Below are 72089 nucleotides of genomic sequence, written 5' to 3' on the forward strand. Positions count from 1 at the left end.
TGTATTAATATCGTTTGGGAATGATCTTAAAAGTGAGGTAATTTCAACACTTAAACTTCAGGAACTTTTAAAAAAAGATTTGTTTTCTATGTAAAGCCAACGACCCTAACTCAACAGCAGGAGGGATTGAACCTGCAAACTTAGGGGCTAAAGCTATGTGCTTCAGCCACATGAGTTAAAAGCCTGCTGACTCACAGCTAAGGCTGTAGAGCAGACTTCGCTCTCCCTTGTCAGTGGTCTCAGTGCTTCTGGGTTACATGTATTAAAAGACTAAGGATAACATTTTCCAAAGTCTCTAAGGTAAAGTCTAACCTGCACTTCAAAACTCACAGCAGCGAATCTCAGAGCCCGAGTCTACAGACATGAGCTTGTGAGGCTTGTACTAAACAGTGTGTAGATGCTGCAGCTCAGGCTCTGAAAAAACCCCTCCCCTCCACCATGCTTCAGAGGTCAAGCTCCAGTCAGTGCCTAAATGTCTGCACAACTATTTTCAGTGTCATAGCATGAGCCCCTCAAACCCAAATCTGTAAACTGGGCTCTAAGACTCGCTGTCACGGGTTTTAAAATGTCGTGTACAGAGTTGCTGAATGATTTAGGCTCCTAAGCGCCATTTTCAAAAGTTACTTATGCACGTAAAACCTTGACTCCCATTGAGCTCTGAATGTTGTATGGCCCCTTGAGCACCTACTCCAGAATCTGAGAGGCTCTTACAGTTCTTAGTGGCAGAACCTGATTCTTTAGCTTAAGTTATAGAGAGTTAGGGTAAAATTTTCAAATGTGTCTAAGTCACTTAGGCGATGTCTACACTGCAGTGCTATTTTGGGATTCTGGAGTATCCTGAAATAGCTATCCCGTATCTTCACAGCAAGCCAGTTATTTCGAAATATAACGGGCTTGCTATTCTGACGTCCCTGTAAACCTTGTTCCATGAGAAGTAAGGGATGTTTCAGAATAGCAGGTTATTTCGAAATTTGGTGCTGTATAGACAGCGCCAAAGTGCAAAATAAGCTATTTTGAAATAAGATTGAAATAAGATACGCAATTTGCGTAGCTCAAATTGCGTATCTTATTTCGAGCTATGGTGCAGTGTAGATGCACCCTTAGGAGCTAGATCCTATTGAAAATCAGTGGGATTTTCAGAAGCAGTCACATGATTTAGGAGCACAAATCCAATTGATTTCAATGTTAGTTGGGCACCTAACCAACTTAGGTGCTTTTGAAAATTCCACTGATACCCTATCTACATCTTTAGAACCCAAAATGCCCCTAAGCATCTTAGTTCCAGATTCATAAAGAAACTTATCATCTAACTCCCACTGAAATTAATAGGAACTAGGAGCCTAAATACCTTTGGCAATCTGGGCCACAGGCACTTTTGGAAATGGGACATTGGTGCTTTTGAAAATTTTACTTTGGTTCTGTATAACTCAAGCTACATAGCCAGTCTGTGGAACTGGGTGTTGTAACAGACCCGTCTCCTTTGTGGATTGGCCACAGAGGGGGCAGATTGCACATACTGATGAGTGAGTTACACAGCCTTTATCAAGTTAATCCCCATCAGTTAGTATGCTTATTACCATTGTACAGATGGGGAAACAGAGGTAGATAAATTAGGTGATGTGTCTGTGTGGCCTTCTGATTCTCAGATAATGCTGCTATTGGTGGACTCTGAAGAGCTAAAGGATTTAAGATGTCCACAGTCCCATGTAGGAAGGTAAGTAGCCTCTGGATAAAATTGGAAACAGGGAAAGTCCATTGGTATGCAGAGGATATGCTGCTACTGTAGGAGCGTATCTGGGATGAAGAGATATGGCCGGGATGTTTGCACACCCAAGCTATCCAGTGTGCTGATGCTGCTAAATCCATGGCTCATTCTGGGGTAGGCTCCATGCTGCACTAATATGTGCCTGGGGCCAAACTGAGTAGGGAAGGCATGATGGTGCTTCCCACCCATACACTCCCAAAACCTCTGGGAGAACGCAGCAGAAGTTACTGCAGTTTGAGGCTGTATCCATTTGTGTTGGTTCCCCCAGTGTGGAACAGTTCCTGTGGAAGAGAGGGGGGACTGGTGGGTTATTTGGCAGGATGGAGGCACTGCTGTAGATGCATGTGGATCTCAGAGGCTGTGAGGCCCCATGGGCCAGTCCTTGCTGGAGCGATTGTGCAATCTGGCCCAGGACCCCCACTCTCTTCCCACATGGAATCCCACCCTCTGAGCACACGGCTTTGGGGGTCACTGGATGGGCCTGGTGTCACATGGTGGCAGTGGTCACGTTCCACTTGCACGCCTTGCAGCAGCAGGAGCTGTGGGGGAAGGGAAGTGCAGTGGGCAGGTGCACTTTCTCCACCGTGCTCTGCTTCCTCCACAGCTCCTGCCACTGTGGGAGGTGTCGGGCATGGGGGCATTGCTGCTGCCACCTGGTGCCCAACTGTGTGCTTCAGGGATGGAGTGTGATGGGGGCGTGGGGAAGATGGGAGTGATGGCAGGTAGGGGCAAGGTTTGGGGGCTGGTAATGGACAGCCCCTTCCTTCCTGACCCACCAAGGCTACGTCTACACTGAACTGTAGCTTGAAATAATTTACGCTCTCTGAGCAATGTAAATTGCATAGCTTTTTTTTTATCTTATTTCGAAATAGCTTATTTCATTATTTGGCGCTGTCTACACAGTACCAAATTTCAAAAAACAACCTGCTATTCCAAAATGTCAATTACTTGTGGAATGAGGTTTACAGGGACGTTGGAATAGTGAGCCTGAAATAAGGGGCTTGCTGTTAAGATGCGGGATAACTATTTTGGGATACTCTAGTATCCCAAAATAGCATTGCACTGTAGACGTAGCTCAAGAGTTCTGGGCTGGACTATGGAAATGCTCTGGCTGGGACTGGTCCATGGGCCTGGAGTTTGAGACCCCTGTTGTAAGGCCTTATTACCCTTGGTTATTCCTGAGTAAGGGTGGGTATGTCTACACAGCAAGGTTATTTTGAAATAACAGCTTATTTTGAATTTGGTAAACCTCATTCTATGAGGAATAACGCCAAATTTGAAATAGCTAATTTGAAATAAGTGCTGTGTAGACACTTGTTTCGAAATAGGGGGCCCCCAGTCTTCCCTGGGTGCTCTGGTGGCCACTCTCTCTCCCTCCCATCCTCCCTGGAGCCCTTAAAGGGGTAGACTCTGGCTACAGTGCCTGTGCCAGCTCCAAGCCTGCCAGCCCAAAGCCAGCAGTCACTGCCCCTGACCCAGTGGCCCCAAAACATGAGCCAGCAAGCCACTGGGAGTCAGCCCTCCACTGCTCCCCAGGAGCAGTCTGCCAGCTCCCAGGAGCCTGCCAGAGCCCGGAGAAGGTGGGCGCTTTCCTGGTCCCAGGGCAGAGATCATGGACCTTATTCAGGTTTGTGGGGGATGCTCCCAACATCCATGATCTCAGCACTAGATGGAGGAATGCGGCCGTCTATGGCAGGATACCTGCCAGCCTGGCCACCAAAGGCCACATGTGAACCCAAGAACAGGTTGGCATGAAAATCAAGTTGGTCCGGCGAGACTCCCAACCCTGAGCTTCTCCTCCCCTTTCTTCCCCTTTCCTGCATCTGTCGTTTCCGGGGCCTCTCAAAAATCCCCTGTGTTAACCCAAGTGCACGGGGTCTAACACTCTAGATAAAGGGAGTACCAATTGTTACGCACTCAGCCGAAAGTTTATCAACAGAGTAGAGGTCCTGTCAGAAGCGCGCCAGGACAACCCTAACCAGACAACGCTAACACTAACAGTCCAGACCACCGAAAGTACTAAGGTACAGAAACACCGAGGTACAACATGGGATAACCGTATGGTGATTTGCCTGCTTGGTGTGAAGGTTGAGGATCTCTCGAGACATCTTGATATACTTATGTGTAGTGCTGTGGAGGAGCTGGTGGTCATGGTACATGTAGGTACCAATAACAAAGGGAAGGATAGGAGAGAGGTTCTAGAGGCCAAATTTAAGCTGCTAGGAAAGAGATTGAAATCCAGGACCTCTATGGTAGTGTTCTCTGAAATGCTTCCAGTTTCATGCGCAGGGCCAGGTAGGCAGGCAGAGCTTCAGAGTCTCAATGCATGAATGAGATGATAGTGTAGAGGGGAAGGGTTTAGATTTATTAGGAACTGGGTAAACTTTTGGGACAGGGGGAGCCTATACAGGAAGGATGGGCTCCAGCTAAACCAAAATGGAACCAGACTGCTGGCACGTAACATTGAAAAGGTTGTAGAGCAGTTTTTAAACTAAGGGCTAGGGGAAAGCCCACAGGTGTGGAGGAGCATGTGGATCGGACAGAGACATCTATTAGGGGAGGGTCTATTAATAGAGATGCTTTATGTTCTAGTCAGGAGGAGAGGAGGGAAGAATGGGTCACATCAGATGAGACACCATCAAATGAAAAAGAGTCTAACACATCAGGAAATGGCAGACAGATAAATAGTGACAATTTTGTAAAGTGCTTATACACAAATGCTAGTCTAAATAGTAAAATGGGTGAACTAGAGTGCCTAGTTTTAAAGGAGGATATTGATATAATAGGCATCATGGAAATGTAGTGGAATGAGGACAATCAATGGGACACGCTCATACCAGGGTACAATATATTTTGGAAGAACAGAACAAGTCGTGCTGGTGGGGGAGTGGCAATATATGTGAAAGAGAATGTAGAATCAAATGAAGTAAAAATCTTAAATGAGCCAAAGTGTTCCATAGAATCTCTATGGATAGTAATTCCATGCTCCAATAATAAAAATATAGCAATAGAGATATATTATTGACCACCTGATCAGGACAGTGACAGTAACTATGAAATGCTAAGGGAGATTAGAGAGGCCATCAAAATAAAAAAATCAATAATAGTGGGGGATTTCAACTATCCCCATATTGACTGGGTACACATAACCTCAGGACAGGATGCAGAGATAAAATTTCTTGATAACTTAAATGACTGCTTCTTGGAGCAGCTGGTTTTGGAACTCACAATGGGAGAGGCTATTCTTGATTTAGTCCTAAGTGGAGTGCAGGATCTGGTTCAAGATATAAATATAACTGGACCACTTAGAAATAGTGACCATAATGTAATAAAATTTAACAATCCTGTAGTGGGAAAAACACCTCAGCAGCCCAACACCATGGCATTTAATTTCAGAAAGGGGAACTACACAAAAATGAGGAAGTTAGTTAAACAGAAATTAAAAGGTAGAGTGACAAAAGTAAAATCTCTGCAAGCTCCAAAGACACCATAATAGAGGCCCAACTGAAATGTATATTCTAAATTAAAAAACACAGTAAGAGAACCAAAAAAGTGTCACTGTGGCTTAACAACCAACTAAAAGAAGTAGTGACAGCATAGGTGTGTGTAGCACATTTCATTAGGGTGTGCACCCAGGGAATTTTATTTTTTATTTTTTTTTAAAGGCAAACATTTATTGAATACTCAATCATAAAGGACTTGCTGCAAGCAAATGCAGGCTTTCTATACGTTTCTACATTCGGCGCTTATTGCATAATACAACAATCCATACTTTAAAACTAAAAAAGCGTATCATGCGATTAAATTAAAACACAAAGCCACTTTTTTTTGAGACATTAGGGTGTGCCTGGGCACATCTGGCACACCCCCTGCGCACGCCTATGAGTGACAGATAAAAAGGCATCTTTTAAAAAGTGGAAGTCAAATCCTAGTGAGGAAAATAGAAAGGAGCATAAACTTTGTCAAATTAAATGTAAAAATATAGGAAAGGCCAAAAAGGAGTTTGAAGAACAGCTAGCCAAACATTCAAAAAGTAATAGCAAAATGTTTTTTAAGTACATCAGATGCAGGAAGCTGGCTAAACAACTAGTGGGGCCCTTGGATGATTGAGGTGCTAAAGGAGCACTCAAAGATGATAAACTTATAGCTGAGAAGCTAAATGAATTCTTTGCTTCAGTCTTCACAGGTGAGGATATTGGGGAGATTCTCAAACTTGAGCCATTCTTTTTAGGTGACAAATCTGAGGACTTGTCCCAGATTGAGGTGTCATTAGAGGAGGTTTTGGAACAAACTGATAAACTTAACAATAACAAGTCACCGGGACCAGATGGCATTCACCCAAGAGTTCTGAAAGAACTCAAACGGAAAACTGTGGAAGTATTAACTGTGCTTTGTAACCTATCCTTTAAATCAGCTTCCAAATCTAATGACTGGAAGATAGCTAATGTGACGCCAATATTTTAAAAGGGCTGTAGAGGTGATCCTTGCAATTACAGACCAGTAAGTCTAACATCAGGACCGGGCAAATTAGTTGAAACTATAGTAAAGAATAAAATTGGCAAACACATAGGTGAACATAATTTGTTGAGGGAAAGTCAACATGGTTGCTGTAAAGGGAAATCATGCCTTACTAATCTGGTAGAGTTCCTTGAGGGGGTCAATAAATATGTGGACAAGGGGGATCCAGTGGATATAGTATACTTAGATTTCCAGAAAGCCTTTGACAAAGTCCCTCACCAAATGCTCTTAAGTAAAGTAAGTTGTCATGGGATAAGAGGGAAGATCCTTTCATGTATTGATAACTGGTTAAAAGACAGGAAACAAAGAGTAGGAATAAATGGTAAGTTTTTCGAGTGGAGAGAGGCAACTAGTGGGGTCTGTGCTAGGACCAATCCTATTCAACTTATTTATAAATGATCTAGAGAAAGAGGTAAACAGTGAAGTGATAAAATTTGCAGATGATACCAAACTGCTCAAGATAGTTAAGACCAAAGCAGACTGTGAAGAGCTTTCAAAAAGATCTTACTAAACTAAGTGGGCAACAAAATGGCAAATGAAACTTAATGTTGATAAATGTAAAGTAATACACTTTGGAAAAAATAATCCCAAATATAAATACAATATGATGGTGACTAATTTGTCTACAACTACTCAAGAGAGAGATCTTAGAGTCATTGTGGATAGTTCTCTGAAAACATCCATTCAGGGTACGTCTAGATATCATCCATTTTCTCGAAAATGGGATGTAAATTAAACACTTCAAAATTGCAAATGAAGCCGGGATTTAAATTTCCCGTGCTTCATTTGCATAATGGTGGCCACCGTTTTTTTCAAAAAGGGGCTTTTTGAAAGAAAAAAGGCTGTTTAGATGGGGATTGTTCGAAAATAAAACCCTTTTTTAAAAGATCCTGTACTCCTGAAAAAATTAGTACAGGATTTTTCGAAAAAGGGTTTTATTTTTGAATGTTCCCCATCTAAGCAGCATTTTTTCTTTCGAAAAGCCCCTTTCGAAAAAAACCCGCAGCCACTATTATGCAAATGAAGCACGGGAAATTTAAATCCTGGCTTCATTTGCAATTTCGAAGTGTCTAATTTACATTCCTTTTTTGAGAAAAGGGATGTAATCTAGATGTATTCTCAGTGTGCAGTGGCAGTCAAAAAAGCAAATAGAATGTTAGGAATCATTAAAAAAGGGATAGAGAATAAGACAGAAAATATCTTATTGCCTCTATATAAAACCATGGTACGCTCACATCTTGAATACTGCGTATAGATGTGGTCGCCTCATCTCAAAAAAGATATATTGGCATTGGAAAAGATTCAGAAAAGGGAAATAAAAATGATTAGGGGTTTGGAATGGGTCCCATATTAAGAGAGATTAAAAAGACTTGGACTTTTCATCTTGGAAAAGAGGAGAGTAAGGGAGGAATATGATAGAGGTCTATAAAATCATGACTGGTGTGGAAAAAGTTAATAAGGAAAAGTTATTTACTTATTCCCACAATATAAGAACTAGGGGTCACCAAATGAAATTAATAGGCAGCAAGTTTAAAACAAACAAAAGGAAGTTTTTCTTCACTCAGCACATAGTCAAACTCTGGAACTCCTTGCCAGAGGATGCAGTGAAGGCTAGGACTTTAACAGGGTTCAAAAAAGAGCTAGATAGATTCATAGAGGTTAGGTCCATCAATGGCTATTAGTCAGGATGGGTAGGAATAGTATCCCTAGTTTGTCTGGAAATGAGTGACAGGAGAGGGAACATGTGTAGATTACCTGTTGTGTTCCCTCCCTCTGGGGCGTCTGGTATTGGCCACTGTCTGCAGACAGGATACTGGACTAGATGGACTGTTGTAGTCTGACCCAGTATGGCTGTTCTTGATGTTAACTTTTAAATGGAGAGCAAGAGAGAAATGCAAAGAACTGATTTTTATTGAATTTTTATTTAGCAAACAACAGTTATTGCTGAATCTAGTTGAATTTTTTGACATTTGCTAGCTTGGCAATGAAATTTGCACATCAAAAAATTCTTTTCCTAGGGGTACGTCTACACTTGCTCCCTAGTTCAAACTAAGGATGCAAATGTAGGTGACCGAAATTGCTAATGAAGCGGGGATTTAAATATCCTGCGCTTCATTAGCATGATCTCACTGGCGCGTTACTTCGCTCAACAGCTGTTTCGAAAGTGAAAGTGCACACCGGGACGTGTTAGTTCGAACCAAAGCCCTTTGTTTGAACTAACATTACTCCTCAAAAAATGAGGAGTAACGTTAGTTCGAACCAAGGGGTTTGGTTCGAACTAACGCATTCATATACATAGTCTCTGATCTGAGGAGTTTATAATCTATGTTAAGTAATGACTTTTAAAGGGCAAAAATAGACTTGTGGCAGTATTTGCTTCTTATTTTAAAATAGATATTTCAGGAGTTATTATTTAGAATTTAGTTGTTATGAAATAATTTCGTAGTGTAGACATGCCCTTAATGCTGCTGGCTTGTCCAACAGAAGCTGGGAAGGCCAGAATTGGCCTTTTTGATTTGTTTAAGGTAAAAACCAGGCAAAACCAACATCATTTCAAAACGAAGGGGTGAAAATCAAAGGGCATAAATTGTCCTAGCGCCAGTGAAGTGACTTCACCGGTGCCAGGATAATTCTGACTTCAATCTCTTGCAGTGGAGACAAGGTAGAAGAATGAGGTGGGGACGAATCCTGGGTAAAAGCAATAGAATCAAAGTGTTCACAGGATTTGTATTTTTTAAAAAAGGTCTGAATTCACAATATAAATGTTATCAGTTTTATTATTTCTATTATTGTAGTTGCCAGGAGTCCTAGTCATGGAATGGGAACCCTTAGTGCGCAATACTGTACAAACATAGAACTAAAAGGACAATCCCCATCCTATCTGTAATCTATTATTTCCATCTGCTTAGCTATGATCAATTGGCAGTTTTCTACAGATATCACAGAAAAGTGAGACTAGAGGAAGGACTTTAAAGTGGTTAAGAAGGTCCCCAGCCCATATTTGTTCATTTGTAGCTAGACTTTATTGATTAGAAATATAAAGAAATGAAAAATGCTTCTTATGGGGAGGATAAACACAGGCCATCATCTGGTACCGGGAAACAAATTCTCTGCCAATTTCTTCCATTTGCCGTGTATTCTAAGCCACTCATTTATCACAGCCATGCAGAAAACAATGTTTGTTTTAGAAACAGGCTAATACTGAACTTACCAGTTTTCATCTATCTGGCATTTTTGTCTTTGACAGCTTGACTAGTTAAAACCTGTAGTGAGATGGGGACCAATGAAGGACTTTTGTAGAGAGTTGTGGCTGATGTAGTTCTGCTCATTTAATGCCTCTGAGCTCATTATATTTTGAAGTACCGTACTTATTCACTTTATGGAAAATGGAAGCACAGGGTACTTTGAAATTGTACCATAAAGGTGACTTGAAATAAGTTGGTGACCATTTTGCTTCTCTGTAATGTATAAAAGTGTGAATATTTTTTGTTTCCCCTTCCCAAAGGAGTTTCTTCCTGCTCTTTTTCAAATACAAATTGTTTTCCACCTTGGAACTGTGTAGATGACTAGAGAAGTAGTGGAATTATCAAATGAGAAGAGACAGAAATATGAGTATTTGAAAAAAAAAGAGATCTTTAGTCAAATAATTTAAAGTTCACCTTTTAAAAAACCCATACATTTAACTTTAATACCTAGTAAACACTTGGGAGACAGGGAATTTTTGCTAAAGAATTAATTGTCCCTCCTTTTTCAGTTAAGGTTTGAGAAGCTCATGAAGAGGCCCAGATTTGATTTCTTCATTTTTCTGGAGTAAAAAAGAATAGCTTTAAAACAAACAGAAAATGTTTTCTGAACTTCAAGAAGCAAAAAAACAAAGTACAATATATTAATTTATTTTCCCCCTTTGTAGAGCACAATTAATCGTAGCTAAGATTTTCAAGAGTGACTAGTAATTTTGGATGCTTCAATTGTGGGTGCCCAATTTGTGACCATAGTGGTGTCAGATTTTCAGAAAGTGTGGAGTGCTCATAACTACAATCAAAGGCTTTCTGAAAATCATGTTTCTTCAAGGTAATTCAAGCTGAGGACTAAAAAACAGAAGCACCCAAAAATTACCAGAAAAAAGTATATATTCAAAATAATTTTCACTTGATTTTCCCCCCTCATATTTTAAAACAAAAACATTTTGTCTATCATACATTATATCTACTTTTCTGTTTTTAAAAATGTTTTAATTAAATTTGTATTCAGCTTAATAATGTATTTTTTACAAATATTTCAATATATTAAAATTATTTTTAGTGTCTTATTTTAAAAAAATGAAATGACATTTCAATATAACAAAAATGTTAAAAGTGTTGTGGAATAAATCACTTACATTTGGAAAAACAATAATCTTTCACAGAAAGAAATTATGTCAAAAATTGGAACACGTATAGTACTGCCAACACCAAGAGTATAAAAAGTCATGAATCATGGTGGAAATACTCACGACTGGCTTGGAAAATGAGAGTAAAAAATAGCATGGCTTCTTTTTTTTTTAATCTTCTGTTCACATTTTCCATTTTTCTCAACTATGAGAGCTAGATTTTTTTTAAAGGAAAGTTGAAATGCTCGCACAATCACAGGACTCCAGGAGCTGGGGATTTAAAACAGTATCAAATATAATTGGACTTGTGATAAAACCACAGGCATTCACAACACTGCCTATGCTGCAAAGAGCTGATATGTCTATTCCATATCTACTATGGGTCCAATTCTGCTCCCACTAGCATTAAATGCAAACTCACTATTCGCCTCAGCTGGAGCAGGGTTGGACACTATAGGTACGATCTGATAAGTTCTCCAAAGCAGTAGAATATTTTTGTGTTTAAGATGCTGTACTGGGATTCAGGAAATCACTGACCAGATCTCTATTTCTCCTTGTGTTCTTCTGGTTATACATCATTCAACCATTATTTTACTGCTCTTGAGTAACGCAGCCAGCTAAGCACATGATGATAAAACCTTTACAACACACCACACACAATGTATTTCATTCATAGATATCTAAGTACATATACAATCATTCAGTATATTGTAAAGCTTCTCATAGTTTTGGTTCCCAGTCCTGCAGTGTAGCTGAATCCATACAGATGGACCCTCCCCCCCCCCCCCACTGAAGTTAATGGGGTGTTGCAGGATTGGGATCCTAGTGTTTCATTTAAACGATCACTGATTTTGACAATCAGAAGCCACTTAACCGATAATCTGGTTGCTCCTTTGCAGACTAGTAAACGTCACTATGTTGCTAAATGTGTCTCTAAAGGGAAATGGTGATGGCCTTTAGTCTTACTTCACTTCTTATGATTATATCTGCCTGTCTTTATCCAGCCAAATATATTTACATTAAATAATGGAGTGAGTTTTGCAAATTCCCCTTTCCTCCACTGCCCCCTCCCTTTTTATTATAAGTGACCGTCTAGCCAAGTTCATTTCCTCTCCTGTCTGAGTTCCTCTCTGAAATATATTATCCTGCTTATTAAAGGCCAAGAGCTCTGCACTTTTCTTTTCTTCCACACACTCTGAAGAAGGGGCATGCAGGGGATGCTCGGATTAAGTTAGCAGGGCACCCCAGAGCTCAGATTCCTTCTGAATGAGCTCACATCCTCTTTCTGTGCGATGAGAGGAACTCTGTTTGCATCAAGCAGGAGACTGCATAAATATATACACATTGCAAGGACAAGCATGTAGTCTGAGCATAAACTGCAATTTCCAACAATGAGCTGACTGACAAAGAATCATTTGCCAGCCCTCCAAGCGGGCAAGTTGCAGAAAATTCTCAGGGTGATGGACCGTTCATTCCAAATGAAATCCATCTCCAGAGGAGGAGGGAGGCGGGAGGGAGAGGGAGAGATGACAGATCCCTGTTTGCATTCTTCGTAACGAGCAGCTGCAATTGTCTTACATATGTCAACATGAAATTATGACAAATCAGACAGAGATGTACTAGCAGATAAAAACCGTAAGGAGGAAACAGAATGTGTATGTTTGGAGGGCAGGGAGGTGGGAGAGGGGAGAAGAACTAACTGAGCCTGAAGTTGTGGATACCTATATTGCCTGTATGGAAAAATCCGATACAATTTAAGTGGAATGAAGCCAATAGGCTTCGACAGACATTACTATGCTAGACTATTCTAACTTTGCAAATTTGGTTATAGAAAGTTTCTCATTCTTTGTCTACATTCTAATGGCCTTTCCAAAGGGTGTTCTCAGAGAAGCTGAAAAAGAGTAGCCCATTACTTGTTTTGTGACAAGTTAACTGGGAACACTTGAAAATCCGATGGCTGTTTTGTAGCCTTTGTACCACACAATGCCATGTTTTGACCCAAGCGGAAGTAAGGAAATGGCTGACAGATACATGTATGTGGATAAAAAATAGGGGAGAAAAAAAACAGTACTGTCCAGTTTATTTTTTGCTTAGAAAAATGTAACTGTCTGAGAGCAATGTGAGAACAAGCAGGAGAAAGGCCACAGTTTCCTGCTTGCCTCCTAGTTTCTATCTTGCAGAAGTCCTTGAAACGGGATGCAGTGAATGTTTCCTTTATTAAAAACTGAGCCTTCTCCAGCCCACACAGTTTCATAATACTTGATAGGATGCACATTTTTCCATCATCCTTTTTTTTTTTTAAAACAAAAGACAACAAAAAAGTCCTTGAAAGACCCCATCGAAAAGATGGGAAAAGGGCAAAATTCGACCTTAGCATAAGTGGATACAACTCACATTGAACTTAATAGGAGTAACCCTCATTTTAAGCAAAGCAGAATTTGTTGGGCTCTAATCATTATTAGTAGAGTTACCAAACATTACATATTAACATTATGACCTTTATTGGAATCTATTAATGGTGACCTGCAAAGATAAAGTACCAAATCTAAGAGACATGCACTGACTTCCCAGCAGGTAAATATATATATATATATTTATATATACACTTTATATATTATTCCTACTTAAAAACTGACTTCCGGTTCTGCTACATCTTTCTCTGATATGGCCAACTGACATCTATACTATGCAGTTATGTCTCAGCTGGCTACAGCTGGGTGAAACTTAGTGGGTTTGCTTTGTAGGATGGGGAGTGCATGAAAATATTTTCTGTGGTTTCAATTTGCATGTTTGCATGGAAAAATTCAATGAGATACAACAGGTATGAAACCAAGAGGGTTTTACAGGAATATATCAGGATTCTGTAGAAAGCATGGCAAAAGCTAATATTTAAAAATCTTAACTGAGAATGGAATCCTTCTTATAGGAATTCTTAACAATAACTATACCAAAGTTATTTTTCCCATTGAATTAAACAGGGTTTCCCCATAATAATAAGTTCCAAAGTCCTGAGCTTCAGATTTTAATGAACTGAAAGAAGGTTGCTCTGTGTTCACTTATGTTGACTTCTGCATCAGTGTCACTCACAAGGATTCAGGGGTGTTACTCTTGAATTCTCCCAGAGCCAGCAAGATCAGAATCAGTCTTCTAATCTCAAACGGAATGTCTACACAGCAAAGTTATTTCGAAATAACAGCCCTTATTTCGAAATAACTTTCCTAGTGTCTACACAGCCAAACCGCTATTTTGAAATAAATTCAAAATAGTGGAAAGCTTATTTTGCATTTGGTAAACCTCACTCTATGAGGAATAACGCCAAATTCAAAATAGCTATTTTGAAATAAGTGCTGTGTAGACATTTATTTCGAAATGGGGGCCTCCAGACTTCCCAGGGTGCTCTGGTGGCCACTCCAGCCTCAAACAAGAACACTCCTCTCCCTCCCCCCTCCCCGCAGCCCTTAAAGGGGTTGATTCTGGCCACACTGTCTGTGCCAGCTCCAAGCCTGCCAGCCCAGAGCCAGCAGTCACTGTCTCTGACCCAGTGGCCCCAAAACATGAGCCAGCAAGCTACTGGCAGCCAGGCCTCCACCGCTCCCCAGGAGCAGTCTGCCAGCTCCCATGAGCCTGCCAGGGCCCAGAGTAGGTGGGCACCTTCCTGGTCCGGGGTGAAGATCATGGACCTTATTCAGGTATGTGGGGGATGCTCCCAACGTCCATGATCTCTGCACTAGATGGAGGAACGTGGCCATCTATGGCAGGATAGCTGCCAGCCTGGCCACCAAAGGCCACATCTGAACCCAGGAGCAGGTTTGCATGACAATCAAGTTGATCCAGCGAGACCCCCAACCCTGAGCTCTGAGCTTCCCCTCCCCCTTCTTCCTCTTGCTTCCCCCTTCCAGCTCCTTCCTCGCAGGTTTCCCCCTCCCCTCACCCACCATTTCTTCTCCCCCTCTCCCGCCTCCTTTCCCCAGTCTCACCAGAGTTTCATTCCCTCCCCCCCCATTTTGTTAAATAAAGAGAGTTTGTGTTCATGAAAATACATGTATTTTATTTGACATCAGGAAGAAGCAACAGAGTGCCCAGGGGCAGCTCTGGCTCCATGTTGCAAAGTGCCGTGGTGTCCCGTGTGAGGGCAACCAGAGCACGCAGAGACAAAATGCTTTGCTGTCTCTCATCGAGGTAGACAAGTGTAAGCAGGGGCTGAACTGCTGCTTGCTGTCAGCCAGCTAAAAGGAGGGGTGGGTGTGCCCACTACAGTTGTTTAGCTCTGCAAGGTAATTAACTCTTAACTGTTGACATGTAAATACTGCTCAGGAGAGAATCTGAGGTGTGGCTATGTAAATCCCATTCAGCCAGGGCTGATGGAAGGTCAGTGTTGGAATGGAATGTGGAGAATTGTATATAATTTGGAACTGTTGTGGGGGTAACTAATCATGCTACCCCTAAATGTGGGAACTGTAAAACATGCCACCAGTGCTTGCAGGAGAGACACCACCAACATGGGAAGAGGTCTCAGAAGAATAAGCCTCCCCCCTTCCAGAGTTGAGTGAACTGAGCTGGGGGGAAAGGGTTAAGGGGTTTGAGTCAGCCTGCTTCACATCTGCCAGGTGTGAGCTATAAGACTGGCCCAGCCTGCACCTTTCCCCCTTTGTTTTAAGGACAGACCTAAAGCAGACTCCCTGAGGAGTCTTTTCTTTTGCTAGCCCAGTGAAAGCTGGATTCATTTGCCAGTCCAGCTGGTGGCTAAAGAGTTGAAATCACTGAGAGCTGAAATCACTGGTTTGGCTGAGCGCCAGACCTATTGCAGCCAGTGAAGTGGCGGCGACCAGCGGCGTGGCGTGGAGCAGCGGCAGGCGAGGAGCGGCGACCAATGGCGTGGAGTGGCGGCAGGCGAGGAGCGGCCATCAGCGGCGCGGCGTGGAGTGGCAGCAGCCGAGGCGTGACGACCAGCGGTGTGGCGTGGAGCGGCGGCAGGCGAGGAGCGGCGGCAGGTGCCCAGCGGAGTGTCCAGAGGCGTGGAACGAGACAGCTGGTAGAGCATGGTGGAGTTTCGTATATGGTGCCCCCTATCTATCCCCCCACCCCCATTTCTACCCAGGTTGGGAGGTGAAAACCTGCGGGTGAACTTTGGGTCTCTAGGTGGCACGGACCAGGGACAGAGACGTTTGGGGTGTCGGACTTTTTGGACTTCGGGCGATTCTTGGCTGGGGTGGGGGCTTGGCTCATGTTTGGGGTTATGAACTCTGTTTGTGGTGTTTTCCCCAAGTTAATGCCATATGACTTCTCTCTCTCTGTTTCATTAAATGTTTCTTTCCTACACTCAGACTCAGTGCTTGCGAGTGGGGAAGCATTGCCTCTCAGAGGCGCCCAAGGATGCGTGAATTTCCCAGATTACTGGGTGGGGGGCTCGAGCCGGTTCTATGTGAGATGGACCCCAAGATATTGAACCCAGCCCTGGTTATTGCCAGGCCTACCTGGCAGAAGGGTTACACAAGCAAGCAGGGAAACCTGAGAACTGTCTGTCTGGAGGGGTCCCTTTAAGCACAGACCTCAGATAGCCTCAGGCAGCAGCCCCAAACAGTAAGTCCTGACCTGGTGCCTTGCTGGAACTGGTTCCAACCAGCCTTAAATGCGATTCAGCGTCCACTCAGTGTGGACACACTATTTTGAAATAGCAAAATGCTATTTCGAAATGCATTTTGTGTATAGACGCATTATTTTGAAATAAGCTATTTCGAAATAACTCTAGTGTAGACATACCCATAACGAGACCCAAATTTCATCTAATTAAGCCTTCTTTTGGGTACACTTCAAGACCTATTTTGTCTTGACCCACAGCAATCTGATGCAACACTCTGTAGATGCTGTACTACTCTACCACCTTATACCCATCTCACTCTTCTTTGGGAGAGGGCAAATGTTACAGTATAAAAATAAAATAATGTTTATTCTTAGATATCACCTTCTGTCCCATATTCTGAAAGGACTTTAGAAATTTTGCTTCATTTCTAAAGCACCTGGAAATAGGCAAGTATTACTGTGTCCATTTTCCATACTGATGGAGAAAGATGCCAAAGACTCCAGGGATTAGACTGAATGCAGAGCTGGCGCCAGGCAGCAGAAAACAGTATTTCTCCTGTACATTAATAAGACACCAATGTCTATTTGAAATCACTCACTTTAATCACCCATCAGTTGATTATGACTACACAAAGCTGCAGACTCTGGATGGTACAATATTTTCTTCTGAGATACTTAAGCCTTGTGGAGGTGGTGGTGGAGGAAGCCAGAATTTAGTTCTCACAGGCCCTATTGTTCTGAGATTATTCTGTGGTTTTCCCATCACTGGGGAAAGCCCCTTGTGCCCATATTAGCTTCTCAGCATTCAGAATAGTGGTATCAGAAGGCTAATTTCCATTCGCTGTGCTTTCCATGTGTGACTCTCTTTTTCAGCCAGGGGTGGAACCTGGTATTTTAATCCGTTTTTTTATTGGTTCTTATTTCCTCACTGCTCCAAAATGGTGCAAGAAGTTTTATAAACATATAACTAGACACATCCCTCTTGCTATGATCTTATAATAGAAGGCCCCAATTCTAAAGTGTGTTCTGTCTCCTTTTTGCTGCTCTGATAGCATAGAGGGACTGGAACTCAGCAGGGAAATCTAATCAAAATGGCCCTACTCTGCCCCAACACAAAGATCAAGGCATAACAGGTGGCTTAAGGATAAAACTGGAACAATACCAAGCTCTTATATGAATGTTTAATTTAATCTGGAATATTTTTCTTCCAAAAATTAAAAAATGATTGATTTTGATTTTGATAAAATTCTTTCAAAATATTTAATCAGCTGTAATAGTAATAATGAACACCTTGCACTGAGAAAGTCCCTTTCACCTATGGTCTGAGATTCCTTTAATCAGCTTACAGTGGATGGGCCATTGGAATAGGATTCAGGAGACCCGAGTTCCATTTCCAGCTCTGTCATTGACCTATAACAGAAATCTGGCCAAATCACTCGACCTGTCTAGACTTCTGTTCCCTCTTGGCTACGGAACACCCCAACACTGAGGTAGTTGGAAGACGTAATCAACCTATAGTGGAAATTGGGAACACAAAGCACCTAAACTACAATACCCATAGTGGCAGCATTTCTGAATCAAAGCTTTTACCCAGAAACTTTCGGGAGTTGATTTTTTGCTTAAAAGCCAAAGTTTTCCATGGAACATCCCTCCCCCTTCACTTTTCTCATCTGCTCTAATATTAAGTAAATTGAAGTCAATTCAGACAAGAGCAAGAAAAATAGAAATGTAATGTCCAACCTTGAAAAGCATTATTAGCATGAGTCGTCCTTATGCCAGCAGGTATAGGAGTCCCATTAACTAAATGGGACTCACTGCATGAGAAGGACTTAGGTGGAGGTGTGGCTTTGTAGAACTCAGTAGGAACCTTAATAGAAATTCCATTAAATTCCCTTCATATGTTTCAGCTGATCTCTCCTAATTTCTACTAGGCTTGCCAATTCTGTAATATTTAAAAATCAGACACTCCAACAGGAGTGCCAGAATTTCCCCTTCCCCATTCTTTTCTCTGGAGGACCTGCCCATTCCCCCCAGGCCTTATCCCAGCCTTGCTTCTTCCCCGAGAGCCTGCTCCTGCTCTGCCCCTTCCTTCTGAGGCCCCACCCTGATTCAATCCTCTTTCTCCCTCCCTCTGTCACTCACCGCTTTTCCACTTTGACTCCCTCCCTTAATGGAAGGGAGGAATGGGTCAGGAGGAACCAGAGCCATGGCTAGGAGCTGCAGATGCAGGTAGGAAGTGGCTCTGGCTGGGTAGAGGATGGCATGGGTATTGGCATGGTGCCTTCATGCCTCTTCTACCCATAGTTACCAGACTTTGGGTGTCCAGTCAGTAGATTTGAGCAGACACCATCAGCTGCCCTTTTCGACTAGACTTTCTGGTTGAAAATAGAACACTCGGCCATAGTAGTTTCTTCTGGTCATTGCTGGTGTGTACTAAATGTTGTCTCTCAAAATTTAGTTATCAGCTGGAAGCAGATAACAATTTCAACTAGAGTTTCCATTAGGGAAAATAGGGTGATTTCCCCCTCTAGATTGTCAGTTGGCTCTAAAATTTCAATAACTTCCCAGCATCACAGAATGTATGTGTTCCCTCCTCCTCCTCTCTCTATTTTTTCTGATTTGCATTATCATGTGCAAAATATATCGTGATGCGCTGTTTACCCCAGCAGTTCCAAAGCAGCGTCTTCTATGAATTCAGCAATTAAATCATTAGTAATACATATGTGTGGCATTATCTTATTTGTGGAATCTTTTGAAAGTGTGTGTGGGGGAGAAATAAGTGAACATCATTAACATGAACAGATTGTTGTCCGTGGGACTGTGAAAATAGATCTGGCAAATGTCTGAAAACAAATGGTTAGATGGGGCCCTGACTAAAATCACTTGCAATTCAAACTGAAAGTAAAATACACAGACTATATGCAATGCGTGTATGTCAGGCAAAGTCTATATTAGGAAGCAAAACTGAAAGTAAACAGTTAAAATGACTCCTTTACAGGCCCTTCGTCTATACAATCTCATTTCTGTACTTCATCTAAATACCGTTAGGATTTTTCGCCTCCTCCCCCTTTTGGCTCTAATGTTACAGAAAAAAGCTGAAATGAATTTTAAGACTGCGGAAGGCTGTTCTGAGAAAAAGGATGGTTGATGGTTTTGTTGTTAATCATAGAATTATTGAAATGTAGAGCTAAAGAAGACCTTGAAATGTCATTTACTCCACCCATTTGCTGAAGCAGGTTCAAAACAAAATAATGTCTCCCTAACGACCTTGCCCCAACTATTTTCCAAAAGGTTCAGCCAGAGGCAGACACCCAGCATAGAAAACTTCAGCCCAAAAAATTAAAGTCTGGCAAAGTTATGAGCAACTGAAACAGGATCTTATGATGGGAAGTGACAAGCAACCTCAATAGTAGGTAATCCCACCTATAATAATTTTTCAATGGAGAATGAGCAGCTTATGGGTAATCAATCCACCACATTTTTTGCAGTAAAATTCATTTAATTTTTTTAAAATATTTGGAGGAATAGCAAAAAGTCTTGACCCCTCTGACTCTCTTTTATCTAGATGTGAAGCTAAAAATCTTGTACCAGTGGACTTTTTCCAGATATTCTTGCTCTGGCTAGATTTCAGCTCCTTTGCTGACCCTAGAAGATGCAAAATGTTCTGTAAGTAAAGATGGTGATTTTTTTTCCCCTGTGGAAAATTTTGACCTTTTGCCATAAAGCCCAGAATTGAAAAAATGTCCAATAATTTTCTGTCGTCAACTTTTCAGCTTTCCAATCAAAAGATGAAATTTTCTGAGGAAAGCAGACAGTTCCACACAACATTTTCAATTGTTCCACACAACAGCTTTTTATTTGTAAAAGAGAAGTGTTGATCAGCCCTACCTGGAAGGCATTGTTTCCAGCAATGTGTCATGTTATGAGGCAGGCAGAAGCCAGGAAAATAGGGAAGTCCATGTGGTTATTACAAAGGTGAGTACTTCGTTGATCAATAACATGGAGGTGACATGGGAATGCTACTGCAACTTCTGGGTGAAGTAAGACTTAGAACTTCAACTCTGTGTGCTTTTAAGCTCTCAATGGAATATGAAGATGGTGTTGAGGGAAAAGATGGCTTTAATGCATCTTTATGCCTTTAGGATCCTGGACTATAAAGGGACTTTGGCCTGCTCTGCCATGTGGTGAAGTCTAGACTCCCCTGATGTGGTATGTCCTATTGCCCCATTTCCTTTCATCTTGTCACCCCCGTTCCCCCCCCCCCTTTTTTTTTTTTTTTTTTTTTTTTTGCATTTTCACTGTATTGAAGCTTACATCAGATTTTCTACTGGGGCAGTTCTACTCTGGTTCCCTGAAGTCCCATTTCAGACCCTGTGTTCTTTCTATGAGGACTGTCCTGGTGTGTATGGTGGGAACTGGAGCTTGCAGTTAACCTCACTCATGTCCTTCAGTAAGGGTGAAAGAGGTTTCACTTCCCAGTTGGGGCTGCTGCTTATTCCCTCCAATCTGATCTTTGCTTATTTCTTCTACTTCCAGTTCCCTGTCCTCTCTCTCACCACTGATTGTTCCCTCTGTCTTTTTTACAGCTGCTTCTTTACAACTCTTCAGGAGGAAACAGCTGCCATTTGTCCTTTCTTGGATCAGCATGCTTGTATGTCCCTTGTTTCTCCACATGCTAAGCACTGCAAGCAAAACCTTTAGCACACTGAGCTTGGCTCCAGTCAATGGAAAAGTTCCTATACATTTCAATGAGAACTAAATCGGGTCCTCTGTTTCTTTCTTCCCTTTCCTTCCTAATGGCTTGTCCTCCTGCTGCTAAAAATGAGCCACCAACCCTTGGCAAAGGGCTCCTCTGTGACTTTAGCAGAGAAAGAGGAAACTAAGCTGAAATAAGCAAGACACAACCTTTATGTATTTATAAGTCTGCGAGCAGGGCTGGATTAAAAATAGGAGTATTAGGGGCTGCAGCCCAAGGCAAAGGGGGACCCCACAAAAAGATCTCCAGGCTACCAAATGTCTAAATCTTTTTGCGGGGCTCTCTTAGCCCAGGGCCCTGTGCTGCAGGTCTTAAAGCCCCCCTGTGTGTTATCTGGCCCTGCCTGGCTGGGGAGGGGAGGCTCCGGGTGCTGCCATTCTCCCTCCCAGTTGGACTGGAGCCATGTTGCTGTGAGCACTGGGGAGGCTCCCTTTCCATGCTGCCCTCACCTGTAGGCTCAAACCCACTGTTTCTATTGGCCAGGAATCATGGCCAATGGGAGCTGTAGGGATGGTGCTTTGCAGGCGAGTGCAGAGTAGTGCAGGCCACAATGAGTCACATATTTCCCCCCTGCCCACACACACACCAAAGGTAAGTGCTGTGCTCCCAAAACCTTGCCCCAAGCTCTGCCCTGTGTCCTAACTCCCTTCTGGACCCCCACGTCCCAACCCTGAGCCCTAGCCTTGAGCCTGTTCCAGCACCCTAACTCCCCACAGCCCACAGACCCCACAGCCCAGCCTTCTGTCCTAAGGCCCCTCCAGCACTGTAAACCCCTTAGCCTCAGCCTGGAGTTCCTTCCTGCATCCCAAGATCCTCAGCAGCAGCCCCACTCCAGAGTCTACACCTTCAGCCAGAGTCCTCGTCGCTTTCCACAACCAACCTCCTACTTTAACCTTCAACTCCCTCCCACACGCTGAACCCCTCATATTTGGCCTCACCCCATAGTCTAGGGTGAGCCACAAAATCGAATAACCGCTGGCCCCCTGAAGAGTTAATCCGGCTTTGCCTATGGAATGTGGAGGGAGTAGTTGCTGGGAGAGCTGTCTGCTTAATTTTTTCTTGATGAAGCTGAAAACCTTGGCCATGGGTGTACAGGGAAATGTTTCAATAAAGGGCAAGTGGGACATAACTTTTTGTTTTCTCAAGCAAGTTCCTGAAGTGGTTTCCTGCTCCAAAAGGACCCTCAAGCCACAGAAGCATCGAGCACCTCCCAATTACGATTCATTGCACAGACAAAGTGCATTTGGAACAACTGTGTTTTAAAAAATTCTACAATGCTACAAAAGTGACCACGCTAACTCTATCAACTTTTGCATAGCCTTCTAATCATTAGACCTTCGAGTGGAGGAGGGGCCAGTCCCTTCTCGACAGTCATGGGAAATGGAGAATGATTAAATCATAGGCTTTGCCTGTCAGCAGAAATGTAAAAATGTCAAACATGAAAAAAGCATTTTCATAGTGGGTGATGTGTTTTCCCCTCCCCCCCAGCTACAGCAGTATAAGAAGGCAGCACAAGGTTTATATTAGTCAACCACATTTTTGTGCTATGCATTTTGAACCAAAATAATCCCAAAAAACCTGCCAATCTATCAAAACTCTATAATTTTTGGTGGGTTTTACAGTAAAAATCCCACTATAGTGGTCCTACTCAGGGACTAGCATACTGCCCAGGATGAGCAGTACACTGTGGCCCTTAAGGTATAAGTCAGTGTTTCCTAAACTTTTCCTAAACTTTTTAAGACCAAGGAACACCAAACAATATTTTTTTAATGAGAAACACCAGGAATTGTTTGTTGAGAAAATAAAGGCTCGGGGGGGGGGGGGGGGGAAGGGGGAGAGAGAGTTAAAAGTTAGAGAAAAAAAAAAGGTCACTTGCCCCTTTAAGGGTGGTCACTTTGTTGTTCTCTGCGGCACACCTCCAACTGCTTCACAGCACACCAGTTTAAGAAACACTGGTACAAGTGACTTGCTGCTACCATGATAAAAAATTATCTTCTTGCTGCAGTTCAGTAGTCGATTAACCGAATAATCGATAAGTAAAAGCTTATAGGTTAATGCTATAGACTATATACATTCCTTCTCCCCTACCCCGCCCTTTGCCAGTACATTTTTTAGCAGGCTGGCCAGCAGCCCAATTCAGTCCTGGCTCACACCAGGTCCAGGATCTATCCCTGCTGCAGCTCTGCATTTAAAGTGTACTAGGAGTCAGGCAGGCAGACAGCCCAGCTCAGTTCTGGCTCACACAGGATCTGGGAGCTTAGCCCCACCCTTCCCCCTTGGATAGAAGCTGCTCCCACTCCACACTGTGTAGCAATGCAGGGCAACAGGCAGCCAGTCCACTGGGGAGCTGGTTTTTAAACTGGCTCCCCTCGTGGACCAGCTCCTGTCTGGCACCCCACACTGTTGCCTCTGATACAGAGGCAGAAGCGTGGAGTGGCAGGGGACTCCTTGGGAATGGGGACAGAGCTCACTGGCTACCAGCCTTGTTCTATTATACAATAGTCGACTAACCGATAAAAATTCACGAGATTAATCAACTATTCAATTAACCAATATTTAACATCCTTAGTTCAGCATTGGCCATGTGATGAGCCAATGTGATCCTTCCACCTTTCCTTGCTCTGAGTAACACCTTTACCTGGCAAATAGCCCTGCTTAAAGCAACACAACCAGACACATAGGGACCAGGTTCTGATACCCTTATTCACACTGGCTGTGTCTACTTTGGCATCCCTTTCCGGAAAAGGGATGCTAATGAGACACATCGCAATTGCAAATCCACAGGAGATTTAAATATCCCCCGCGGTGTTTGCATTTACATGGCTGCCGCTTTTTTCCGGCTTGGGGATAAGCCGGAGAAAAGTGCCCGTCTAGACGTGATTCTCCGGAAAATAAGCCCTTTTCTGGAGGATCTCTTATTCCTACTTTCAATAAGAGATCCTCCGGAAAAGGGCTTATTTTCTGGAGAATCACGTCTAGACTGGTGCTTTTCTCCGGCTTATCCCCAAGCTGGAAAAAAGCGGCAGCCATGTAAATGCAAACGCCGTGGGGGATATTTAAATCCCCCGCGGATTTGCAATTGCGATGTGTCTCATTAGCATCCCTTTTCCAGAAAGGGATGCCAATGTAGACACAGCCTTTGAGTTCATTGAGTTCAATGGGGCTAAATGCGGACGAAGGTATTTCACAATGTGCGTTAGGGTATTAGAATCTTGCATATTATTATGGGACTATTGAGCAAACGTACCAGTGGAAGAATCTGGTCTGTAAAGAAGGGTTTGGGTGGGCTGAAGAGACAGTACTGGCCCGGGAGCTGTGTGCTGTATTAAGCAGCTTTAATATGTCAGGGCAGACTCTGACAACTTTTCTCAGATGGAGTAATATCTTGCTCCATGATTAAGTCCATTGGCCCCAAGAAAAGAAGAAGAGGAAACTGTGGCAGGTCTATACCGATAGCCAGCATATGCTTTTTGTAGTTAAGGCTCCACCTGTTTCCATGCTCTCCCATCCATACCTGCCTAGCTGTGCTTAGGAGTAACTCAGCAGAGCCTCCGACCCTCTTATGTCACCTTACCCTGGTGAACGGTGCATGGCCAGGCCATGGTCTGGCCCAGGGTAAGAAACTATTCAACCTGACTCAGGGGGGCAGAACCTGGCTCATAGCGGTCAGAACTTTTATGCTGACTATTCACATATGAAATGTTGTAAATAAGCAGGAGTATGAGGCTGGTGCTTTGAAAACATAATAAAGGAACCTATTCACAATGTATCCAACATATTTGCTAATTACATGAAGGCTACTTTCAACAAGACAAAAAGCTGTGAGGTTATTCTCGGGGCAGAACCAGTGTATGTTTTGTTAAGTGGCCATGGGAAAGCAAAGAATCAGTTTTTCACAATGTACATTTCACTGTTGAATTCATATCCTCTGTGATATTATGGGTGATGGCTTAGAGTCTGAGCCTTTTTCACTAATGTAAATGGCATTTCTGGTTGCCTTTGATTGAGCTGTAGTTGTTCTCTGGTCAGTCTAATAAACAATTCTGCATAACCTATGCATTTGGAAAACCCCATATTAATTACTGACCTGCCCCTTTGGCTTTCTTGTCATGCAATTTACTAAAACTAGCAGTGTCCTTGTAACTCTAAGGTAACAAGTGGAAGCCCTTTTTCCCCCCTAATTGTTCTACTGGTTTTACAGTTACCAAGCTATAAAGCACCTCATCATTCTTCTTAATTCTTTCTTCCTTTTGAGTTGCCAGTTAGTAATCAATTATTACCCTTGTCATTCATGCTACAGCACAGCAGCTGGTCACAGGAAGCCTCTGTTTCATTGGGCTGTAGCCAATCAGCTCTTTCCAGCTGTCCCTTGCTGTTCTGAATCATAATGTACAGTACTTGTTGCTTTAGAAGTTCCTTTACCAGAGTCTTTAAAAAATTCTTCCTTCCCAGTTCTACTATTACAGCACATATGGCTAAAGCAAACTTCTTAATGCAGCATTTTTACTGTGGGAGTACTTTACATTAGCACAACAGATATTTTTGTCATATTCTCCATTTTATGGAACAGCTAACTTGATATAAAGACTGCTGACAGATCAAAGGTTCCACTAGTAAAATGATATGAAAGGCAGAGACATCAGCATCCATCAAGGTCCTGTTAGGATTTGCAAAATAGGGGGTCCTGGGCCTCCCAAGTGAAACCTAGCAGGAAGGTCTGAGAGTCTGCATATCAAGTGAAAAGAAAACAAGAGAGGGCACACAGAATACTGGAGGAGGTAGTGACCCACAAAATAGTAGCAACTTGAGCTGCAATAGCTGATTAAATTGCAGAGGAGGCAAATGCTCTCATGATCTATATTCTTGCTATTTAAGGATGCACATTTTGGAATCGCACTTTAAGCAATCCGCTATATTTCTAGATGGTTCTTCTTTGACATTTTGATACAAAGTGATTGACTGCCTTAATATCACTTTCTGGTTAATATTTGTTCAAAAGCAATGGCTGAAAAATTGCTTTATAGGAAACTGTTGGGACATGAAATGTTATAGAAATATACTCCAGAGACATAGCATACACCAGAGAAGCAGATTGTTTGGAATAAACGAATAATCAATGCTCCCTTTCACAATTCATTTTTCCTTCTGTCTTAGTTAAACCACAGAGTCGGATTGTGCTGTCCCCTGACTCCTGTGAATATTCCCGTCGGCTTCAATAGGACAAGTCACATAAGTAAAGATGAGTAGGCCTAGTTCTCTACTAATTATTTTATAGCATATGAAGTGCCAGATTCAACCCTGGTGTAATTCACTACTGAACCGAATGACTTTACATTGAATTTGACCCAAAGGTGCATTGAGAACCCAGTCTATGATACATCTGACAGCCTCAATGGAGTGTAGCTAGGTATTAGCAAGAAGCAGCTAGCCTTTATTGCTGCTCTCGCACACTGCAATAAACTCATCTCTACTAACTGGAACACTAAAAATAGACTTGCAAGCATCCCGCACACGTTACATTGTGTATGTTATGTTTGCTGGTGATGGTAATATCTTTCCTGAAAAGGGCATAGGTAATGGCTATAGTCAAAACAGAAGATGAAAGAAAACCATTTAGAGGCTGTAGAGAAATCTCAGGCTGATACTTCAGGTTGAGTAGTATGAGTAACTCAAGAAGTCATAGCTACTATGGTTAAGGATGTATAATGGTTTCCATTCTAATTTCCTGCTTTCATTTGCCCACCGTTTTGACTGCAGTGTTCAAGGCCTGGGTTTTAACTCAAAGTTGATGCTCTTTTTTCACTTAGCTGAGACTCTTTGAAAACCACAGGCTGTCCCTGCACACTGCATTTTGTAGTTTTATGACTAGGATCCTTTAACTCTGTGCAGAGGGCCAGCCCCTGGTGGTAGTACCAGTAAGTCTAATGCCCACATACATAATGAGACTGTCACGGGATAACTTAGCTGTAGAGTGAAGAATGTACAGAGAGGGCGGCAAAGACAGTCACAGCTCGTTTGGTAAGATGTACCTGGTGGGTCGCTCAGTCCCTGTGCACTCTGAGCTCTTGCCTGAATCATGATATATAAAAGCTGGTCACCTACAAAATTCCTAAGATACACAGTACACTAGCTCACTTTCTGTCAGAGATGGGAAGCTGTGGTCTGCTGGAGCAGAGAGAGAAGGGGTATGTGTGCAAAGAAAGACACAGCATGGTCCACAGTTAGCTACAGGGATACTTGCAGAAGAAGGTGCCTGTGTAGTGGAGGCACAAGATTGGACATGAGGCATTTCCTCCATCGGCAGGTCTGCTGAGCCACAAGTCTCCTTTCTGTGCACTGTAGCAGGTCTCCAAGCTTTGGAGACTTCTGGCTGGCTGCAGCAGTAGAGGGGAGAGGTTGGTGAGTAGACCCATTATAACTGAACTATGTTTGCATAGAAATTCAGCCCTGTGCACAGGGCTCAGGCAAGGCTTAGGTTAAGGGAGACTTAAGTGCCGACCGTTTGCACAGAGGTGAATGTCACGTCGTAGCTAAAGTTTTCATATGAATGACTGGGAGCCTAGGGCCACTGAATTCTTTGCGCACAAGGGTTTGCACTGAATTTGGATGTTAATGGGTCCCCTAGCAGACAGCATCTCAAAGCTCTTCAGGTAGAGCAAAAATCTCTGTTGCTATGGGTCTTTGTGGAATCATAGAATTAGGAGATTAGGGTTGGAAGATACCTCATCTAGCCCAACCCTCAGCTCAAAGCAGCACCAACCCCGACAAAATTATTCCATGCTTGGTCAAGCCTAGCCTTAAACGCCTCTAAGGATATGCCACCACCTGCCCAGGAAACCCATTCCCAGTGCTTCACCACCCTCCTAGTGAAATAGTTTTTCCTAATATCCAAGCTAGACTGTACCCACTGCAACTTGAGACTGTTGCTCCTCATTCTGTTATCTGTCACCGCTGAGAACAGCCTCTCTCCATCCTCTTTGGAACCTCCACCTTCATGTAGTTGCAGGTTGCTATCAAATTCCCTTTACCCTTCTTCTCTTCTGCAGGCAAAATAAGCATGTTTCCTTCAGACTCTTCTCATAGGTCTGGTGCCCCAGCCTCCTAATCATTTTGTTGTCCTCTGATGGACACTCTCTAATTTGTCCATATCCTTTCCATGGTGGGGGACCCAAAACTGGATGCAACACTCCAAACATGCCCCCGCCCCCCAGTGCTGAATAGAGGAGAATAATCACAGCCCTCAATCTGCTGGCAATGCACCAATTGATGCAGCCTGATATACCATTAACCTTCTTGACAACAATGGCAAAATGTTGACTTGTACTCAACTTCTCATTCACCCCAAGTTCTTTTCTGAAGGTCCGTTGCTTAGCCAGTTGGTCCCATGCCTGTAGCAGTGCTTGGTATTCTTCGTCCTGAGTGCAGGACTCATGTCGTGGGCAATGTTTAGACTGCAGGCTTCTTTCAGAAGAAGCTTTTCCAGAAGAGATCTTCCAGAAAAACTCCTTCTGAAAGAGAGCGTCCACACAGCAAAAGTGCAACGAAAAAGCGATCTGCTTTTTTGAAAGATAGCATCCACATTGATTGGATGCTATCTCACATTAAAGTTGTCCTTACTATGGATCGAGTGGCCACCAGGGCACCTGTGCTTTTTCCTGGAGGCCTCTTCTTTTGAAAAAAAACAAAACCCCTTTTCCCTGTCCACACATGCCTTTTTCTGCAAGAGCTCTTTTGGAAAAAGACTTCTTCTACATAGAAAGAGGTTTACTGCTGTCAGAAAAACCCCTGTGTTTTCAACTTTCTTTTGATAGAACTCAATTGCAATGTGGACCTAACTGTAGATTTTCTAGAAAAATGGCCAATTTTCCAGAAAAACTCTGCAGTGTAGACATACTTGAAAAACAGCATGGTAGTACATAGGGAAGATGGCACTGAACTTGGACTCAGAAGCAGAACCGGTCAAGACCCCGAATTTCCATTCTTTAGGAAAATCCAATCTTTCAGAATTGGTTTGTGTTTAAAAAAATTGAGATATACTGCAAAAACTGAAGGGGTAAAATTTCATTTTGGATTATAGTACTTTGAATGTTTTGTTCTGATTTTAACTTTAAAAACAATTCAGAAAGTTGTCAATATTCAAAATTTTAAAAAATAATTCTGATAAGGTCAATATGGAACATTTCCTTCAGAAATGGATCATGTGGGTCTCACTGAAATGCTTTCCCACAATTTCCTGCCTCACAGAATGAAATTTCATCAAAACCTATACATTCTCTTGGGAAGTTTTCATTTTGATGAAGCTACACTTTAAATGTCTATATATTTTTGTATTTTCTATATAAAGTACTGCAGCATGCACAGTTCATTTGCTAATCATAGGCATTTGACAAAACTGCTATTCACTAGAATTGTATCCATTTAAAGTGAGCACCAAGAACCAAAGTTTTAAAATTGCATCACAGTCATAAAACAACAAATAAAACAGTCATCACCTCCGCAGCTTATTTCTGCAACACCAGTTATTATCAAGGCGACTTTACAGTTCCTTTGTTTTCTTTACCAAAGTAAAAAAAAGTTCTATGTTTGTACAGCACCTAGCACAAACAGAGTCCTGGTCCATGAATGAGGTTCCAATGCTGTCCCAATACTACTGATACTAAATACCTGACTCTGTGGCTTGAATAATAGAATCATAGGAACATATGGCTAGAAGAAACCTCAAGAGTCTTCTAATGCAGCCTGCCTGTACTTAAACAGGATATTAAAGTTCAGTCTTGCAAAACACTTATTGCAGGCGGGTACTGGGTAAAACTTGAGTTGAGCTCAACAGAAGAGTGTCCCATAGCAAGGCCAGATCATCTTTTGCAAATCTAAGGTAATTTTAAAGTATCTATCACCACTCCACAGGTGCAAAGGGGATCTAAAGTTACTTTTAATAGGTGACTGGGAATTCAGTGTCATAAGAGATCCCAACAGTGGCATAGAGCCAATGTAGATGGCAGCATTCCAGTTGTGTGTTCCCCTCTTATGGGCAGGAGAGGGCATGGTCAGAGAACAATATAGTCCACCAATCCTAGTTTAGTAGAACAGCCAAAAGGGAACTGCTTTTGTTGGCATAAGCTAGAGCAGTCCTGTGACTGTACTGACTTCTGCCAGGGTCTGAACTAACCCCTGGCTGTCACAAAGGATGTCAGAGTGGCAGGATGCAGGAAAGTGATGTAATCACCTCATTCCGCCTTCCCCACATGTGCTATGGAGGGCTCATCTGACTAATCTCATCAGGGCCAGCCCACAACATTTTGGCACCTGAGGCAGGGAACTCAAATGACACTGCCATACTCCCTCGCTTTGGCCAAAACTTTGAAAGGTCTCGATTCTACCTTCTTCCTGTTCTACTCTAGAGCAGAGAGAATACATATGCACCAGCAGCAGACAATTTTCTACACTCTGGGTCCTAGTGGTGCCTCCTCCCCCCACAGTTCGCCACATGGTAAAGCCAGCCCTGAATCTCATTCATATTAGTGGCTACGTCTAGACTGGCATGATTTTCTGGAAATGCTTTTAACGGAAAAGTTTTTCCATTAAAAGTATTTGTGGAAAAGAGCATCTAGATTGGCCATGGACGCTTTTCCGCAAAAGCACTTTTTGCGGAAAAGCATGCGTGCCAATTTAGACGCGGTTTTGCGCAAGAAAGCCCCGATCGCCATTTTTGCCATTTTTGCGATTGCTCAAAACAATACCGCGTTGTCTACACTGGCCCTCTTGCGCAAAAGCATTTGTGCAAGAGGGCTTTTGCCTGAATGGGAGCAGCATAGTATTTCCGCAAGAACACTGATGATCTTACATGAGATCGTCAGTGTTCTTGCGGAAATTCAAATGGCCAGTGTAGACAGCTGGCAAGTTTTTCCACAAAAGCATCTGCTTTTGCGGAAAAACTTGCCAGTCTAGACACAGCCACTGGTTTTACAACAGCAGAACTCTATCAGCTTCAGTGACATTGCTTTTAATTGACAGGCTGCGAGGGAGAGGAGAGCCAGGCCGACAAAGTACTAAACTAAGCCACCAGCTAGAACTGGATTTACCCACTTTCCATTTTTAACCCTTCATTCTTTTGTGGGCACCAATCCCTTACTGTACTTGATCATGAAGATCACTATCTCTCCTTTTCTCCTGGGAAACCCCCATAAGCTCACCTCCCCTCATCACATACCTCACAAACGCTGCTCAAAAATCATCTAGACCATGGTGCAGCAGCAATTTCGTTTCCAGTCCTAGGTCTCACGAGTGCAATCCAGACTCCACAGGTGTGATGAGTGACCCTTCTAGAAACCTTTGGCAGACACAAAGCACCCGAGCAGTATCAGTGCCATTTGGAACGTGTCACCGGCTGCAAGGTATCAAGATTACAAGAAAATTCTCTCTGAAAAGTTGGTGCCATTATTGGGGGTCATGGTTGTCAGTGCCTGAGCAAGGTGAGCAGGATACACCCAACCTACGAATTGCATTGATGCTGGTGGCTTAAGAGAAGGTTGAACACCACAGTATTCCCGCACAACCACAAAACATTCTAGGAAGGCAGTTGGAGCCAGATCATTCTATGCTGTAGAAAGACCCATGAGAAGGGACTAGGAAGGGAAACAAAACTAAATCCATTAAGTTCCCCTTCCAGAGCTCCTTCTGCATTGATCTGGTGGGGAAGAAGGTGGATTTTGTTGCTCCACTATCTCTCATAGAATAAGAACCCAGGTCAAATTCAAACCCTAAAGCTCCCCAGAGTCTGCAGTAAGCCAGGATCATGATCTCAGGAGTTTTTAGATTCTAGGCAACATGACTCCATTGGAGCTGCAACATGCCATGGAAAAATGAGCCAAGAAGCCAAAAAACGTTTCCTTATGCAGAAGACTATATAGTTTGCAGCTGATGGGAAATAAGTTATAGTCTCATTGTTTCCTTGTACGCCCCTGTCTGTATCCATCTGCTGCCTCTCTCTCATACATTTTTGTTCTGTATTTGTAGAGCATCAAGCACAGTGGGTCCATGTGTAGGATTCCTAAGTGGTGCAAGAACACAAATGAACAATAGAGTGCCTCAGGATGCTTTGGGCATGGACCGTTAGGGAGTGACTGAGACTGCAGGCACAATCCCTTCTTAAAATGGAACCAAATCAGATGACATCAGGAACAACTTCTCTATGTGAACAGAATATACACAAAATCAAAAGTCATGTAGCTTTTACTTGGTTGCATGTGCTTCGATTATGATTCAGCTGATGCTGTTCATGGGAGTACTGTTTTGGTGGTGCTCTTGCATTGAGGAACTAGACAGAGTGCCACCACTTCAAGAGGAAAGTAGTTTAGTCAGAAACCATTAGGCAAACACCTATGTGAAATGATTTTTTCCCTGTATTTCAGTTGGATCAACATGGCTGCACTCTGCTCGCTCAGACCACTACATGAATTCTCTCTCTCTCTCTCTCTCTATATATATATATATACACACACACACTTTTTCCTGTGGGACAACAGAGTGACATCATCACATCATTCTGTGACTTGCCGCCTGCCTCTACCCTCAGCCACGTGGCCCCCTCTTTCCCTCCCTGGTGCTCCCCACATCATAGCCTGAGCCTTCCCTGGCAGCTGGGGGGAGAACTGGAACTGGCATGGCCTTGGCCCAGCCCTCCCTGGCAGCTTCAGCTGGGGGGGGGGGGGGAGATAGCTGGGGCTGGGGCTGGGGCTGGAGCCACCTCAACCTGGCAGCTGGAGGCGGAGAACTGGGGCTGCTATGCTGCAGTCTTGGCCCAGCAGCAGGGGAGGGCCAGGTGGGGGTTGCCACTCTACGGCCTCAGCCCAATCCTCCCCGGCAGCCAGGGGTAGAGCCCGGGCTGCCCACCTCCAGTTAAAGGGGGGTTGGCAAGTGCAGTGAGCAGGGGGCACAGCCCCCTAGTTTTTACTAAATCTCAAATTTCCAGTATTTTTGCCCTCTCTTCTCGTCTCTTCCTCCGGAATCAGAGGTTTGTGGTTAATTGCTTCCTGAATGCAACGAGTTGTCTCATAACATATTACAAATTAAAGAGACCGCCCCTCTGAAATACATGTTGAGGCTTATAGAAATGAGAAGCAAAGACATACTAAAGTATTTTGGTTAGTGCCATATCTGATTCTAGAATACCTGATGGAGTTATCCTCATCACCCATTGCTATCCAGGAAACTAATGTGTCAAGGTGGTCACTGAAAAAGAGAAAGGGCTGTTGCCTTGTCTAGACAAGACAACTTCAATATGAGATATTCTGTAGCATGATCTCTTTCAATGCGGCCAATGACTGTACAATTATGGGTTCCTATTCAGTTGGATCCACTACATGGATTTCCCAGGTATCTGTTGCACATTTTCAAACTAGGATGCCCAAAGATAAATAATAGTGATAGAAATGTAGCTGTGTTAGTCTGGTGTAGCTGAAACAAAATACAGGACTATGTAGCACTTTAAAGACTAACAAGATGGTTTATTAGATGATGAGCTTTCATGGGCCAGACCCACTTCCTCAGATCAAATAGTGGAAGAAAATAGTCACAACCATATATACCAAAGGATACAGTTAAAAAAAAGAACACATATGAAAAGGACAAATCAAATTTCAGAACAAAAGGGGGATGGGGGGGGGAGAAGGTAAATGTCTGAGCTAATGATATTAGAGGTGATAATTGGGGAAGCTATCTTTGCAATGGGTAAGATAACTAGAGTCTTTGTTAAGACCCCCGTGTAAAGTGTAGAATTTTAGCATGACTAACTGTTCAGAGGATTCCCTTTCAAGTGTTTTAAAAGGCTTTTGAAGCAGGATGCAGGTGATTAAGTCATTGAGACAATGTCCTTTCTGGTTGAAATGGCAAGAAACTGTTTTTTCTTTGTGATCCTGTCTAATACTGTATCTAAAAGATAAGCAATGAGTCTTTTTTTAGATATTTAAGCACCTTCTTGAGAATTTAAGTGCAGATGTAGGAGCCCATGTTCAAAAATATGGTGCAGGTGGACTGTGGAACACTATATTTGGGAGACATCTGGAAGTATTCAATATGGCCCACCAGTTGTAGCTGAATTTCCTGAAGAACATTAGGCACCATAGGTAGCTTTAGCTGATCAAGAACTTAACATGGGAAACTGTCATGACTGGTGATATCTCTGAGAGACAATGCATATGGAAAGCATCAACCTAGTGTTTGATATGATGCCTAGGACAAGCCCAGGATTCAAACTTATAAACCAAGTTCCTAAGCATGAGTGCCAATCACAAATTAAGCAGAGGCCTTTCTGGTAGAGCCCATAGTCCTCAGACACTTTAATGGAGATCCCTACAGATGTCCTTTGCTTCACTAGTACTGGGAGCCATTCTGGCATCCATAAAAACATTTGTATGTGCAACACTCCCAAAGCAGGCAAAACATAGCACAGCCATGAATGCAAATTCTGGATTAAGATGACAGGTTCAGCATAGAGTTGGCCAGGTGGAAATTAGAAAATAATTTGTTTTATTCAAACATTGAGCCCCAAACACTGTGTTATTTTAAAAATAGTTCCCATGTACTCTATTTACTTGATCAATAATCCTGTAAAGTCACTGTTGAAGACTAAGTTTTCTTTGCTGCAAGTAAGACGTTCAGAGGGGAAAAATACAGTGGAGGCTTAGTTTGTGATTCTTTTTATATTCAGCTGGTCAAGAGTTTGTGAAAATGTGATGGTTTTTCAAAGAAAAAAATTCACACACACACACCCCTTCCAACCAGCTCTACTTTTGAAGTAATGGGAATGCACCTTAGGGAATGCTTATGGTTTCCTTGTTTTCCTCTGCCTTTATCCAGTAGTCATCTCTTGTGTTTTAGATAGTAATAATTTTGGGGCAGGATTGTCATTTTGTTCTCTGTTTATACCACACTTAGCAGTGGGGCTCTGGCCTGTTTGTAGGGCCCGAGACTGTGATACAGTCTGTGTGATCACAGCTGGTAGTGTAGACCATGCACTACTTTGGGTGCCAGAAGAATTGGGTTCTAGTCCCAACTCTCTGAGGTAGCATGTGAACTTTAGGTAAGTCACTTAGGGTATGTCTACACTACCCCGCTAGTTCGAACTAGCGGGGTAATGTATGCATACCGAACTTGCTAATGAAGCCTGGGATTTGAATTTCCCGGGCTTCATTAGCATAAAGCCGGCTCCGCCATTTTTAAAAGCCGGCTAGTGCGAACCCCGTGCCGCGTGGCTACACGTGGCACGGGCTAGATAGATCGGAATGGCTACGTAGTTCGAACTATCTAGCCCGTGCCGCGTGTAGCCGCGTGGCACGGGGTTCGCACTAGCCGGCTTTTAAAAATGGCGTAGCCGGCTTTATGCTAATGAAGCCCGGGAAATTCAAATCCCGGGCTTCATTAGCAAGTTCGGTATGCATACATTACCCCACTAGTTCGAACTAGCAGGGTAGTGTAGACATACCCTTACTGTGTCTGTGACTCTCCTCCGAAGTCTTCAAGGCAGGGGCTACCTACCATAGGTCCCAAATCTTATTTGCAGAGTATCAAGAAGTCTTTTATCTTGGGAGCCAAGATTTCAGATAGGTCAGTAAATGTCTTTGGCCCAGCTGCTATTTTGAATAGAATATGTTTTTTTCCTACTCCACAGGCCAGGTATCTGTACGTAGAATCCTAGAAATTTTTAACTAGAAAGGATCTATGAAAGTCATCAAATTCAGTCCCCTGCACAGAGGCAGGACAAAGTAAACCTAGACCATTCCTGATAGGTATTTACCCAACTGGTTCTTAAAAACTTCCAGTGATGGGGATTCTACAGCCTCCTGTGGAAGCCTGCTTAAGAGCTTAGCCACCATTATAGTTATATACTGGGAAAAACTGTCTAACCTACGACTCCCTTGGAACAAATTAAGCTCATTACCTCTTGCCTTCCCCAGAGTGGTCCTTAGAGCGGTGTGGGGCCCAGGACAGAAGTGAAGAAAACATCACTTTAGGGACTGATCCATCACTTACTGGGCTGACTCCACTGACCAATTACACTGGCCCATGCGCTTCCCCCTCCCAAAGCATGGGGCACAGATTGGTCACCCTGTTTCCTCAGACCCTAGGGTAAGATCTGGCCCTGCCTTCAGTGGACATGGTGAAAAATGGATTACAGTTGTGTTTATAACAGCCCTTAATTCTTTGAATACATTCTCAAATCCCCCCTCTGTCTTGTCTCAAGACTAAACATGCTCGGTATTTTTAACATTTCCTAATCGGTCAGGTCTTCAAAGCCTTTTATGTTATTTGTTGCTCTCCTCTGGACTCTTCAGTTTCTTCAGACCTTTCCTGGAGTTTGGCACCTAGAACTGGACTCTGAACTCCACCTGAGGCTCCATCAGTGCTCAGTAGAACAGCACAATTTTCTCCTGTGTCTTACCTTCAGCATGCCTATCACTGCAATGATATTTAGCCTTTTCACAACCACATCACACTGTTTACTCATATTCAGTTGGTGATCCACTATACCCTCCACTTCCTTCTCAGCAGTAGTACCACATAGCAATTTATTCCCCACTTTGTAATTGTGGCTACGTCTAGACTGCAGGCTTCTTGCACAAGAAGCTTTTTGCAGAAGAGATCTTCCGCAAAAACTTCTTGTACAAGAGCGTATCCACACTGCAAATGTGTGTCGGAAAAGCCATGCGCTTTTGCACAAGAAAGCATCCAGACTGCATGGACACTTTCACCAGAAAGCTCTGATTGCCATTAACAGAATGGCCACCAGGGCACCTGTGCATCTTTCGATAGGCTGTTTTTGCACAAAAAACCTGTTTCCCGTCCGCACACACCTTTTTGAGCAACAGCTCTTGTGCAAAAAGGCTTATCCCTCGTAGAAAGAGGAATAACTATTGCACAAAACCCCCTCCCTTCTTCTGATTTACTGTAAATGTACTTGCGCAAAAACGCGCTTGCAGTGTGGACACTCCGTGAGTTTTTGTGAAAAAACTCTGCAGTCTAGACATAGCCTGAAAGTTTGACATGTTCTTCTCATCTGAAAGTCTGAGACTGCACAGATTTATCCTGCAACCAAGAGTGTTTCATTTCATATACAGTAATTTATGGTGGGAGACTCCACTTAATGATGTTGCAACTGGTAGATCCCAGACTGGGCGAGCCAGATTTTATTTTTGCTGATCTCTCTCTCTCTCTCTAAGCTGATCTTGCTATTTTGGCTTTATTCTTCCTACTGTTACTGAAAAATACTTTGCCACAATGGTCTTAAACTGCGTACATGTTTTCTAAATCAATTTTATCTGCCATCTTATTGAAGTACTACATCTATGACAGCGAAATGTATCCTTATGCAGAGGGCCAGTACAAGACCGATACAACACTTAAATCCTCAAAACAAGACTGGGATTTACCTTGTGTCTAGGCCTTGAAATGAACTTCTGCAAAGGGGCGTTTTTATTCATGTGTCTTGGTGGACTAGCTGGCTGAATTGTCAATGCACTGGAATTATTAATGCACAGGCAAAAATCCGGGTGGAATGATCCCTTTCCAAGCTGAAAGTGTGATTATACTGGAATGCACTAAGGGAAGAATCATTAAATTGCAAATATTCTGACTGGATGGTTATTTCAAGTTTGGAGTTGCTCTGACAAGTTTTTCCTGTAGTATCCCCTAATTCAGACACATTGGAACCAGATGTTTCCTTTATGTTGCTACCGATTACAGGAAGAAAAAAAAATGAAACTAATGTGCAAAAAACTTGGCTAGTGACAGCTTGACTGCAGAATTTTGTAATGCTGAGTCTGTGAGCTTTGTATTAAATAAGTTCCAAAACAGGATGTTGCAGTGCATGCCTAATATTCCTTTTCTACCACGCCCCAGAAATGTCTGTTGCTATCTGAGCCATAAATTGCATTAAAGAGTGGCAATCAAACAGCATTGCAAAAGATCAGATCTCTTTCAGCATATGGGGGTTTCATTGCTTTTATTCCAGTGCAGGGGATCTGGGAGGGAAAAAAGGTGCCCCACCTTGAGACATTAGCTTACTCCACTTACAGAAATAATTGTCATGTTTGTTAGAAATATCTATAAGCAACAGACTCACATAACGGGTTTAGCCTTTGCTAATTACTGATCCTGTAATTTAAATAGAGACAGGATAAAAATTAATCCTAATCTGGCTAGTCATACTACAATTCATGATTACGGGCATTCACGCTCTGTGAGTGAAAATGCCACTGTTAATTCTGTGAAACTCAGAAAGTCTCAATTTAGGGATACAGTTATCATTGAAGTTTCAGGGGGTTTTATCAACTTAGTCTCTTGATCTGCGGGACTCTACAAGTTGTGTAGCAGGGGCAAAAGCATTTTACAAGATAGCTTGCACTTTTTTGAAAAAAGAATACAACCGGTTGCTATTTATTATTTGGCAGGAACAGAGCACAGGCTTTAGAATTTAAGCAAAAAAGACCTCTGGCAATGAGGAAACGAGCCTAGACATTTTTCATGAATGGGGCAGAGCTGCTTAACTCTGACTGGCTTGTTTTCTTTTCTTCCTATTCACATCACTCAAGTCCCACCTTACTGCCTTAAAAGGCAGCTCGTTCCCTGGCAGCAAGACAAGTATCTGTTTGATGTCAGCACCCTTTCATTTGCTTAAAAGCATCTTTTTTTCAAGCCAGTAAATTGAAAGTGACCACCGCGTCGAGAACTAGCCCGTTTCCAGCACTCTTTGCAGAACCAGTCTGCTTTCACGTTTGAGAGATATCATTAATTTTCTAATGAATAATGAGATCAGAGAGCCTGCATGCTGTATTATGTGTAGGAAAATGCGTATGCAAATCAGCATGGCTGTGGTAGCTTCCCAGGGGAACTTTAAAGCTTATCATATCATTAAGTCTGATAACAATTCATTTTTTAAAGTAATGCAAAAAAGTCTATTCACCAACTATTTGTAATAATATGTTTATAATATGAAAGAGAAAGGTGACAGGATCATATATGAGAAAAACGTGACCAGAAATTCTTTACACTTTGTAGACTGCATGCACCATGTATGATCAGAGGCCAGCTTGGAAAAAAAAATCCATATATTTACATAGTTTAACTTTGTGAATATAGTGAATGCAATGAAAATTCTGTCATACCTAAGCAGTACAGTCAAATGTGGATTTCATTTCCCAAACATCCTGAACTGGATCCAAATATTCCTCTAGGATACAGTTTTCAATTATTTCAGGGCACCCTCCCAGTATTTTTCTAAGATTCTACTAATGACAGAACTTAAGGGCCAAATTTTGTTCTCATTTAAGTTCATGGTAAAATTTCCATGACACAACTATTTCAGCTTTAACTCCATTTACACCAGCATAAATGACATCAGAATAAGTGGAAATAGGATTTGGCCTCTCTTTTTTAATGTACCACCTAAAAACCTTTTAATGTGTTTTCCTCTTCTCCCTTTCCATGTCTTTCTTAGACATCTAAAATATTTGATTTCCCAACAGTTATTTTGCAGATAGTGGCTGCATTGCCCAGATGCTTAAATTAGAGGAAGCATTGTGGATAGAAGCTATGCATCCACAGTAATTTCCATCCCAGTCACTCCAACAAGTTGTACATTGCAGGCCTCACCCCTGCAAAAGCAGCATGTCTGATGAGGTGGGGAATGGGTCCTCTCCATTGTGCATTAACTAGTGCCAGAGCAAAGTACTGTACAGCTATACAGAATGCAGGTAAACACACTCTCTTTGGCACCGCTGGAGTCTTGGTTGTTATTTTCAAAGGCACTGAAGGGAGGCAGGTGCCAGTGGAATGTTAGTGGGAGCTTAGAAGCTTAATTGCTCTTTGAAAACATCCCCCCCCCCCCCATACCTGCTTTTGCACTGCAAAGTTATCATCACCTCCCTGCTACTCCGGAGTCATTCTGGCACGTTCTCCAACCCCCAGTGTAGTTCTCCCAAACCACAGAGGCATTTCTCTCCTCTGTATAGTGAGGAAAATAGTAGCCCACATTCTGCTGAACAGACTCTGCTTCCCTTAGCCATGCTATTGTGTCAGAGGATCCATTCACTGAGTCTATCTGACTCCCCCTTTTGTCACTTATTCATGTGCTCTGCCACCTCTCTCTGTGTGTGTTTGTCTTGGGGTGCTCTCTCTTAATGGCTTGTCCTTCTAGCTAGGACACTATCATCTTCATCTCCCAGGTGAATCAAAGTCCTATTAGACAATTGTCCCTGGCAGTCTTCTGCTCTGCTCCTCAGTTTGTACCACTTCCACAGTGGCTGGTAGGGAAACCAAGACTAGCATTTACTCCAGGCCAGGGACCCCTACATCTAGCAACTTAGCCTACTTTCTCAGACCCTGTTGCTCTGTCCCTGGATTTCTTCCTACATCTTCGGTCTCCCCCTTTCTATTTACCAATCAAAATTCCCTCCTTATACAATGGTCTGCAGACTACTGAACTCCATTGCCCCCCAAACATACCTTCCTACACTTGGGGGATGGGACTACAGCTTCTTTCTACCAAATTCCTGACTCTATACCAGCCCTGCCTGTTCCTTTTCAGCTGTGTGCCATCATGAATCAGTCTTTTAAGCCCTGGCTCTCCCCCAGGTGCAGCCTACCAGCTTGATTAACTGCATTTAACCCACTCTCTCCTGGGTGGGGTCAACACCCCAGCACACAAAGCCTTAGGATGTTAGGTATGTTGGTCCAGATTGACAGAGGCACTCAAGTGTGGTCAGGGTACTCTCCAGAGAGATGGGAGACCTCTGGTTCAAAGTTTCTCTTCCCCTAAGCAAAAAGGAGGGGACTAAATACCTAGAGCTAGGCATATGCCTAGAGGCAGAAATATAGGTACCACAAAAATTTAGGTACTGAGAGAGTTTAGGTGCCTACAATGTTAGGAGGCAACCAAGCAGAGGTTTTTCTGGATTGTTGTGGTGCCTAAACCTGGGTTTAAGTGCCTAAATTCCTTTGGGGATCTGAAACATAATCCCCATTGTTATTATATTAAGTAATGAATAATGAGTTGTGACTAATGACTAATAAAATATCTTGCAGTGAAACAGCCTTTCACCCAAAGTCTCAGAGCTTTTTATTGACTGTAGTTGACCCTCCTTATCAACATGTGAGAAGTAAATTATTATTACTATTTTACAGAGCTGTGTGAAAGCATAAAGATAAGACATTTGTGCAAGATTACACAGGGAGTCAGAGCCAGAGCCAAGAAAAGAAGTCCCATTAATCCTAGTTCACTACTTTAATTCTATACCATAGTAAGTGCCACATTAAACAGTGCTACTGATTTTCTAGATCAACTAGACAATGGGGAAGAATGGATGTCTTTCTGTAGGATGCAAAGCTCAAACTGGTCCATATTCAGGAAAACCTCTGGAGTTACCGTACTGTCTACCTACCGTACTGAATAGGGATGACATTAAATTTTGGTTTAAATTCTTTCCTGAACAGAGGTCATTAAATTGAGCTCTCTTTGAGAAGATTATTAATAATGGAGACAGTAAGTATTCAGATAAGCATTCCAACTTTTAGGTGCTTACCTTAAACCACAAAGCTGACTGCAGAAACTACAAAGGCATTTCTTTCCTCTGCACAGCAGGGAAAATAATAGCCAGCATTCTACTGAGCAGGCTCATTGCAAACATATCTGAAGAGAATCTGCCAGAAGTGCATTGTGATTCCAGACCAGATCATAGTACTACGGACATGGCTTTTGTCATAAAGCAGATCCGGGAAAAATGTTTAGCACAGGACATGGACCTGTATGTGGTCTTCCTTGACTTGACCAAAGCTTTTGGTATGGTGAACAGAGAGAGAATCTATAGGCTATTGTACATAAACTGGGCTTCACAAGAAGGGTCATACAAATCATTCATCTGTTCCATGACCACATGACAGTGCAAGTGCTCTCCAACGGTGACTTTGTTGACATATATGAAATTTTGAATGGAGCAAAGCAAGGCTATGTACTTGCTCCAGTGCTGTTTGATTTGTTCTTTATCTGGGTCTTGTGTAATGCCACAAGGGACTTGGATCAGGGGAAATACATCCGCTACTGACTTGATGGCTTGCTCTTTAATCTCTGGAGGCTCAATACTAAGATCAAGATGCTGGAGAGACTTCTAGTTATGGCAGTTCTTGCAAACAACTGAGCCTTGATGGCCCTTAGATATGATGGCCCTTAGGTTATCTTTGATAAATTTTCTGAAGTATCCCAGCTCTTTCGTCTCACAATCAGTGTCAGTACGACAGAAGTTTTGTTCCAAACAGCATGTCATTCCAATGCCCTGGGACGGGGTGTACTCCCGCCACATGGAGCAGAAGGGGGTTAACTCAGCCCTGACAGCAGAGGAGGCCATGTCCTCTGTACCTTACTGGGCATGTTCTAGCTGAAGCCCTATAAAAGGGAGCAGCTCAGCTCAGTTGGGGCTGGCAGCTGGAGGGAGAGAATGTGCTGCGCCAGCTCCCTGCAAGCCCCAGCGACTACCTAAAGGCCAGGACGCTGCCACCCAGGCTGAAGACCAGATGCCTCTAGAGACCACACTGGATTTAGGAAATAAGGGGAAGTAGCCAGAATGCAGAGAGAGGTGGTGGAATAGAGACTCACCAGTGAACTGAGACCCAAGGAAGCAGGAAGCAGCCTAGGAGTGGCAACAGCTACCAGGTGAGTGAGCCGCTGTTGAGGAGTCAGCGTGTTGCAGTTAGGATTTCCTTGCTCACTCAGTGGCAAGAGTAAACCACTAACAGGGCCCTGGGCTGGGGTCCAGTGGAGTGGGTGGGCCTGGACCCCCCTATGTAGGGGGATGTAAACCTTTTGTGGACTAATGAATAGTACTGCCCTGCCAATAGAGGCAAGTTATAGACCGTGACCATTGGGTCACAAAATGACTATTGAGCTATGCTGCCCTGCCTATCAGATTCCTACAAGGGGACTAGAGGGAAGGAGTAGACAGTCGCTGGGGAGAAAAGGGTGGAGATAAGTGCGACAGGGGCAAGGTGGACCACCATATCTCACCTGGGACAATGTCATCCCCATAGCCAGGTGACATGCCCCAGCCAACTTCATCCAAAGCACATCACTGAAAAATGTGGATTAGTTCAGATATTTGGGTGGCATCATTACTAGCTACAGTTCCGCTGGTAAGAAAATCAGCCTCCAGAATCAGTAAAGCCAGCAAACTAGACCATCAGCTCTGATCAAAAGTCCTTAACCGCCACATGTAACTCTCCACCAAATTGAAGGTCTCTAGTGCAGTGGTTCTAACATCTCTCCTGTATGGTTCTGTATGGAATCCTTATAGAAGGCATGTTAAAGAGCTTGAGCAATTTCACATTGTCTCCCTTTGCTCAAAAATGAACATTTACTGGCAAGACAAAGTGAGCAATATAAAGGTCTTTGAGAGAGAAAAGATAACCAGCATTGCGGAAATGCTGTTTGGAGCACAACTTAGGTGGACCAGACATGTTAACAGAATGGAAGACCACAGTCTCCCAAAACAGAGCTTGTATAGGGAGCTGGGGCAGGGGAAATGAAAGGAGGGTCGACTGTATACGCATTTCAAAGATAACTTGAAGAACAGTGTCCAAAGGACTGGCTTCAGTTCCAAAGAACTTGAGCAAATGGCTCATACTCACTGGCGGTCTTTGACAGGATTGCCATGTAACAGGTTTGAGTGGGATCACCGGAATTGTCCCCAGGCTGCACAAACATCTTAGATATGGACTTCTCATGCTCTCAGTGCAGCCAATTCTGTGCATCAGGGTTCAGACTCCAGAGTCTTATATGTCACTATAGTTTAAAATTGCAACAATACAATCATCATCAGTGATGGACTACCAAAATATCTTAAAACTACAAGTCTTTTGTAGTTGCCCTATCATTGTTTTTGACCGCCCAAGTTGGCCGTGATGCATGTACAAATGCGAAGAGGAAGAGGTACCCAGTAAACCGCAAAAAGGGTCATTTGAACTTCAGCACAGAAGCTCTGAATGCTGAGTAATAAGAAAGGGAACTAAAGCAGCATCATGCAGGTTGGAAGTTCCACTGGAATCACTCTGCTATTAGCATCACCTGCCAGTGTGACAAGGACAGTCAAGATAAGATCAGGTTGCTTCCTAGAAGACTATTCAGTTCAATTTCAAATACTTGGTCAGTTGAATGATGCTCATGACCCTTATTACTTATCTGTTGCAAACATATGCATGGATAGCTTTTTGTTAGCATCACAATACGGTGATTGGCCATTCTTAACACTGACACCTGTTTTCACATGTGAGAAGGATATTTCCTGTTCATTTTTGTTCACTATTTTTCCTAGTGAAGTGCCAGTTATCTAACTTCTGACTTGCTAAGTATGATAGACCTATTTTGAAAATAAGTATTTTCCCTGAAAAAGTTCAACAGAAACATGATTATCATTTTTTGACAATTCACACAAATTTTCCAGTGTTCCAATAAAAAGCAAAAAAGGGCGGTTTTGTTCTTTTGTAATAAACCATTTGTTTGCTATTTGTAAAACTGGAACATTTTGAAAGAAAATGAAATTTTTCCATGAAAACTTTCATTTTGTAAAAACATCATGGATTATTCATGGATGACATTTCAAACGAAAATTTTTGTCCAGCTATAATTTTTGATGTGTTCTTCAAACCTGAAATCCACAAAGCAACATTCTCTGTTTATTGGCACTCTGAACAAACAGATCAACCACAGTTAATAAATTAATCTTTACCTGTCTTTGTTATTTGTCATTTGTTATTTTCTAGTTTAAAAAATTCCAGTCACTTAATCAAGGAACATAACATCAATGCCTTAAATGACCAACCACACATTGTGAATAATGAATTGTAGATGGCAGAAGTAAAGAATAGGTGAACAACCCACATGCTGAAAATTGTCCAAATTATTCAGTTAATATTTAAGAATAACGTATTTGTAGAAATTAGGATTGATTTGCAAATGATTCAGAAACCAAAAGAAAGAGGTCTAATTCACTGGATATTTTATTTACAACTTTAGCAGTCAAGAAACTTCAATAGAGAAGCTTGGTTTCCATGTCATACATGATCTCTGCAGTAAAATAAAAACAACTTGTTCCTTGATGGCCATTTCTAACACATATTAAAGAAAAATATTATTGCTAAAAAGTCTATGAAGCGGGGGAGGGAATGGTCTTGTATTTAGCTCTAAATGTCCTGAAGTTTTTTCATCTGGCAGTGAGTGCCACAGTTTTGGTCCAGTTCCTGTGAAAGTTCTGTCTCCTGTGATCATAAGCCTCCCTTTATTGCACATAAGTTTCATTACTTCAACAGAATCTATCCATTCTGGGAGATCTTGGCCTTGAGGAGAGAGAGCCTCTCAGACAGTTGAGAACCAATTTCATGCACGGCTTTGAGAACACTGTATTCTCTGTATTCAATGGGGAACCAGTGCAAAGAGCAGTGAAGAAAGACAATTATGTTCTAATCCAGGTGGAACTTTCTAGGTGCTGGTCTACACTAGGATTTTATTCAAAATACTTCCCCGCCCCCTCCTCCCCCGGCTGAATTTATAAGCAGAATGTCCACACTACAAAGCTCGTTTTTTGAAATAAAGGGGCATGGCATTCAAAATCGGTACTCCTGCTTTTCACCACGAGTAATGCTAATTCGGAAATAGTTATTTCGAAATAACAGTCGTGTGAATGCTCCAGTGCCGCTATTTCAAAATAATTACTCCCTAGCGCTTCCTGGGGCTCTAAGCCTGAGCTAGCACATCCACATTAATGGAGCCTGCCTCCAATTAATTTCCAGGCTTCCCCATAGTGTAGACATGCTAATTCGAATGTGTTAAATTGGGAGTTCTTAAATCGAATTTAGTAATTTTGAAATAGTTTCTTAGTGCAGACATGGCCTAGGAGCATGGGACTTCATTCCTAAGTACATAGAACTGCATTACTTAAGTATAGATGTTACACATACATGGAACACTCTGGTTAGTTCTTTAAAAATGCCACATGCTGATACACATGCTATAGTAAACTTCCATGTGGCTGCCATATCTTAGCCACTCCACATTATTTCCCTTTACTTCCATTCCACAAAACCACTTTGAGAAACCTGCTAACTGGCTGCAGTGATTTGTTTGTTTACCAGCGCCATGGCCACAGAATCTTGCAGCTCCTATTGGCTCCGTTTCACCTTTTGCAGCCAAGGGGAGCTGTGGGAAGCAGTGGACCAGCTTGCTGCTCTATTCTAAGTAGCCATTGGAGCATCCGAAACAGAGCATAACTGTTGAAATCCAAATTATGTTCTGCTTTGTAACAATCTACTGTTATGCTATAGCATTTGGTTTCATCATATGCTTTACCTACCAGAGGAATTGGAAATGTAAGTCCCAACTAGATAAATTGATCACTGTACTCACCAATTTGGATACCTGAGAAAATTACATATAAATAAGGCCCTACTTGAATTACAGATTATTTTTAAGTAATTTTATCTGTGTTGCAGACAAGACATGAAAAATTGCAGAAAAATAATAATGGAACTTAATTAATTGCATTAATTTGGAAAAGCCAGAGAAGAACTATTTGTTTAGAAAAAAAAATTGCTGGAACAATATAAACCCTCAAATATTAGGTTATGCTGGCTTTTTTTTTGACACCCACACATTTTTCTGCAAATCTATTACAGTTATTAAATCCCAGGGGATGACAGCAGTGGCCCTGACATGCACAGGGACATCAATTGGCCACGGCCCTCAGCAATCAGCCTCCTAGGCAGCTGACAAAATTGCGATGGAACTATTGTATTATAGGGCCACAATATTGAAAATTAAGTAGGGCCTAATATATAAAGATACAAATGGTTTATAGAATACAAAGGAACTCTTTCTTAATTATATTAAGCAGTAAACATTCAGAATGTTCAAATAAATTTGATGCAATCAGACAAAATTAGCAATGTAAAGGGAATATCTGATTATAAAGGCTTTTTAATACTAAGATTCAAATTATGCCTTGATTATGTAGAGAATCAATTTGGATCCATGCTATCCTTCTATACATTTTTTTGTTTGCTGAGTCATTTTTCTCTTCGGTATTTGTGGCTTGATTCCACTGAAGTCAATGGGAATCTTTCCTTAGGCAGGGACTAGCATGGGGTCAGACAAGATTATTTATAGAGAGAGCATGATTACATTTTTTGGTAGAATTTGCTAAGAATGTATTCACTATGTGCAAAATGCAGGACAATGTAGCACTTGAAAGACTAACAAGATGGTTTATTAGATGATGATATGTGTTCATTTTTTTTTAATTGTATCCTTTGGTATATATGGTTGTGACTATTTTCTTCCACTATTTGATCTGAGGAAGTGGGTCTGGCCCATGAAAGCTCATCATCTAATAAACTATCTTGTTAGTCTTTAAAGTGCTACATTGTCCTGCATTTTGCTTCAGCTACCCCAGACTAACACGGCTACATTTCTATCACTTCACTAAGTGCAGCCCTCTATAAGCAAGTTAATATGACCTGTCCATTTTAAGTTTAAGAGCTGCTTAGACCTTGGGATGGGAGCTTTTATCTATTTTTATACTGCACATTCAAATAAACAAAACTCCAAAAATGAATTTCCAAACAATGAAAATTAAAACTGCTCAGAGTTCTGTCATGTCAGTTTTGGTAAAGCCCAATGTGACTGTGGGGCATTACATTAAAGTCTTTTAGCATTTGGATTTCCAATGACACATCAATGGCCAGATTCTGCTCCCCAGACTCAACACTAAATAGCACATTCTCAAAAAGCAGTCCCATTGACATTAACAGGATTGCTTGAGGAGTAAGCAGCTAATCAATGTCAGCAAGTGGCCTTCAGACAGGTTTCAATTTTGATATGTTAGTGACTTAAAACAGCCAATAACCAACAAGCACCTCCACCCTCCAAGTCACTGATTTTAGTAGGAATATTAGGACAAGAGGCCATATACAGTCCCTATTTTTCAATGGGATCTGTGATGTTCAATCCTTGTACGATATGGAATACTACTCGAGTCAAATAAGGATTGCAGCTAACATTAGATATTAGCTTTGCATTTTTAATATCTCAAAGAACATCCAATTCTAAGTCACATTATATGCCCTGGAAATAGTCATGAGTTTCAACCAACTATTTGACTAGCTAAATATGTCACATCCCTAACATTCCATCTAGATAGCATTAAAAACCAGCTGATGTTCACATGAAGGCCATTTCTAATTACTGGGAGATGACAAGGAAGTACTGGATAGTTGCTTTTTTAATGCATGCTCACATTAGAAAAATGACATCAGCTTCAGCAGATTTCCCGTGAAGGAATTAATCTAGGGCTGGCATTATTCATTCATAAATCAGGACAGTCATTCCAGACCCAGGCCCTGAAGAAATATAAATGAGGGACTATCAACAAGCACATACCATTGAAAGACTGTATTTTTTTTAATTGAACGCTAAAGACCAGATTTCGCTGGACCCTTTGGTAGGGGCACAGGCGAGTGGGCCAGGACAGAAAAGCCCTTTACTCCACCTGGAGCACCAATACAATATCAAGGGACTCTTATAGGCCCTGTGCTTACTTCTGCCCCCTCTGTGCAGCATAGGAGCTACGCATTACGTCAACGGAGGTTGGCATATTTCCCTCCTACCCTGTGCTTGAGGTGACAAGCAGCCTAATACCACTATCCTTGCGCCCAGGAAACTTGAGGGGGGGGGGGCCCTCATGATTGCCTGAGGGATAGTCCTTCTGTGCATAATAAAAGAGGTATTTTTACATTCATAACTTATACAGCCAAGCTCAGAGGTGCCAGGACTATGAATTGCCAAGTCTAGAGGTGCCAGGGTCAGCCCTGACACAAATTTAGCTCTGTCCTTTCCTTAGGTGGTGCAGTCCATGTCATCTCCTTCTCAGGGCAGTTCGTGGGTGAAACTTTCTTGCTCTTGGTACTATAAAGCATGAACTTCTTACACTGTAGGGGTATGTCTACACTACCCGGCTAGTTCGAACTAGCGGGGGTAATGTAGTCATCCGCAGTTGCAAATGAAGCCCGGAATTTGAATTTCCCGGGCTTCATTTGCATGAAGCCAGCCGGCGCCATTTTTAAATGCCGGCTAGTTCGGACTCCGTATCGCGTGTAGCCGCGCGGCACGGAGTCCGAACTAGCCGGCATTTAAAAATGGCGCCGGCCGGCTTCATGCAAATGAAGCCCGGGAAATTCAAATCCTGGGCTTCATTTGCAACTGCGGATGACTACATTACCCCCGCTAGTTCGAACTAGCGGGGTAGTGTAGACATACCCTAAGCTCCTGGGGGGCAAGGACTGTCTTTTTGTTTGTAAACAGGCGTGAGGAACCTTTTACAAACATCGGGGGCTGCTGACCCACAGAATCCCCCCCTCACAAACCAACAACACCCCTGTGATGGACCCTCCCATGCTTTATGAAATGGCCTTATGAATACAAATATGCATAACTCAAAGGCACTTTGGACAGATTGCTTCATGTAATCTGTCAATCTTACTGTCTTAATCCACTGGATCTGTTTATCTTATTTTGGTGTATGTATCATTCTTGTGTGTAAAATTAGGATTTAGAGTTAGAATTAGCTAAGCATTTTGTGTTAATTTGCATTTGTAATCCGCTTTGCTCTGACTGTTCTCACTTATTACCACTTAAATCCTATTGCTTATACTTAATAAAATCACTTTTATTTTCTGTCAAGACCAGTGTAAATAATTGTTACCTGGGAGGGCAATCAGCATGCACATTCCCCCTTTCATTGTTAAAGGGGGCTTACCTAAATAATTCATTTGGGGTTCTGATCCCATTCGGGGAGTGGTATCCTAGGGAGCTGGGCCCAAATTCTCCTTGGATCTGAAGAGATCCAGCATCTGTACTGCTTCTCAGGGGGGCATTGATCTCATCTTTGTACCTTGGCTGGGGGAGACCAGCAGAGCTGGCCCCACAGGTCCGGGTGGTGAGAAGCTCCAGAGAGCAGGAAGTCGAATGGCAGAGTCTTCTGTGACCACACCCCATCATAACCCCAACAGAGAAGCACACCAAAGCTTGGGGGGGAGGGAGGCCCAGGCTAGTAGATTTTGTGGGCTCCTCTATGCTCTAGGGTAGGGCAAAACATGAGGAGTTCAGTATGTGGGAGGGGGCTGCCAGGAAACAGGCTTGGTGTATGGGGTCTGGATTGGAGGGAGGGTGCAAGAGTGGGTTGGGGTTTTGTGAGTCTGGGAGGTTGGTAGGGAGCTGGAGTAGCTTAGGGGTGGGAGGGCTAGGTGGGAGGCAGGGCGCAAGAGTGGGGGGAGGGTGTGGGGTATGGGCAGGAGGGGGACCGCAGGACTGAAGCACCAGCCCAGCTCCTTGATGCTGGGCTAAGGGGGAAAGGAAGCCCCAAGCCTCAGGGGTTGGATCCAGCCCTGGGGAATAGGTTCCCCCACTCTTGGTAGTACCTAGTACATGGGGGTCCTGGTCTACAACTGGGGAGCTTAGGTCCTGTGATAATATTTCTAGCATCAGTGGTGATATTAAATAACAAGTTAACAGTAGTTTACCTTTCCCACATGAGAAAAGCCAGATATATCTACCCTGCATTTTTCTAAACACAGGGCGCTACTTCAGATCTTTGTGTACATTCTATAATTACTTGACATTTTAAGTCTTTTTTTCTAAAAGTACTTCTTGCTGCTACAGGCTTTACACTTAAGCTGGTAAATATAGACATGACCTACAGCAATGCTGCTGTACTGATACAACTCTGCCATTGTAGGAGCGCTCCTGGGCTGTCTACACTGGCGGGTTCCCACAGAGCATCCACACTGCCCATCTGCAGTTGCGCAAGAAGCAGGAGCAGCCCGAGGCCGGCTGCAGCAGCTGGCGCCCTATGTGGGGCGGTACAATCGGCATCCCTGCCTGCACGGCCGTCAATGGCTGCGACATCATCACGGGACACCCCAGCGCCCTGTGATGTCATCATTGGGTGCCCGGGCCAGCGGCGCCCTAGGCAGCTGCCTAGCTCACCTAGGCTCACGGGCTGTCCCTGGCAAGAAGATTTACAGTAAAGTGTTGGAAGACAGAGCTTCTTACGCAAGAGCTACGCTCTTTTCTAACAAGTGTAAGCCCTTTTGCACAAGAGGGCAGTGTGGACATGCGGCTGGGGTTTCTTGCGCAAGAAAGCCCTATGACTAAAATGGCCATCAGAGCTTTCTTGTGCAAGAGAGTGTCCACACTGCCATGGATGCTCTTGCACAAAAGCACATGGCAGTGTGGACGTGTTCTTGCACAAGAACCCGCCAGTGTAGACATGGAGAGAAATCTCCCATCAACATACTAAAACCTGATCAACAAATGGCAGGAGCTATGTCAGTGGGAGAGCATCTCCTGCCAACATCGGGCTGTGCACACTGGCATTTACTTTGGCAAAAGTTATGTCCCTCAAGGGTGTGAACCCCTTCTCCTCTTAACTGATAGCCTCAGTGCTAGTGTGTGATGGGGCTGGGAATGAAGGGCTCCGGGTGTGGATGGGTCGCTGGGCTAGGGCATAGGGTTGAGCTGCGAGAGGGGCCAGGGCTCTGAGCTGGGCGTTCAAGCTCTAAGGTGGGATCAGAGATGAGGGGCTTGAGGTGCAAGAGGGGGAATCTTGGCTTGGGGGGGGGCTCAGGTTTGGGGCAGGAGATTGGGGTGTGGGCTTAACTCCGGTGCCTCTTCATCAGTGCTAATGCAGGCTTCCTGCCTCTCCTGCCATTGCAGACCATGCTGCACCCCAGAAGTGGCCAGCAGCAAGTCTGACTCTGAGATGGAGACACGTGAGCAACTCCACCCACAGGCACTGCTGCCCTAGATCCCATTGGCCAATCCCCATCCAATGGAAGTGCAAAGCTGGTGAATGGGGTGGAGGCAGTGTGCAGAACCCCATGCCCCCCCCCCCCCCCGCCTAGAAGCTGGACCTGCTGCTGGTCACTTCTGGGCTGCAGTGCAGTGTCAGAACACATTGGGACTAGCCCAGTGGTTTTCAAAGAGTGGGTCATGACCCAGCCTTAGCCAGACAGCACTGATGAGACTTTTAATGGCATGGTTGGCAGTGCTGACCAGAGTGACCAGAGTCCCTGGGAGACTGAGCACAGTGGCCCAGTGCCTTACATTCCACGACCCACTACTGGGTCACGACTAAACCACGGGACTAGACTGTCACTAAGGGAATTTTCCTTCTAATTCACATCAGTTGGAGCTGGTTTATGCCCTCAAGTGTGAGGGCTTATCTGCCTTCTATATCTATTGCGCTATTTTCCTTGTGGAAAACTTGATGGTGTTATATAAAAGATCATGAGTCAAACTGAGAAGTAATTATAAAGTGGCTACATTCCAAGGGCAATAGTCTCTTGCTATAGGATACAAGTCATCCTGATTGGAGCCAATAGGAATTACTCATAACCCGAGGGGGAGGAGAATGGTGTCTCAGGATATTGCATAAGAATCTGCATAAAGATTTGTCAGAACAGATCAAAATACTGGCCCATGTGGTCCAGTACCATGCCTCTGGCGGTGTACCTGTTGCTTCAGAAAAAGACAGACATTCCCTGTCATGCAATCCTGAGGTGTGTCTAGTTTCAAAGCATTACTACCAAAGGGCATGATCTTTGCCCAGGCTATTCCTGCCTGTGATTGTCAAGAAATGTTGCATGTCATGCTGTTGGGAGTAATACTTGCTCAAATGGCTGAAAGTGAGACAGAAAAATTTAAGATAATAAATTCAGGCTACGTCTACACTTGGAGCCAGGAGAGTGATTCCTAGCTCATGCAGATGTGCTGGGGCTTTTGGCAAGTTAGCATACTAAAAAGAATAGTGTAGGCACAGTAGGATGGACAATGGTGTGCAATGATGGCACAGGATAGCTATGCAGAGCACAAACCTACCTGAATCTTGTGGGTACGTATTTATCACTGCCTATCCATTCTGCTCCTCACCACTGCCCATGGCACTATGGCTAGATAACTATTTTTAGCACACTAGCTCAAAGAACACTAAAGTCTGTGTGAGCTGGGAATCACACTCCCAGCTCTACGTGTAGGCATAGCCGAAAACAAATTGACAAATTCACACTGCAGGAATAAACAGGAAGAAACTAATTCCAGCGTCATCTGGGCCCATGGAAACTCCAGCACCTCAAATGGCAGTGGAATATCAAATGACAAGAATTATACTATCAGGACAAATCCTTATTGGATGATTTTCCCCAAAGATAGAATTAGCTTGAACTGCATCCTGATCTGCATTACCCCAGTGTAAATCCAGGCTAACTCTGCAGAAGTCAGTGGACATGCTCCAGATTTACACTGACACAACGGAGATTAGATTCTGGCCTCCCTGTTTCTAGCTCTTTTTGGAAGCAGCTGGCTTTCAGAAATTAAGGTTGTCACATAAATCACCAGTAACAAAGTGGTTCTGGACTGCAGCCTGTAGCAGCTTCTGACCATCTATCTCTGCAAAACCGCCAGTGCATCACACAGCTGTTTTGTATCCAGAAGACTCTCAGTTGAGTGGAGTGGGCAATCCTACATCTTCAACGGCCCCAAGGAAACAATGACGTTTACACAGGCCAGGAAATTGGACAGAGAGGCAGCCCGTGAAACGCCATCTGATCAGAGAAAGGACTCAGATGGAAGTCTGCCAAACAAAAGAAATGCTATTCCCCTTCTGCTTTGTTGTGGAGGGAAAACGGTGTAAGGTCATATGTAACCCAGACAACTAAGTAGATCTTTCAAAGAGATATTACCTGTTTATTGCTCTGGACACAACTCACTATTAGAATACAAAAATAATATACTATCCATATTTATGTTTTTTCAGAGCGGAAACTTAAATGGTTTTGTTGCTATCTTACACTAAGTGGGTACATAATTCTTATTTAAAAAGCACTGTAATGCTTTACAGTTGTGGTCCAGAACAACACTAAAATTGCAGTGTTTTGGATGACTGATGATGATTATAGAATACAGGAAACCCCCGCCTTCCGATGGCCCCAGTTTGTGACCCCCCGCACTTATGACCATATTTGTAAGTGCAGAAGGGGCCGAAAACCCCCGACTTATGTCCTCAGCCCGCATTACGATGGCGCAGGGCGCCTATCATAAATGTGGGTTTGAGTTACGACCCTCCTGACTTGCGATGCTTCTTCAGGAACTCATCGCATCGCAAGTCGGGGGCCGCCTGTACAGCTTTCTTAAAAATAATAAAGGAAGATATTCTGGTAAACTGGTAGAGTGATGACAACCCATCAGTAGTTAATTATTTTATGAGTAGCATATCATGAGGACCTAGAAAGCTTGGATTGGTTATGTACATTGGCTCACGTGATCTCCTGTAGAGGACTTTTTCTGTGCCCAGAATATATCTTCATTTTTACTCAGTATATTTCTTTTATTTCATCAGTTGAGATGCAATTACATCTTGAAACAAACAGAATATTTGTCATCTGGGTTCCTGTTCATGGTATATTGTCTGACCATTTGTGATGGGGCATGTGCCCCTGCCCTGGCTTAAGATCCCTAAATCCAGCCCTGGGAGTGGGCTGGAGCAGAGGAGTAAGCAGCTGAGGCAGATAGCAGCCAATAAGGGCCCAGCTGAGGACTGTATAAATGGGGGCTCCTAGAAGGTAGGAGAGAGACACTCTTGCTCCAGCTGTAGAGCAGGAGAGACCTGGCTATCATGGAAGCTATAGAGAGTTGCTGGCACAGAGCAGGGCTGGGAAAAGGCAGGCAGGACTGGGGTGCTCTGGCCAGGCCAACTCCCAGGCTAAGGCCTGGCTCACAATTGCTGCAGAGAGGCAGCCAAGATAGGAGAAGGCGGAATGTCCACACCCCTTGGCAATGAGGAGTGGCCATTTCAGACTGCAGTTTGCCCCTGAGGCAGGGACCAGATGGCAACTGGCAGTGAGTCACTGAGGCAAGGTGAGCATAGGGGTTTGGGGGGAAGACTGCAGAGTGTGGGGGCACTGTGGCAGGGCAGTATCCTGAGGTGACAGAATCACTAACTAAAAGCAGGGAATAGCAGGTGTGACACCATCCAGAAGGGGGTACTCCAGGGCTTAACTGACCTAATTCCCATTTGACCAGCAGGTGGCACCATGGTGGTAAGTTGTAACTTGTTACGCCATTCCTGAAACTAGATGTGAATTAATTAATGTGTTAATTGGTATCACAAGTAACTGTATTCATCTAAGCATTTATACTTAGGAAGCTCAATCAATTTAGTTTTACTGAAGAGGTGACTTGATTAAAAGCAGAGGGCTCTTTAATTTATCTTTTAATTTAGAAAAGGCACAATGAGACCCAAAGTTCAGATTAGACACGAGGTACACCATTTTTTTTAACAGGGTAATGAGCCATTGGAAAAATATACCTCTGGCTGTGGTGGATTCTTTATTACTTAGAGGCAAGACTGGATGTCTTTCTAAAGATATGGTGTTGCTCAAACAGAAGTTATGAAATCGATGCAGAAATTACTGGGTGAGGTTCTTTGTTGCAGAAATTACTGGGTGAGGTTCTTTGGCCTGTGTTTTATGAAGTCAGACTAAATTACCATAAGAGTACCTTCTGGCTGTAAGATCTATGAATATATGTCAAACTCATCACTTAACTACCTGACAGTTGTTTATATTTGACCTGAAAACATCTAGACAGGTCCTGTATAGTATGTATGAAAATTAAACACAATATAGTTAAAGAAATTGTTGCTTTCCTTTTCCTGCCATCATATGGTACCTAGTTTCACATTAGATCTTTATTTCTGGATCTTTTCCAGAAGTTTATCTGATAGTCACATGCAAAAAAAACCCGCAAAACCCACAGCTACAAATTCTTGATTATTTCCATAGAATTTTTCATGCATGTTCAGTCTCCAGTCTTAATACTCTAATCGATTAATTGCTTTTGTCTCATTTTAACAGCACTGTCTTCCATGCAAATTGCCTTTTTCATCTCGATATGCTTCACTTTTTATGCTGTACACTTTGCAAACTGCATGGTCAATGCTGACCCAGTCACACTTGGAGTTGTATGGCTGAAGGTGTCATTATTTGCCGAGATACAAAACCTTATTCAAGGGACATAGTCTCTCTCTCTCTGCTTCAGTTTCCCATCTGTGGAGTGGGGGCAATAATGTTCTTTGATTCTCTTTGTGTTTTAGACTGAAAGCTCCTCAGGAAAGGGGCCATCTCTTGTCATGTGTATATACAGCGACCCACAGAATGGAGGCCCAATTTCAGGAGGGTCCTCCAGGAACATCTGCCGTACAAATAGTAAATAATAATAAGCAACATGCTATGTTAAAAGCAGTAATGTTACAACCAGAGCCTGTTTTAGATATAGGCAGACTAAGCAGCTGCTTAGGGATGCAGATTTCTGTATACTTGTTCAGGTTGCCTCCATGGCAGGCTCACCAATGTGGGAGTGGAGGCGCAAGGAGCTGTTGCCCCAGGGCTCGGTGGCTTAATAGGGCCCATAGCTCCTGGCCACCACAGCTGCTGCTGTATCAGCGGCTGGAGCCCTGTGCCCTTTATGTTGCCACTGGGGTGCCATACTGCATGCTTCATACGGCTGTGAGAGGTGGGGTACAGAGGGTTGGCTGCCCCTGGTCCTGCCCCTTTTTTTTAAGACTCCGCCCCTTCTGGGAGCACACAGATGGTCCACACACACACACCTTGGCCCAGGGCCCAGGCAGACTGTGGGTTCCTTTGCTCCATGAGCAGTAGTGACAGTGGGTGAGGCTGGCAGGATGGCCTGGGAGAAAGCGGTATCACCAGCAGGGGCTCTGAGGAGCAGGAAGCAGTCCTGAGCCAAGCTTCTGGGAATGTCAGTAATCCTGCCCCTCCCTAGCCTTCCCTCTCACAGTAAGAACACAGCCTTGGCTGCAGTTCAGGGCTGCTGCTGCTGACACTGAGTGCTGCTGAGGCTTCAGAAGAGTGGCACCCACTGTTCACCCCCTTGGCCCTGCTGCCCAACCAGTCAACCCTCTGATTGGCTACTACCAGCACCCTGGATTCACACTGAGGCTGCCACTTCGATTCCACTGCATCAGGGGATGGTGAGGAGCCCATCTGGAATGGGACCGGGGCAGGCTGGGGAGTGCAGGAGGTGTTGGGGGAGGACAGGCTGGGGGTACCAGCTGGGCTGGCCTGCAGGATGGTTGGGTGTGGGATACAAGGACTATGGTGTTGGGACCCCCATTCTGTTCAGTGAGGGACCCTCCCCCCATGCAAGAGGGATCAACTTCCCCAACTTATATAGTGTCCTATGCGGTGGGGATCTTTGCTGCACATTAACCAGAGCCCAATGGGCTGGAAGCGGCCTCTACCCTGCTTGGATCCTGTTGTGGTTGAGCTAAGCCTAGGTGGCTCGAGGAGAAGGACCTACTGCTGCCCAGGGGTGCCGAGGTGGGACTTGCTCCCCTTTCAAGTCTTGGGTGGCTGGTGCCAACCTGCTGCGAAAGAGCCATTAGGAAGGGGACCTGACTGGGATACTACTGCCCAGGAAGCAGTTTTCAGGCGCTACTGCAGGGACTGGAGATGGATTATCGCCCTGGTCTGGCCTGGCTCAGCCTGCTTTGGGTGTTGGACTGTTCTCATCCCACAGCATTTGTCATAGAATCATAGAATTTAAGGCCAGAAGGGACCATTCAATCATCGAGTCTGAGAGTCTGACCTCCTCTATCACAGGCCACTTGGCAACTGCACACTAATGCCATAGAGCTGAAACAGACCAAAGTAACACAACCCCAGGAGTCTAGACGTGCCTCAGGCAGAGAAGAGAAGTGACTGAGGTGAATGCCTGTTACCCAGCCCCAGGCCAGGTCTGCCCCATAAGCCTCCAATTTGTGTGCACAAGGTTCAGTGGGAGGGGGGTGGCGGCAGCAGCAGCAGGGAAAGTGCCTTCTAAGGGTGTAGTAAGAAGATGGTACACTGACGTTGTGCCTACGGAGGCAGATGGTCTTGAGCAGCCTCTGTTTACAAAGCACCAAAGAAATATGTGCAGATAAAATGATGGTGTGATGCTGCAAACAAGCCCCCTATCTATTTTGAAGCCTGTTGCCTCAGTGACCCTGTGAGTTTTGCAGACACGTTCTGAGGGGAAGTGCCAGAAGAGGTGGGATGCTACATTTTTAACCAAGTTGAAGGTTGTGCTGAAATAAAGAATATCAATCAAAGGCTGCTAGGCCAGAAGGCCACATTCCTTTAGCTGTTGTTGATTTCACTAGTATCTTTCCTCTCAAAGCCTGCACTGACAGGGCATCAGAGGAGAACTCCTGGTGTGAGCAAGGATGAGTGAGGGGAGCCATATGTGTCTATATTCCTGTCAAATGGGTGTCATCAGAGGTCAAGTTCTCAAGCTCAGGAGAGAGGGCCCTCCAGTACCCAATGATTAGTCAAGGGGAGAGTCAGACATCCTTCATAGAACAGAAACAACATTATATGGAGCGTGACAAAGAGAAGTGGAATACAATACCGGGAGAGCGAAGGGAGATATTGTGCAGGAGCCCAGCAAAACAGAGGAGGACACAACTGTGTTGCTTCAGAAGATTTCCCCGGTTGAAGGAATCGTTCTAAATAAACAAATGGGGCAGATTTTCTGATCATCGGTGCCAGCTTTTCTGTTTGTTTGTTTTCCTTAGCTGCAACTTTTGGAAATAAGTGCACCACGGCTGGATGAATTTTGAACCTAGGATTCGAATCCCTCCCCACTGATTTATGGTGTGTGCGTAAATTAATGTTTTAAAGTGGTGATGCTGCGTGTTTGTCCTGAGAGAGTGTATGGCTCTGTCACTCAGCCTGTAAGTACCTGGGGAGGAGATTCAGTTTCATTTCAGAAGTAAGTCAGGGAGGCACCAAAGAGTAAGAGGAAAAGTTCTCACAATAATGGAGTGATTTCACAGTTCTGAGGAATGATAGTAGGAGGGTATAGAGGCATGTGTGGGCTTTCTCCATTCCCTCGCTGGTTAAGGAGATGGTCCTTAACCAGACTTTCCTAAACATCAAAAGATCTCTGGCAGATGGATGTGCAAGAGTCCAGAGTTGGGAAAATTTTAATAGAATTGATTCATATAATAATACTAAAAATGTACAGCTGTTCAAAATGCATTTTTCCTTTATGGGAAATTGATCTTTCTACTCCCAATCAGAATGAAAAATCAAAATATTGGATGTTTTCATAAAACAAAACAAAACCCTACGAAGTATCTAATTAGTAAATGTGAAATGGAAGAAGTCAACGTTTTGGACTAAAACAAAATAATTTGACAGGTTGAAATGAATTGGCCATTTTGAACTGATGTTTTGAAACAAAAAAAAGTTTCAAAATGCTGATTAAAAGGAAATGTTTTTCTTTTGATTCTCCCAGTGGGAAAACATTTTAAAAAGTATTTATCAAAATTAATATTTCCTTGTGCTAAATAACTATTTCAGTGAAACAAGGCTTTTCCAAAAAAGACAAAATTGTAGTTGAAAAATTTTGAGCAGTTTCATGACCTATGCAATGATTTCCAACCATCCATTTCAATGAGCTTTACAAAAGCAGCTTAGCAATGGAGAAACTGAGGCATAAAGAGGACTTTTTTTAAGACTTGCCCAAGGTCACACAATGAGCAGGGACAGAGAAGCAACAGAAGCCAGAATTTTCTACCTCCTACCAATACACTATTTACTGGACTATTCTCACTTCCTGCATTTTTGCTGTGACTGTCAAAGGAGTCATGGCTTTTGTGATTTTTTTTTTTTTTTTGGTTTTGTGACTTTTGAAGCTTTTAATTTTTTCCATGTGGTTGAGAGGGTCTGATGATTAAAAACATTTTCACTGAATACCTCGAGCACTGCATGTGAAGGTAATAGAGGACAGGAACTCAGGAATCTCACTAAAGTCTGGGTTTCCAGATTGTCTTCCATTATCACTGTACAAAACAGAGTCGCTGGACTGTATTCTTTTCATACTGTAACAGGTTACTATGCTCATGTATCTCCATTGACTTCATGAAAATTACTCCTGATTGATGCTGGTATAAGAAAGATCAGAAATAGACTTCCAGATTTTTCCCTCCTAAAATAGAGCCAATGTGTCTGCAGTGTGACTAACACTGGGGCTACGTCTACACTGGCCCCTCTTCCGGAAGGGGCATGTAAATTTCACTAGTCGTCGTAGGGAAATCCGCGGGGGATTTAAATACCCCCCGCGGCATTTAAATAAAAATGTCCGCCGCTTTTTTCCGGCTTTTAAAAAAGCCGGAAAAGAGCGTCTAGACTGGCCCCGATCCTCCGGACAAAGTGCCCTTTTCCGGAGGCTCTTATTCTTACTTCAAAGTAAGAATAAGAGCCTCCGGAAAAGGGCACTTTGTCCGGAGGATCGGGGCCAGTCTAGACGCTCTTTTCCGGCTTTTTTAAAAGCCGGAAAAAAGCGGCGGACATTTTTATTTAAATGCCGCGGGGGGTATTTAAATCCCCCGCGGATTTCCCTACGACGACTAGTGAAATTTACATGCTTCTTCCGGAAGAGGGGCCAGTGTAGACGTAGCCCCAGTGTGGATCTGGCCTATGACAAGTATTTGCTATGCAAAGCAATATGGCAATGCTTATTTACTCTTGAATTTGACAAAAAATAACTGCCCTAATTATGAGTAGTTGCTGTTTATTAAACCCCTTCAGAATACAAAACATAGAAAGGAAGGACCCATGCAGCATCCTTCCCCACCCCCAGCAGGTGGCTTTTGGGAATGAAATAACAGGGAGGAGCCAGCCAGAGACTGAAGCTAGCACTGTGGCTGCAGAGCAGTTTCAAGCAGAGACAGGGGCACTGAGGATGGTGTCCGGCTGCTTTCTGCAGTTTTCTGAGAGTATTCTTGCCTCTTTCTCTCCAAACACGTCTGCCTCCTCCCTTTCTTTGTTTTTGTGTGGAGCAACTAACTCCACAGAAAGGTTTTAAAGAGTGAGCTCTCCACCCCCAAAAATATAACTGTGACTTTTGTTGGTGTCACATAATTTATGCTGCTTTTGTGCTATAATCTGGTCCTCTACCCTGTGTCTTCCTTCTTTATTCATGTACCAAGCTCTTCAGTGCAGGGACTGTAAGGTTGTGTGGTGCCAAGAACATGAGAATGGCCACAGTGGGTCAGACCAAAGGTCCATCTAGCCCGGTATCCTGTCTTCTGACAGCGGCCAATGCCAGGTGACCCAGAGGGAGGATCACAACAGGGAATCATCAAGTGATCCATCCCCTGTCGCCCATTCCCAGCCTCTGACAAACAGAGGGGACACCATCCCTGCTCATTCTGGCTGATAGCCATTGGTGGACCTAACCTCCATGAATGTATCTGTTTCTGTTTTGAACCCTGTTACAGTCTTGTGTAATGCACACCCTTTCTGGGTATGGTTTCATCTAGTGGATTTAGCTAATAGCCAGGTGGGTTTTAGCTCATGCAGTAGAAGCTCATGCACTAAGCTCCACAAGTCCCAGGTTTGGTTCTGCTTGCAGACGACTGGGGTTTCTCAGAATTAAAAGTGGGGGCTTGTCTGGGATTCCAACTGGGAAAACTCTGAAGCTTGGGCTATGCTTCCTCAGCTACGGGAAGTATGTAATCCATACACCTTCTGCGTGTGGTGTACTGACCCATCTACTGGCACTGAGACAATTTAAAGAGAGAATGAGTCTGCTCTACATCCTTAGCTTATAGCCAGCTGCCTTTTTGGCTCATGCACTAAACTACAGAGATCCCAGGTTCAATTCTGCCTCTAGACAATCAGTGTCTTTTGGCATTACACTTGGACTTCACAACATCCTTTGTTAAAGAGTTCCACAGATTGACTGCATATTGTGTGAATAAATGCTTTTTATTTGCTTTAAACCTGAAACTAATTTCATTTGGGGACCCCTAGTTCTTGTGTTATGAGAAGGAGTAAATAAATTTTCTTTATTCGCTTTTTCCACACCAGTCATGATTTTATAGACCTCTGTCATATCCCCCCTTAGTTGTCTTCTTTCCAAGCTGAAAAGTCCCAGTCTTATTAATCTCTCCTCATATAGCAGCCGTTCCATATCCCTAATAATTTTTGTTTCCATGTTCTGAACCTTTTCCATTTCCAAGATATCTTTTTTTGAGATGGGGTGACCACATTGGCACATTATTCAAGATATGGATGTTCCATGGATTTATGCAGAGGCAATACAATATTCTGTTTTAATTTCTATCTTTTTTTTTTAAATGATTCCTAACATTCTGTTTGCTTTTTTGGCTGCCAAGCACAAGGAATCCCAACCTCAGCTGGCTCTGGGCACAACTCTACTAAAGATAATACATAATTATAAATAATAAAGCCCTTGCGTCTGACTTGAGGAAGCTAATAGTTTAAAGATAAAAACACGCAAGTCCAGATACATAACAGGCTGACTGCCTCTTGAAGTGATGTGCTTAATGAATTCCTGAAGGGGATCAGCTAACCTGAATAGAACAGAACTTTTCCTCACTTTTGAAAATAATGTAACCTAACACCATAAATTAACCTTCTAACATATGAAAAATATAATGTAACAATTTCAAAAGCATCCAAGTGACTTAGGGTACGTCTAGACTACAGGGTTTTGTCGACGGAAGTTTTGTCAACATAGAGCGTCTAGACACATTCAGTTCTGTCGACAAAGCAAGCTGCTTTGTCGGCAAAACCCTGTAGTCTAGACGCAACCCTACAGGCAATAACACCTTCTGTCGACAGAACTCTGTCGACAGAAGGCGTTATGCCTCATAAAATGAGGTTTACCAGCGTCGACAAAACTGCTGAGTTCTGACGTTATGTCGACAGAACTCAGCGGTAGTGTAGACGCTGGTATAGTTTTGTTGACAAAAGTCCACTTTTGTCGACAAAACTCAGTAGTCTAGACACACCCTTAGGCATCTAAATCCCATTCCCAAGTCGATTTAGCTCTGTAGTACCGAAATCCCTGTTGAAAGTGAGACTTATGCAAAAATTTCAAAAGCAGCTAAAATGACTTAGCAGCCTATGTCGAGTTGACAGTCTGTGATTTAGGCACCTGAGGCACTTAGATACTTTTGAAAATATGAGCCATATTTTGTTTTGCATTTTTATAAGGGATTTGAAATAAGTCACCATACTCAAGAACAGTGCTTAAGAACAGGGAAAGTTTCAATTATAGATGATGGCCTAGAAGAAGTGTAAAAGCCACAAAGGGGGAAATGATATATAAAGGGCTTTTAGCAGACAGGCTAATGAATATTTGTGTATAAAGGCATGGTCTCTAGCCCTTTGACTTTTTAGCTATTCTGACAGCATCATCAGGATGCCAAGAGGTGAAAATACAAATTAAAAGAGTATGAACCAATGGTTGTAGGCTTTGGTAATACATTTTTGTGAAGCAATTGCTGGCAAAAATGTAAATGCCCTAAAATCCCTTTTGGAAATGCATGCTATAACAACATATATCAAACTGGAAGACTGAAGTCTTCCATTCACCCACAGAACAAGTACAGCAAAGGAAGCGTTTGTTTAGGCTTCCATGACACACTCCCTCCTACTAATAAGAAGTAGGTATGAGCTGGGGGTAGGATTACTGTATAGTGAGACTGTTGGGAACACTTGTCTGGATTTGGCAGAGCGCCCAGAACAATTAGGGAGATGCCTGAGAAGTTTTCAGCAGCGACTTGCAGTTCATGCAAGCTGCAGCAGGAGAAGCCAAAGCTCTCTTCCAATCCAGAACCTCAACTTGTCTCTTTTACCCAAACTGCTTTGTCATGACTGGGCCGGGGGCAGTCTTACCTAGCGGTCAGAGCAGGTCAGATACCAGGAGGCAAAAATCCAAGTCAGGCCAGAGAATCAGAAGCTGACAAACTTGACAAATTTGAGAGCAGAACCACAAATCGGTAACCAGAGTCAGGCCAGGTTGGGATGCCAGGATGTGAAGTTAGGGCAGCAGGAACAGGTTCAGGAAATACAGGATGCACAGTGCAGCTGCATGGACAATTTCTTGTTCTGTACCGTGTTTATATAGAAACCATGAAGCAGTCAGAACCTCCAGCAGAATCCAGTCAGATTCCTGAACTGGAGCCCTCTGTCAGGATTCAGCTTCTAGCCTAGCAACTGTTATCAGGTCCCTGAATGGCTGGTTGGTCTACTAGTTTCCACAAGCCCTGAAGACTAGTGTTTAATACCCCTGGCTCACAAGATCACTTTTAGAGTGACGTAAGACCAAGCCTTTACTAGGTGTTTCCTAGAGAACACTTCCACAAATGAGAGACTGTGTGTATTTTGAAAGCTCCAAAAATCATTGCTCAGGACCATCCCTCACCCAATCAATAAGATAGTAGAGGCTACCACATTTACATTTAGAATCTAGGATCTCATGGACCACATATTCCTCATGGCCCTGTACCAGTAGTGGAAAAGAAGGTGGCTGGTTCTTGTGAGGAAAAGGGTTTTCTGCAGAGGGTTTCAAAAGTGGTATGTGAAACACCAGGTATATCTTTAGAGTGTGGAGTAGCTGGAGTTTAAAAGTGACTGGATTAATCTGTTGTAGGATCTTCAACGGTCCAAGGAATGAAAATTCTAGCTTTTTAGCAGACCTGTCTGTGTAGAGATGTTCTGTGGAGACCATACTTTTTGTCGCACTGCTCAAGTGGGCCTTGCTTTCAATGCATATTGCTTATAGTCTGTGTTTGCCCTTTCCAGGTGCTTTTTCAGTTCTTCCTGTGTCTAACCAATATGTTGCGCCAAATCTGAGGTAGCTGTGTTGAGCGTGTGTGCAGGTAGTTATGTGTGGCACCCGAAGTGGTAAAAACAGATCTTTGACCTTTAGGTACATGGTCTGCATTGTTGTTGGCAAACCACACGAGGGAGAAGGGAGGACCAATTGTCCTGATGATAACTGATGTAGCGTTTCAGCTGCTGCTTAAGAATTTGATTTCTGTGGCCTAAATGGTACATTCAAGCTGTCATCACTAGGACATGGGTGGTCTGACCAGTGGTAGAAGCAGGAGTCAGGCCTGGTCAGATGCCAGGAGACAAAAGTCCAAGAGTTCAAGAGTCGAGTCCAAGAAGGCACATAGAGTCAGGTTGTCAGGGAATCAGAAGTCAGAGGCAAACTTGAGAAGAGAACCATGAATTACAATGAGAGTCAGGCCAGGTTGGGATACCAAGAAGTGAAGCCAGGGGAGTGAGAGCAGGTGCAGGAAACATAAGACACACAGCATAGGTCAAAGTGGATCCCAGCTGCACGTACATTTTCCTGTTCTTTCCTGGGTTTATATAGAAACCATGAAGTAGTCAGGATCCCCAGCAGTCTGCCAATCAGCTTCCTGGCTTGAAGTCCTCTATTAGGATTCAGCTTCTATAATAGCAACCATTAGCAAGTCACTGGGAGGCACATTGGAACATATTACTTCTTACTTAAGAGCCCTGTGGATCCTTACACTTGTAGAAGAGGATCCTGGACAAGAAAAATAAAAATAATGTGAGGGACATGTGGGTAAGGGTGCTTCCTGCCCAGTGGCTAGCTGAAATCACTAGAGTCCTTTCTCTTCAAAGGTCAGGGACATCAGAGTGTGGTGCGTGTGGGGCAAGGAGAGGGGAGATGGGACAAAAGTCACTATGACAACCACAGCAGATATTGATGCTGATGTAACGGAAAGTCCTATAAGCATCTAATACTTGATAAGTTCCTACAAGAATAACACATTCAAGCAGGGTGCTAAAAAGTAAGAGGAATATTTCCTCCTCTGCATCTGGCAGGCATGTGGTGGCTCACATGGACTGTGGTTTTTGTAGCATGTACCCAAAAAAGGATTAACATTCATGCATGCAAAACTTTTCTTGCTGTGCCCTTCCTCCCCACACTTCATAGTCATTTTCCTTTTCACTGCTGCTTCTAATGACAAAAAGCAAAAGACAAGGGAAATACCGGGAGCAAAGTATATAAAGGCTTCCGTGTGGCTTGTGTGAACATAGGCTGTGGAACAGACATTGGCTATTTGGCGTGCAGAGCAGAGAACAAAACATTTGTCAGTATCTTCCCCGGCTTTAAAAAATGTCTGTGTTATCACAGAGCAGGTTGTTCCCTGTAACTACTGTAACAGGTGTTATTCCTGTCCCTCACCTCTGCGTGGAGGGGACCTGCAGCACCAAGATTCTGCAATGAAAACGCAGGTCGTAGAACAGCTGCTCAGCCAACCAAGGCCTTTCAAAAAGAATCCCAATGACTGAAGCTGGTTGCAGAAGACCAAAAAAAACTAAAACAAAAACAAAAGTAAGTTTGTTTTCCACACTGCCCCCTTTATCTTGATGTCAAATATATCCCCATGGGAAAAGAAAACATTTCACAGTCAGATCCCATGGACACACACACACATTTTCCCTCTTAAGACATTGCAGTGGCTGTAGAGTGTCACTGTTCTCTATCTGCTACAGAAGAGCAAAAGCTTTGGCAAATAGGGGAAAGTCTGCTAGTGAGGTGCTTTGAGTGTAAAATGTACTCTTCTTGCACTATGCAGTGCCGTCATGGGATTATGAAAATACACAAGACATTCATGTAAGGTTAAGAGGTGATTTGATCATGGTTCATGCATACCCACTCTTTTATATAGCAGGGAGAAGCACACTAAAATCCACTGGCTAGATTTTGGAGCTATACAAAATTCAAACTGGAATAAGGTGCATGTCTTTAACCACTAGCACAACCCCAGTGTTTAAATTAAGACGGGATGTCTTTCTGAGAGAGAAGCTCCAGCTCAATCAGAAGTTATGAACTTGATGAAAGAATTAGTGGGTAAACTTGTATGGGCTGACATGAACAGAAAGTTACCTTCTGGCATTAAAATCTATGAATCAATTTATTTATAAACATAGCAAGCTGTGTGTGTCCCATCTAACTTCAATCAGGAAATTGTATTAGAACTGACTCCAAGTTCTTCAACATTTGAACAATCCCCAATAAAGGGCAAAGCTGTCTCCCATATAATTTCTCTTTAGAATCCTGAGGGCTATATTGAAGAAAGTACTTGTATAATATAATAATATGTGTGTGTACAACTGTCACCAAAAGACCTACTATGGATATAGGCCCTATCACTATTGTTCCTTAAAGAAAATTCTCCCTTAGCCCTAGTTGTAGGGAATTATCTTTCTGGAGCCCTGAGTTCTCTTCACTTGGCCAAAATGCATGCTACAAATGTTCATTTGACAGTCTTGTGGCCACCAGATTTTCACACTGTGCTAAATTAGATACTAAAACTGTCACAAGAAAAGGACAAATGATACAGATGCTAGTGTGGGAACACAATATTGTGGGTTGTTTTGATGGAAGATGAGGAAGCAGAGAATTCCTGTACTTCAAAAAAGAGAAATGTTTCCCGAAGTAGACTCACATAATGAAAAAAATCTTCCTTACAATGAAAACAAAACTAAAATGCTTATATGAGCTTGGGAAAGAGGAGAAATGAGAAGGATAATTTGACATGCTGCTCTTATACAGTGTTGTACAGCTGGAAACTGGGCCCAATCCAAAAGTTGGGTCTGAATGAACATGCCCAAACTTTGGAGTAGTTAGAAATCCAAATCTGCAAACAAATTTTACAGTTTCTCTTTATTAGTGGCTAAACCAGATTCCCAGAGCCAAACAATCTTGAATGTTGGGGTGTTCTAAATCAAGAAGTGGTTCTGGATCCAGCATTTGTTGCTTAGATCCATCCATAGCTGAATTTTTAGCATATGCCACCATGACAGTGTTTTCCAAGGATGAAGTAAAAGAGATTGAATGTTACAGGCCTTAATCTCTTCTCACTTTGGCACACTTCACACTGGCGTTACTTCTATGGAATTATTCCTGAATTACACTAGTATGAGAAGAAAATAAGGCCCATAGACATGGGAATTTAGGTGACTGATTTTCCCTAGAGCCACGTGAATATCAAGAAAGATAATTTAACTACCTAATTTTCTACTGTGAATAGTCACAGGGTGGAATTCTGGCCCTTTGAAGTCATTGTGAGTTGTGGCATAAGCTTCTGTGAGGCCAGAATTTCACTCCTTTTCCTTGGGAATTGTCCACAAACTCATCCTGACTTCTGCCAATGATTTATTATTATTCATAAGAATTTGCTAAATAGTTCTGAAAAACATCTGCCTGCCTGACTTCATGCAGGACTTCCAGCTCTGCATGTCCCTTCCAGTTGTTTTTCTCACCCTGTTTATCAAGCTATGCAGGCGTCCTTTGCACTACTGATGAAGAGTCTGCTCTCACTAATATCTTCCTGGTTGAACGAATGTATGCCTGGTTGCCTCTGAAATGGCAGTTCTGCTATAAAAATATTTCCTAAAGATGCAGTGACATCAAAGGGAATTTTGAACAGCTTGAATAGGGACTTCAGAATTTGAATAGGGACTTCAGAAATATATTTCTATGGAGCACATTTAACATAACATAAGAACATAAGAACGGCCGTACTGGGTCAGACCAAAGGTCCTTCTAGCCCAGTATCCTGTCTACCGACAGTGGCCAGCACCAGGTACCCCAGAGAGGGTTGACCGAAGACAATGATCAAGCGATTTGTCTCCTGCCATCCCGCTCCAGCCTCTGACAAACAGAGGCCAAGGACACCATTTTATCCCCTGGCTAATAGCCTTTTAATGGAGAACAGAGGTATACCTGAAGAGGTATCCCGTGACTCTCAAAAAAGGGGCTAAAATCATAGATTCATAATTTTTAAAGCCAATAGGGTCCAATATGATGCCCACAGTTGATCTCCTCTGTATCTCAGACCACAGAATTTCACCCTGTAATGCCTGTTTCAAGTCTAGTTACTTGTGGTTGAACTGGAGTAAATCTTTTAGAAAAGTATGAAATTGTGACTTAAAGACTTGGGCCAGGTATATATTGGGGGCAATGTTGATCTAAGATATGCCACCCCAACTACATGATTAGCATAGGTAGAATTGACATGCCTTAGATCAAGTTGCTGCGAAATCTACACTGGGTGGGAGGAGAGGGGGGGTTGATGGAAGAAACCCTCCTATCATCGCCTCTCCTTGTTCCAGTGGAGTACTGGAGTTGACAAGAGCATGATCAGTGGTTGATTTAGCAGATCTTTACTAGACTGCTAAATCGACCTGGGGGGATCAGTTGCCTCAGTGCCTGTCTCACGGTAAGTGACTTGCCCTTAGTGTATTACCACCACTTATACTAGTAAGTTGTATCAATGACTATTTCTCACCCTGTTAACAGGGATGAACTCTGTTAAATATGTGTGCCTTATTTCTAACATAAATATATCTAGCTTCCACTTCCAGCTATTGTCTCTTGTTTGGCTTTTTAGGGTACATTAAAGAACTATCTTCTGTAAAAAAACAACAAATCTTCTGATGTAAGTACTTACAAAGCAAGAGCAAAGTGCTTCTTGCCTTTTTGATAAACTAAATAGACGGAGGTTTTTAAGTTTTACATAGGAAGTATAAGAGGGGTAGCAGTGTTAGTCTGAATCTGCAAAAGTGACAGTAGTCCTGAGGCACCTTATAGACTAACAGATTTATTGGAGCATAACCTTTTGCGGGCAAAGACCCACTTCTTCAGATGCATGTAGTGGAAATTCCAGAGGCAGGTATAAATATGCAGGCATAAGAAAAGAGTATCAATCAAGAGTAAGGCTAGAGATAACAAGGTCAATTCAGTCAGGGAGCATACAGCCCACTTCTAGCAGCTGATCTGGAGGTGTGAACACCAAGGCTGTGTCCAGACTCAGGGTTTTTTTTGGGAAAAGTAGCCTTTTTCCGAAAAAACTTCCCCTGCATCCAGACTCAAGCCGCGTTCTTTTGAAATTAAATCAAAAGAACGCGGCTTTTCTTTCGATGGCGGTAAACCTCATTTCATGAGGAAGAACGCCTTCTTTCGAAAGTTCCTCTTTCGAAAGAAGGCGTTCTTCAATGTAAATAGGGCTTCTTCGAAAGAGAGCATCCAGACTCACTGGATGCTTTCTTTCGAAAAAGCAAGCCGCTTTTTCGAAAGTTCAACGTGCAGTCTAGACGCTCTCTTTCGAAAGAGGCTCTTTCGAAAGTATCTTTCGAAAGAGCCTCTTTCGAAAGAGGCTTGCAGTCTAGACATAGCCCAAGAGAGGAGAAACTGCTTTTGTAGTTGGCTAGCCATTTACAGTCTTTGTTTAATCCTAAACTGATGGTCTCAAATTTGCAGATGAACTGTAGCTCAGCAGTTTCTCTTTGAAGTCTGGTCCTGAAGTTTTTTTGTTGCAGGATGGCTACCTTTAAATCTGCTACTGTGTGTCCAAGGAGATTGAAGTGTTCTCCTACAGGTTTTGAAATTAGACTTGTGGCTCTAAAACTTCTCAAATTTTTAACATCCTTTTTAGAGTGTGGCTTTTAGAACTTGGCACGCTATATCAGTTATGGCCTCACCAATGCCATCTGTGCCTCCCTATCCCTCCCAGATAGTCCCCTGTTTATGCATCCAAGGATCTCTTGAGCCCTATTAGCCACAGCATCGCATTGGGAGCTCATGTTCAGTTGGTTATCCATGGTGACTCCTAAGTCCTCTTCCCAGTAGGATTCTGCCCCAATCATGTAAGTGCACTGTACATTCTGGCTACGTCTACACTGGCCCCTTTTCCGAAAGGGGCATGCTAATTTTAAACTTCAGAATAGGGAAATCCGCGGGGGATTTAAATATCCCCCGCGGGATTTAAATAAAGATGTCTGCCGCTTTTTTCCAGCTTGTAGATAAGCCGGAAAAAGCGTCTAGACTGGCCCGATCCTCCGGAATAAAGCCCTATTCCGGAGGATCTCTTATTCCTACTTTAAAGGGGCATGCTAATTTTAAACTTCAGAATAGGGAAATCCGCGGGGGATTTAAATATCTTTAAAGTAGGAATAAGAGATCCTCCGGAATAGGGCTTTATTCCGGAGGATTGGGCCAGTCTAGACGCTTTTTTCCGGCTTATCTACAAGCCGGAAAAAAGCGGTGGACATCTTTATTTAAATCCCGCGGGGGATATTTAAATCCCCCGCGGATTTCCCTATTTTGAAGTTTAAAATTAGCATGCCCCTTTCGGAAAAGGGGCCAGTGTAGACGTAGCCTCTCTGTTTCTAACCAAATCACTCTATTGTATTGCATATGAAGCAGATTAATTGAGGAAAAGGAACTGGAGCCTAATCTAAATGTAGCCTGACCTCTTGTCTAGCACAGGCACAAAAACTTCTCCCAATAATTTCTGCAACAGTACTATAACTTTGGTTTGAGCTATCACATCTTTTAAAAGCACCAAAGGATTGTGTAAATTCTCTGAAAAAGGTTTATCCACAATATCAGATTAATCACCGCATATCTTAGCCACTGCTGTAGACCTTTTCGGGTTGTTTGCTATTGGCAGCTTCCTGTATTTTGAACAAGCCAAAAGGCTCCTTTTCTAATTTTTAATACTCATCATTAGAAATTTTTTATAAGAGTCTCAAAAGTTGTGATGCCTTTGTGAATGCAGACTAAAAGCACACTGATCTTTTTTTTACAGCCTTTTTTTACAGATCTTTCTTTCCACACTAGTCAGGAAAGATGTGTGTAAATCCCATTGTCATCAGTTAAGCATTCTCTTATATTCTTTTTCTAAATAGGGACAGATTTACACGCATGCTAATGCCCTTTCCTGAAATAAGATGTCATGTCTGATTTGCAACACGCTACCGCCCCCCAACCTTGCCGTCTGTATTTTCATTTGTCACATGTTCTTCCCTTTATTGAGCATTCCACATAGTTTCACCCAATTGAACACAATTAACCAAAACAATATTTTAAAACAGAGACATTATCCAGCATTACCCAAAGGATATTCATTTTCATTTTTTCGAAACCAAATTTATGTAATTTCCTTTCACTGTTTTTAACTACACACATTATTTCTCTGACCCCATTGCTGTTCACCACCCCTAATATAATGAAACTAACTAATGATACTAAAATACTTTTTCCTCCCTCTTCCAAGTCATTCATAACAACCCTTATTAATAAG

This window comes from Pelodiscus sinensis, chromosome 1, assembly GCF_049634645.1.
Source record: "Pelodiscus sinensis isolate JC-2024 chromosome 1, ASM4963464v1, whole genome shotgun sequence".
NCBI classification, from domain to species: domain Eukaryota; kingdom Metazoa; phylum Chordata; order Testudines; family Trionychidae; genus Pelodiscus; species Pelodiscus sinensis.